Raw genomic sequence first — 71201 nt, 5'->3', positions numbered from 1 at the left:
CTCTAGTGGTGTCATGTGAACGTCGACTACATGACACTTCACCATTGTTTGGGCCTAGAGGAAGGCATTGGGAAGTAATAAGTAGATGATGGGTTGCTAGAGTGATAGAAGCTTAAACCCTAGTTTATGCGTTGCTTCGTAAGGGGCTGATTTGGATCCATATGTTTCATGCTATGGTTAGGTTTACCTTAATACTTCTGTTGTAGTTGCAGATGCTTGCAATAGGAGTTAATCATAAGTGGGATGCTTGTCCAAGTAAGGAATGTTGGGGAACGTAGCATAAATTCAAAATTTTCCTACGTGTCACCAAGATCTATCTATGGAGTCATCTAGCAACGAGGGAGGAGTGGATCTACATACCCTTGTAGATCGCTAAGCGGAAGCGTTCAAGAGAACGGGGTTGATGGAGTCGTACTCGTCGTGATCCAAATCACCGATGATCCTAGCGCCGAACGGACGGCACCTCCGCGTTCAACACACGTACGGAGCAGCGACGTCTCCTCCTTCTTGATCCAGCAAGGGGAAGGAGAGGTTGATGGAGATCCAGCAGCACGACGGTGTGGTGGTGGAAGTAGCGGGATTCCAACAGGGCTTCGCCAAGCGCTGCGGGAGGAGGGAGATGTGTCATGGGAGGGAGAGGGAGGCGCCAGGGCTTCGGTATGGTTGCCCTCCCTTCCCCCCCCCCCCCCCCCACTATATATAGGGCCAAGGGAGAGGGGGAGGGCGCAGCCTTGCCCCTTCCTCCAAGGAAGGGTGCGGCCAAGGGGGGGAGGAGTCCATCCTCCCCAAGGCACCTCGGAGGTGCCTTCCCCTTTTAGGACTCTCCCCTCCTCTTGTCCCTTTGGCGCATGAGCCTCTAGGGGCTGGTGCCCTCGGCCCATATAGGCCAAGGCGCACCCCCTACAGCCCATGTGGCCCCCCGGGGCAGGTGGCCCCACCCGGTGGACCCCCGGGACCCTTCCGGTGGTCCCGGTACAATACCGGTGACCCCGAAACTTGTCCCGATGGCCGAAATAGCACTTCCTATATATAATTCTTTACCTCCGGACCATTCCGGAACTCCTCGTGACGTCCGGGATCTCATCCGGGACTCCGAACAACTTTCGGGTTACCGCATACTAATATCTCTATAACCCTAGCGTCACCGAACCTTAAGTGTGTAGACCCTACGGGTTCGGGAGACATGCAGACATGACCGAGATGACTCTTCGGTCAATAACCAACAGCGGGATCTGGATACCCATGTTGGCTCCCACATGTTCCACGATGATCTCATCGGATGAACCACGATGTCAAGGACTTAATCAATCCCGTATACAATTCCCTTTGTCTAGCGGTACGATACTTGCCCGAGATTCGATCGTCGGTATCCCGATACCTTGTTCAATCTCGTTACCGGCAAGTCTCTTTACTCGTTCCGTAACACATCATCCCGTGATCAACTCCTTGATCACATTGTGCACATTATGATGATGTCCTACCGAGTGGGCCCAGAGATACCTCTCCGTCACACGGAGTGACAAATCCCAGTCTCGATTCGTGCCAACCCAACAGACACTTTTGGAGATACCCGTAGTGCACCTTTATAGTCACCCAGTTACGTTGTGACGTTTGGTACACCCAAAGCACTCCTACGGTATTCGGGAGTTGCACAATATCATGGTCTAAGGAAATGATACTTGACATTAGAAAAGCTTTAGCATACGAACTACATGATCTTGTGCTAGGCTTAGGATTGGGTCTTGTCAATCACATCATTCTCCTAATGATGTGATCCCGTTATCAACGACATCCAATGTCCATGGTCAGGAAACCGTAACCATCTATTGATCAACGAGCTAGTCAACTAGAGGCTTACTAGGGACATGGTGTTGTCTATGTATCCACACATGTATCTGAGTTTCCTATCAATACAATTCTAGCATGGATAATAAACGATTATCATGAACAAGGAAATATAATAATACTAATTTATTATTGCCTCTAGGGCATATTTCCAACAGTCTCCCACTTGCACTAGAGTCAATAATCCAGTTCACATTGATATGTGATTAACACTCAAGGTCACATCCCCATGTGACTAACACCCAAAGAGTCTACTAGAGTCAATAATCTAGTTCACATCATCATGTGATTAAGACTCAATGAGTTCTGGGTTTGATCATGTTTTGCTTGTGAGAGAGGTTTTAGTCAACGGGTCTGAATCTTTCAGATCCGTATGTACTTCGCAAATTTCTTATGTCATCTTGTAGATGCAACTACTACGCTACATTTGGAGCTATTCCAAATAACTGTTCTACTATACGAATCCAGTTTACTACTCAGCATAATCTGGATTAGTGTCAAAGTTTGCATCGGCATAACCCTTTACGACGAACTCTTTTACCACCTCCATAATCGAGAAAATTCCTTAGTCCACTAGTTACTAAGGATAACTTTGACCGCTGTCCTGTGATCCATTCTTGGATCACTCTTGTACCCCTTGACTGACTCATGGAAGGCACACTTCAGGTGCGGTACACAGCATAGCATACTGTAGAGCCTACGTCTAAAGCATAGGGGACGACCTTCGTCCTTCCTCTTTCTTCTGCTGTGATCGAGCTTTAAGTCTTAACTTCATACCTTACAACTCAGGCAAGAACTCCTTCTTTGACTGATCCATCTTGAACACCTTCAAGATCATGTCAAGGTATGTGCTCATTTGAAAGTACCATTAAGAATTTTGATCTATCCTTATAGATCTTGATGCTCAATGTTCAAGTAGCTTAATCCAGGCTTTCCATTGAAAAATACTTTCCAAATAACCCTATATGCTTTCCAGAAATTCTACGTCATTTCTGATCAACAATATGTCAACATATATTTATCAGAAATTCTATAGTGCTCCCACTCACTTCTTTGGAAATACAAGTTTCTCATAAACTTTGTATACACCCAAAACTTTGATCATCTTATCAAAGCATACATTCCAACTCCGAGATGCTTACTCCAGTCCCTAGAAGGATTGCTGGAGCTTTGCATACTTATTAGCATCTTTCAGGATTGACAAAACCTTCCGGTTTGTATCACATACAACCTTTCCTCAAAAAAAACGTCGAGGAAACAATGTTTTGACATCCTATCTGCAAGATTTCATAAATAATGCAGTAATCGCTAATATAATTCCAACAGACTCTTAGCATCGCTACGAGTGAGAAAGTCTCATCGTAGTCAACTCCTTGAACTTCTCGGGAAACATCTTAACGACAAGTCGAGCTTTCTTAATGGTGACATTTACCATCATTGTCCGTCTTCCTTTTAAAATCCATCTGCACTCAATAGCATTACGACCATCGAGCCGTTCTGCCAAAGTCTACACTTTGTTTTCATACATGGATCCTCTCTTGGATTTTATGGCCTCGAGCCATTTATCGGAATCCGGGCCCACCATCGCTTCTCCATAGCTCGTAGGTTCATTGTTGTCTAGCAACATGACTTCCAAGACAGGATCACGTACCACTCTGAAGTAGTACACATCCTTGTCATCCCACGAGGTTTGGTAGTGACTTGATCTGAAGTTTTATGATCACTATCACAAGCTTCCACTTCAATTGGTGTAGGTGCCACAGGAACAACTTCCTGTGCCCTGCCACACACTAGTTGAAGAGACGGTTCAATAATCTCATCAAGTCTCCACCATCCTCCCACTCAATTCTTTCGAGAGAAACTTTTCCTCGAGAAAGGACCCGATTCTAGAAACAATCCCTTATTGCTTTCGGATCTGAGACAGGAGGTATACCCAACTGTTTTGGGTGTCCTATGAAGATGCATTTATCCGCTTTGGGTTCGAGTTTATCAGCCTGAAACTTTTTCACATAAGCGTCGCAGCCCCAAACTTTTAAGAAATGACAGCTTAGGTTTCTCTAAACCATAGTTCATACGGTGTCATCTCATCGGAAATACGTGGTGCCCTATTTAAAGTGAATGTGGTTGTCTCTAATGCCTAACCCATAAACTATTGTGGTAATTCGATAAGAGACATCATGGTATGCATCATATCCAATAGGGTGCAGTTATGATGTTCGGACACACCATCACACTATGGTGTTCCAGGCTGTATTAGTTGTGAAACAATTTCCACAATGTCTTAATTCTGTGCCAAACTCGTAATTCAGATATTCATCTCTATGATCATATCATAAATATTTTATCCTCTTGTCACGACGATCTTTCAACTTCACCCTGAAATTACTTGAACCTTTCAATAATTCAGACTCGTGATTCATCAAGTAAATATACTCAACATCTACTCAAATCATCTGTGAAGTAAGAACATAACGATATCCACTACATGCCTCAGCACTCATTGGACTGCACACATCAAAATGTATTACTTCCAACAAGTTGCTTTCTAGTTCCATTTTACTGAAAACGAGGCTTTCAGTCATCTTGCCCATGTGGTATGATTTGCATGTCTCAAGTGATTCAAAATTAAGTGAGTTCAAACGGTCCATTTGCATGGAGTTTCTTCATGCATATACACCAATAGACATGGTTCGCATGTCTCAAACTTTTCAAAAACGAGTGAGCCCAAAGATCCATCAACATGGAGCTTCTTCATGCGTTTTATACCGATATGACTTACGTGGCAGTGCCACAAGTAGGTGGTACTATCATTACTATCTTATATCTTTTGGCATGAACATGTGTATCACTATGATCGAGATTCAATGAACCATTCATTTTAGGTGCAAGACCATTGAAGGTATTATTCAAATAAACAGAGTAACCATTATTCTCCTTAAATGAATAACCGTATTGCGATAGACATAATCCAGTCATGTCTATGCTCAACGCAAACACCAAATAACAATTATTTAGGTTTTAATACCAATCTCGATGGTAGAGGGAGCGTACGATATTTGATCAACCTTGGAAATACTTCCAACACATATCGTCATCTCACCTTTAGCTAGTCTCCGTTTATTCCGTAGCTTTTATTTCGAGTTACTAACACTTAGCAACTAAACCGGTATCTAATGCCCTGGTGCTACTAGGAGTACTAGTAAAGTACACATCAACACAATGTATATCCAATATACTTCTATCGACCTTGCCAGCCTTCTAATCTACCAAGTATCTAGGGTAATTCTGCTCCAGTGGCTGTTCCCCTTATTACAGAAGCACTTAGTCTCGGGTTTGGGTTCAACCTTGGGTCTCTTCACTAGAGCAGCAGCTGAATTGCCGTTTCATGAAGTATCCCTTCTTGCCCTTGCCCTTCTTGAAACTAGTGGTTTCACCAACCATCAACAATTGATGCTCCTTCTTGATTTCTACTTTGGTGTCAAACATCGCGAATATCTCAAGGATCATCATATGTGTCCCTGATATATTATAGTTCATCACGAAGCTCTAGCAGCTTGGTGGTAATGACTTCGGAGAAACATCACTATCATATCTGGAAGATCAACTCCCACTCGATTCAAATGATTGTTGTACTCAGACAATCTGAGCACAAGCTCAACAATTGAGCTTTTCTCCCTTAGTTTGCAGGCTAAGAAAATCGTCGGAGGTCTTATACCTCTTGACGTGGGCACGAGCCTGAAATTCCAATTTCAGCCCTCGAAACATCTCATATGTTTCGTGACGTTTCAAAACCGTCTTCGGTGCCTCAACTCTAAACCGTTTAACTGAACTATCACGTAGTTATCAAAACGTGTATGTCAGATGTTCGCAACATCCATAGACAACGTTCGAGGTTCAGCACACTGAGCGGTGCATTAAGGACATAAGCCTTCTATGAAGCAATGAGGACAATCCTCAGTTTACGGACCTAGTCCGCATAATTGCTACTATCAACTTTCAACTAATTTTTCTCTAGGAACATATCTAAACAGTAGAACTAAAGCGCGAGCTACGACATAATTTGCAAAATCCCTTTTGACTATGTTCAGGATAAACAAGTTCATTTTATGAACTCCCACTCAGATAGACATCCCTCTAGTCATCTAAGTGATTACATGATCCGAGTCAACTAGGCCGTGTCCGACCATCACGTGAGACGGACTAGTCAACATCGGTGAACATCTTCATGTTGATCGTATCTGCCATACGACTCATGCTCGACCTTTCGGTCTTCTATGTTCCGAGGCCATGTCTGTACATGCTAGGCTCGTCAAGTCAACCTAAGTGTTTGCATGTGTTCCGAGGCCATGTCTGTACATGCTAGGCTCGTCAACACCCGTTGTATATGAACGTAAGAATCTATCACACCCGATCATCACGTGGTGCTTCGAAACTACGAACTTTTAGCAATGGTGCACAGTTAGGGGGAACACTTTCTTGAAATTTTAATGAGGGATCATCTTATTTACTACCGTCATTCTAAGCAAATAAGATGTATAAACATGATAAACATCACATGCAATCAAATAATAGTGACATGATATGGCCAATATCATATAGCTCCTTTGATCTCCATCTTGGGGCTCCATGATCATCATCGTCACCGGCATGACACCATGATCTCCATCATCATGATCTCCATCATCGTGTCTTCATGAAGTTGTCTCGCCAACTATTACTTCTACTTCTACAGCTAACGATTAGCAATAAAGTAAAGTAATTACATGACGTTTATGTTGACACGCAGGTCATAAATAAATTAAGACAACTCCTATGACTCCTGCCGGTTGTCATACTCATCGATATGCAAGTCGTGATTCCTATTACAAGAACATGATCAATCTCATACATCACATATATCATTCATCACATCCTTTGGCCATATCACATCACATAGCATACCCTGCAAAAACAAGTTAGACGTCCTCTAATTGTTGTTTGCATGTTTTACGTGGCTGCTATGGGTTTCTAGCAAGAACGTTTCTTACCTACGCGAAGACCACAACGTGATATGCCAATTGCTATTTACCCTTCATAAGGACCCTTTTCATCGAATCCGATCCGACTAAAGTGGGAGAGACAGACACCCGCTAGCCACCTTATGCAACTAGTGCATGTCAGTCGGTGGAACCAGTCTCACGTAAGAGTACATGTAAGGTCGGTCCGGGCCGCTTCATCCCACGATGCCGCCGAATCAAGATTGGACTAGTAACGGTAAGCATATTGAACAAAATCAACGCCCACAACTACTTTGTGTTCTACTCGTGCATAGAAACTACGCATAGACCTAGCTCATGATGCCACTGTTGGGGAACGTAGCATAAATTCAAAATTTTCCTACGTGTCACCAAGATCTATCTATGGAGTCATCTAGCAACGAGGGAGGAGTGGATCTACATACCCTTGTAGATCGCTAAGCGTAAGCGTTCAAGAGAACGGGGTTGATGGAGTCGTACTCGTCGTGATCCAAATCATCGATGATCCTAGCGCCGAACGGACGGCACCTCCGCGTTCAACACACGTACGGAGCAGCGACGTCTCCTCCTTCTTGATCCAGCAAGGGGAAGGAGAGGTTGATGGAGATCCAGCAGCACGATGGTGTGGTGGTGGAAGTAGCGGGATTCCAACAGGGCTTCGCCAAGCGCTGCGGGAGGAGGGAGATGTGTCATGGGAGGGAGAGGGAGGCGCCAGGGCTACGGTATGGTTGCCCTCCCTTCCCCCCCACTATATATAGGGCCAAGGGAGAGGGGGAGGGCGCAGCCTTGCCCCTTCCTCCAAGGAAGGGTGCGGCCAAGGGGGGGAGGAGTCCATCCTCCCCAAGGCACCTCGGAGGTGCCTTCCCCTTTTAGGACTCTCCCCTCCTCTTGTCCCTTTGGCGCATGAGCCTCTAGGGGCTGGTGCCCTTGGCCCATATAGGCCAAGGCGCACCCCCTACAGCCCATGTGGCCCCCCGGGGCAGGTGGCCCCACCCGGTGGACCCCCGGGACCCTTCCGGTGGTCTCGGTACAATACCGGTGACCCCGAAACTTGTCCCGATGGCCGAAATAGCACTTCCTATATATAATTCTTTACCTCCGGACCATTCCGGAACTCCTCGTGATGTCCGGAATCTCATCCAGGACTCCGAACAACTTTCGGGTTTCCGCATACTAATATCTCTATAACCCTAGCGTCACCGAACCTTAAGTGTGTAGACCCTACGGGTTCGGGAGACATGCAGACATGACCGAGATGACTCTCCGGTCAATAACCAACAGCGGGATCTGGATACCCATGTTGGCTCCCACATGTTCCACGATGATCTCATCGGATGAACCACGATGTCAAGGACTTAATCAATCCTGTATACAATTCCCTTTGTCTAGCGGTACGATACTTGCCCGAGATTCGATCGTCGGTATCCCGATACCTTGTTCAATCTCGTTACTGGCAAGTCTCTTTACTCGTTCCGTAACACATCATCCCGTGATCAACTCCTTGATCACATTGTGCACATTATGATGATGTCCTACCGAGTGGGCCCAGAGATACCTCTCCGTCACACGGAGTGACAAATCCCAGTCTCGATTCGTGCCAACCCAACAGACACTTTCGGAGATACCCGTAGTGCACCTTTATAGTCACCCAGTTACGTTGTGACATTTGGTACACCCAAAGCACTCCTACGGTATCCGGGAGTTACACAATCTCATGGTCTAAGGAAATGATACTTGACATTAGAAAAGCTTTAGCATACGAACTACATGATCTTGTGCTAGGCTTAGGATTGGGTCTTGTCCATCACATCATTCTCCTAATGATGTGATCCCGTTATCAACGACATCCAATGTCCATGGTCAGGAAACCGTAACCATCTATTGATCAACGAGCTAGTCAACTAGAGGCTTACTAGGGACATGGTGTTGTCTATGTATCCACACATGTATCTGAGTTTCCTATCAATACAATTCTAGCATGGATAATAAACGATTATCATGAACAAGGAAATATAATAATAACTAATTTATTATTACCTCTAGGGCATATTTCCAACAAGGAAAGCACCCAAGCACCGGTCCACCCACATATCAAATTATCAAGGTACCGAACGTGAATCATATGAGCGTGTGTAGGATCGAAAGTATGTCTAGAGGGGGGTGATTAGACTACTTGACCAAATAAAAATCTAGCCTTTTCCCAACTTTAGTTCTTGGCAGATTTTAGCAACTTAGCACAAGTCAAGCAATCAACCTACACATGCAATTCTAAGAGTATAGCAGCGGAAAGTAAAACAATTGCATATGAAGGTAAAGGGAGGAGTTTGGAGGGAGCAAACGCAATGTAGACACAGAGATTTTTGGCGTGGTTCCGATAGGTGGTGCTATCGTACATCCACGTTGATGGAGACCTCAACCCACGAAGGGTAACGGTTGCGCGAGTCCACGGAGGGCTCCACCCATGAAGGGTCCACGAAGAAGCAACCTTGTCTATCCCACCATGGTCGTCGCCCCCGAAGGACTTGCCTCACTAGGGTAGATCTTCACGAAGTAGGCGATATCCTTGCCCTTACAAATTCCTTGGTTCAACTCCACAATCTTGACGGAGGCTCCCAAGTGACACCTAACCAATCTAGGAGACACCACTCTCCAAGAGGTAACAAAAATGGTGTGTTGATGATGAACTCCTTGCTCTTGTGCTTCAAATGATAGTCTCCCCAACACTCAACTCTCTGTTCACAGGATTTGGATTTGGTGGAAAGATGATTTGAGTGGAAAGCAACTTGGGGAAGGCTAGAGATCAAGATTTATGTGGTTGGAGTGGAATATCTTGACCTCAACACAAGTGTAGGTGGTTCTCTCTCAGAAAATATATGTTGGAAGTGTAGGCATGTTCTGATGGCTCTCTCCATAAATGAAGAGTGGGTGGAGGGGTATAAATAGCCTCCACACAAAATCTAATCGTTACACACAAATCACCAAACTCGGTGGGACCAAATCAAGAAACTCGGTCAGACCAATTTAGTTCAAAATGTGAACGTTAGGATTTTCGGTGGGACCGACATGTCAACTCGGTGGGACCGATTTTGTTAGGGTTAGGGCATAACGTAATCTCGGTGAGACCGATTACACAAACTTGGTGGGACCGATTTTGGTAATGGACTAACAGAGAGTTGGTCAGGCAAACTCGGTGGGACCAATTCGCTCATCTCGGTTGGACCGAAACGTTGCAAAAGGGAAACAGAGAGTTTGCATTGCAATATCGGTGGGACCGATCGCTTATCTCGGTTTGACCGAAACATTACGGAGGGAAACAGAGAGATTACAATCCCACCTCAGTGAGACCGAGATCCCTATTGGTGAGACCGAAAAGACTAGGGTTTCTGGCAGTGGCTATGTCAACTGAACTCGGTGGCGCCGGATAGAAAGTTTCGGTGTGGCCGAGTTTGACTTTTCGTTTGGGACATATGTGGATATGAGAAAGTAGTTGAGGGATTTTGGAGCATATCACTAAGCACTTTGAGCAAGTAAGCCATTAGGCAACACCTCATCCCCTCTTAATAGTATTGGCTTTTCCTATGGACTCAATGTGATCTTGGACCACTTAAACTGAAAAATGTAGAGTCCTGAGCTTTGAGCTTGAGCCAATTCTTTGTCCTTAGAATTTTGAGGGATCCACTTTTCTCATCCATGCCATGCCAATCATTGAGCTTTACTGAAATGTTTATCTTCAAATAGCATTAGCTCAATGGACTATATGTTTTTAGGAATTACCAAAACCACCCAGGGACAGTTGCACTTTCAGCGTGATGAAAACTAGCTTGATGATAATTCCCATGTGTCCTCGGGAGCGCTTTCCTTCATATAAGAGTTTGTCCAGGCTTGTCCTTTGCTACAAAAAGGATTGGGCCATCTTGTTGCACCTTATTTACTTTCATTACTTGTTGCTCGTTACAATTACCTTATCACAAAACTATTTGTTACCGATAATTTTAGTGCTTGCAGAGAATACCTTGCTGAAAACCGCTTATCATTTCCTTCTGCTCCTCGTTGGGTTCGACACTCTTACTTATCGAAAAGGCTACGATAGATCCCCTACACTTGTGGGTCATCACGGCCGACATCGGGGTGGCGGCCACGATAGCCACCTCCCGCCTTTGGACCGCAGTGGTGGAGCGGGCGATGGCCCTGGCTTTTGACGATGGGGTGGCGGCCATGGCGGCAAATGGTGGGGTGGCGTTAACGTCGGCTGACAACAGTTGTCAACGGGCAGCGGCGGCGGAGCGTGTGGTGGGTGTTGTGCACACACCCAACAGGGATGCCACACGCAGTACACAACGCTGGGGATTGTGCCGCCGCCGCGGTGTAGCCTTCCAGCTGGAGCTGTCCTCTGATGACGGTGAAGTGGGCGAGCAACGATGATGGACTGATGCCATTGGCGATCGTGGGAGAAGCAGGCGAGATAAGCTACGGGGAGGGAGGGGGAAATGCGATGTAGGACTCACCGGTCATGAGGGTTTATATAGCAGGCCGGTAAGCATTGGGGTTTTGGGAGATTTCACCGAGTCGGGCGGGAAGCTTGTGCGGCTGTGCACGGGAACCTACATGGTTGCGGGGGAACGGGCTCACCGACGATTCATTGGTGCCACTTGGAGCCACCGCTTGGCCAAAAGAACGCCTGTGTGCTGCTGAAGCTTGCGCTCAAAGCCTTCTGCGGCATCAGGGTGACAAGACGTCTGAGAGGAGGACAAAATGACATGTACACATACGGTTAGTAAAAAACATTTGTGATTTGATTGCCTAGCACATGGCCGCTCTCTACGCAGCATCGCGAACGATTGTTCAACCACCGTGTGATGTGGAACGTGATGTAGTTTCACATCATGCCGCCGGCTCGGAACTATCGGCATGCTTGTAGAAGACCATTCCCTGCGTGTTCAACTTCTCTATGCGTGTGGTTCACCACGGTTGAGGCGGTCGCGGTGCACTCTGCTCGCGTCCCTCCGTGCGCTCTGCCCGCGTCCCTCCGCGCGCTGCCAATGTTTGGGACCGACGCACGATCACGTCCGTTCATGCTATGCATGTCGTTGCGCTGGGCATGGCCCCATGATGCAGTTACTCGCTGCAAAAACTGCCATGCATACATGCCAAGAATCCAGGCCGCTCGGCCACCATTTATTCCCGCGGCCATTTACCTTAATCTCTCGCGCCCCACGACACTATAAGCACACCATGATGACACATACAAAGTGGATATATAGCGGCTCCAATGGCACTCCCCATGGCTCCAATGGCACTCCAAGCAGCTGACAATGACAGCAGGCGGCAATTCACCACGCCTCACATAGTGGACACCCATGTGAGGAGGAAGGACCTCTCGGTGGTGTACATGAACGAGCCAGTCTCAGTGGAGAGCTCCATCCACACTATAGAGCCTTTGCTTGCTGAGGACAAGTACCAAGTGGTCGGCTTCGACCTCGAGTTCATCGGCGGTCGTTCCGGGTATATGATCAGAAGGTTGCCTCACCCAGTTGTGTGTGCACCATGCCGTCCTCGTCTACCACTACCACCTGGGCACAAGGCCTTGCGAGTGCTTCGCCATGTTTATCACGACCTTGACTGCAGTTTCGCTACGGTGGACACCAACAACGATCTAAAAGCGTTCAAAGTTTCGGGCTTGGCCTGCCGGAATCTTGTCGACATCTGTGAACACTACAGGGTCTGGGGCAGCACCAAGAACAATTAGGACTCCCTGACCTCGCCTCGGCCATCATCGCCCCCTACTACATGAAGATGAAGGATGAGAGAAGAAGGACAAGATCGCCTGGCACAGTGCTTGGGAGCAAAGACTGGATGAAGAACACGTCAAGTACGCGGCCAAGGACGCGTACACAAGCTACGAGATGTACAGGCGGATCGTTGACATGAGGAAGTGCCTTCGTCCTGCCCCAGACGAGGGATCGAGCCATAGAGCATCGGTGGCAGCGTCACAAGAAGTAGATGATTAGATGATTGTTTCTCCTAGTTTAGAATACATGTAATTGTTTATTGAGGTGTCTGCAAATGTTTTGTATAGTCACTTATGTGATTGGATGTTTATTTTGGTTATATATGTTGTTCTTCTGTAGACAGAGTAAATCACATCGCACACGGAGTAAACCAGGGAACCCGTCGGTGATGATTTCATCAATCGCTGATAATTGTATACCAGCAAGCGTTTGCCCACAACACACACGGCTTATTAGCAACAATCATCTGTGTTATTATCGGTCTTCGCACACATTTCTGATTACGAAACCTGTTTGTCGTGTATCACACACATCTTGTTAAGTTGAACCATTTCTATTGTCTCGGCTCATCGCAAACACTTCATCCGAGTGAACTATATGCCGTATATCGCACACACCTTGATCTGGCTGAATGTTTCTGTTGTGTTGCCTAATCACAAATAGTTCATCCGAGTAAACTGTATGCCGTATATCGCACGCACCTTCATCTGGCTGATCGTTTCTGTTGTTATGCTCATCGCAAACAGTTCGTATGGATCAAACGTATGCCACGTATCATACACGCAACTCTAATCTGAATCGTGTTTGATGTTTCCGTCATCACAAACAGTTCGTATCATTTTTTTACGGTTTTCTTACACCAACTTTTGCGATTAATGCATCACACACAATTTCGTCGAAGGGTCTCTAATTGTAATGTCGTCTTAGGACCATCCTGCAGTAGTGTAGAGTCATGTTCAATGATAATCATGTCATCAACATATAGAATAAGAATCCTACCTCATGACGAAATGTAGCTAGACAAAGATCGCAACCGTCATAATCACTCGTAGAAAAGCCATCAGAAATAACCATAGAGGTGAAACCGCAAATGAGTCATGCAGATTTAGTTGAGGCCAGAGAGAGAGAGACATACCATGCCATTGGGAGCACAATACCTGAGTGTGGATGCATGTAGGTCTCCTCACACGATTCACTACATTCTTATTATCAAGCTTGGAGATGAACAAGTGAAAAGAGAAGCGACAACAAGGGCATGAAGTTTAGTCATGTGAGACGTAGACTAATAATATGGATACTCATGAACTTTCTACTTTTCAATAGTAGAAAGTCCATGACATGCTCTAGATGTTGTGTCAATGTGGCCATATTGAATCAACGTGCATGATGTAAGTGTGTTGATGGTGGTATTTATGCCAAACATGTTTGTGCGTATACTTTATAGGAATATATGGGGACTATGGCGAAATAGTTACATGTAGTGCACGCTTGCAGATAAGCTAGGTATTCCTTCTTGTTGTATGCATGTATCCATAGCGTGTAGCTATGACTGTTGACCGTCTTATTAGACCGATTTGTGTGTTTGCGCATCTATGATATTGGATGATCATGTGATGTGTTATAGCCGGTTTTAGTTCTTCCTGTGTATATCGTGCTTCACCTTTCTCCGGTTGATATATTCAAGACATGAAACAATGTTGTAGGGTTAGGCCGTACCATGAGAACATAACTGTTTACTTGCGTCACCCCCCATAGCTAAGTACGAATCTGTTAGTATTCCTACAAAAAATCAATGCAACCCATGCCCCTGGGACACAATGTGCTCTGATTTTCGCCTGTGCGCACCAATGATGATTTTCTAATGAGCAATCTCTTGGTTTGTTGAATTATATTGCTAGCATATATTTGAACTATCACTAGATATTCAAGCATGCGAAACAAATATAGAATGTAATGTATCACAAAATTTCAAAAAGATCCTTAACTATGTAACAAAGGTGTTGATGGGATTAATAGACATTGTTGTACATTAAATTGTTATTTTGTTGCGGGAGTTATATAACCGAGTTAGCCAAGAAACGAAAACTACAAGTAACAGTAGAATCAACGGAGCACATCATGCCAGGCAAAGAACCGCCATGCTACAATCTGTTTTTTATTGGGATATCGTTCTATTCAAAGAATTCAACAGAAAATTTCATAAATCACAATACGTTACGCCGTATTCTTGTGTATTTTTTCGTATTCTTGTGTATATAGACTAGTACAGTCCTAGATAGAGAAGCGAAAAGCACTCCGTTCCGTTCCGTGAAGGAAGAGGAGACGAGACGTCACGTCACCACCGAGTCGTCTCTTTGCTCGCTCTCGCAACCAATCCAACTCGAGAGTCGAGACTACTCTTCGCATCTCCTCTTCCTCTCAAGTCCTAACTACCTAAGCGCCCCCAAATCCCCAAACCCTAGCTCTGCCCCACCCCCACCCCCACCCCGCAGCCGGTCGCCATGGCCGAGACCGTCGACGACAAGCTCGCCTACTTCCAGGCCGTCACAGGCATCTCCGACCCCGACCTCTGCACCGAGATTCTCGTGGCCAACAACTGGGACCTCCAGCTCGCCGTCTCCTCCATCACCGGCGACCCCTCCTCGCCCGAGCCGTCCACTTACGCCCCGCCGCCCCCGCCTCCGCTGGAGTCCGATTCCATCGCCTACCACCCCCCTGCACCGGCTCCGCAGCAGCAGCAGCAGCCGGGGATCGCGTGGAGGCTGGTGACGCTCCCCTTCTACGTCGTCTCCGGTGGGGTCGGCCTCGTCACCGGTTCCATCCGTCTCGGTGTCTGGGTCGCAAGCGGCGTGCTGTCCCGATCCCTCTCCCTCCTCGGCCTCGCGCAGCGCGGCGGTGACCGCTTGCTTGAGCTGCCCCCGTCCGCCGCGGAGGCGGTTGACTTCCTGGCCGAGTTCGAGCACGAGTTTGGGGCTGGCCGTGGCCCGCGCTTTGTTGCTGAGGGATTTGCAGACGCGCTGCAGCGTGCGCAGCGTGAGTACAAGCTTCTCTTCGTGTACCTCCACTCCCCTGACCACCCGGACACCCCAGCATTCTGCGGTGGCTGCCTCTGCTCCGAGCCCGTGGCCGCCTTCATAGATGAGAACTTCGTTGCATGGGGTGGTAGCATCAGAAGGACTGAAGGGTTCAAGATGAGCAACAGCCTGAACGCATCACGCTTCCCGTTTTGTGCGCTAGTCATGGCATCTACGAACCAGAGAATTGTGCTGTTGCAGCAGGTATGGTGTTGGTGTGCTCATCAATTATTTTTCTTCTAAGATCCAATTTCAGAGTTTGTTAATTAGCACATGGATTATACTGCAGGTGTTTGTGTGGGGATCGATATAACTTTGCATTATTAGATAAGCTTAGCCGAGTATGCGGGTTACTTGCAATTAGATAAGCTTAGCCGAGTATGTGGGTTACTTGCAGGGGGTATGTAAAAGGAGATTGCGATTCTTTAATTACCATGTTTGATTCATTATGATGTGTTCATGCAGTAGCTTAGAACAACAGTTACAGACCTGTGGCCTTGTGAGTTAGTTAAGCCTATTGCTATGCCCTTGTGCTGATAGACTAATAGCTGGTTATAGCAAGATTGGCCTACCTTCAGAATATAATTGCATCACTTATTGAGTTTAGTTGTCCTGGAGATGTATATGTGCGGTCATAGAGAAAATCTTTTATCCTACGCTGTTTGTGATGTATGTGTGAACACTATGATGAAGTAATCAAAAACAAAAGTGCATGATACCTTTCACAAATTATTTTTATTAACCTTCCTCTATTGTCTAATTGTTTTACTGCAATGATGCATCAATTGGAATTTTAGTAGTTCTTTTTTAGTTCTTATACTCAGTTTTCAATTCCAGGCCCAAACAATTGAAATGTTCTCCCTTGGGATTACACATTCCTGGTCCTGAATATCTTGAGATCTTGTAGTCCTACAACGAACAACTAAACCTGCCATTTCCCATTCCTGTTAGCCAATTTGAATGAATCTAACATACCATAGGGTTACTGGATGCATTTACACGATTCCTCTATAAACCTTTATACTTGAATTTCGCGCTACTCTAATGAACTTGAGCAAAAACTGCTCATGATATTGGAAAATTAGTTTGGTAATGCTTCTTTGCAAGATTCAAACGAGATGGTGCACTTGTGGGACTTTATTTCTGAAGATACAGGAATTTGCTTTGTTTCTCCCCAAGATATTTTTATCAATCCAGATCCCAGGACTCACAAAAAAATCCAGAAAAGGCTACTGGGGTTTTCTTAACTAAATTGTTCTTTGAAAGAATAAAGTTTGTCCCATGGTCCAGGATCTCACCTCATTTTGTTTGCAAACATCATGACTTGCACACACTCACAGGTCCTTCATGTAGATAATTAATTGCTCACATACATTGCATCTGATTGCGTCCAATTACTACCAGCAATGGATGCATTCTCTTCTACTCCATCCATACCAAAATATAAGACGTTTTGCAGTCTAAATTGAACTGCAAAAACGTCTTATATTTTGGTACGGAGGTAGTAGATGGCTGCGTATGTAGATGACAAAAAATCAGGAAATTTCACTTGTCAATTGTTGGTTATATTATAAGCTACTGCGTGAAATATTTGCATTATGATTTCTTAAAATTTGGTATATACATCATCTCTACTCTCATTTTAGTACATAGAAATCAAGCATGATCATATAGTAATTTAACTGTCTGATCTGATTATGCACTTTCTACTCATGGGTGATGCTAAAGTGGTTGTTAATACTAATATGCTTTGTTCTTGTATTTTAAAATGTATGATTCCAGCTAAGTTGCATGGATACAACAATACAGATACCACAATACCGTGATATGGTGATTTTTTAAATACGCAGAGCTAATAAATACTTAAAATATATAGATATTGATGATTTGCACATGGGAACGGGAAAAACGATAATTCAGGGGCGGCCTTATTATTGATAATTGTTATGATGTTGCTTGCTCCTCCAGTACATGGGCAGCATGGCTGATTTTGGCAAGAAAACCCCATTGTTTTCTAAGCCCACCAAGCACACTAGCCTACTCAGCCCAGGTAGCCCAATAAGGCACTACCACAATAGTAAAATCCCATCACCCATTGCCCTTGTAAAATCACATGCCCTCTGCAGCAGAGAAATGAGCAGAGGCAGCCACTCATGGAGAAGCGGAGTAGGGAGAAGGAAAGTGGAATCACACCTGGGTGGCTGGGTGAGATGGAGCAGGTGGACGGTGGTGCTCTAACTCCGGCACAGAGGGAGGTGTGTTGTACCGGTGGCGCTCAGATCTGGGGTGAGAGCACAGGGCGGTTGGAGCGTCGGCGGCCAACGACCGCTCATCTCCTTCTCTAGGTTGGCTGAGCAGCGGTGGATTTTTGGTTTTCGTTGCTGGCGTGGGTAGGGAGCAGGTGGTGGTGCTCAGATATGGGCCAGGGCCTTACCGGTGGAGGCGCATCGAGGGGAGAATAATACCTGCTGCGCTGTGCTGTGCGAGGGCTTTTGTACTAGAGTGTTAGGTTTCCTCCGTATCCCACGTGTGTCACCAGGTATCTCCACCATATCCTATTTATTTTAATCTTTTTGGAAAATGGAAAATGACCCGATACGTTTCAAGGGGTATCCGGACGTATAAAACCCCTGGTATGCTGATTTTGTGCTGTATCCGCGTACCATAGGATTCCAGAGTGAAATGTTGTGATATATTCTTACTCTTTTTCCTTGCCTGCTTTTGTACATCATGTGTAATAGTACCACTGGATCCTGAGATTGTTGATAGATCGCTTTCTTTACCTGATAGTAAAGTGAAATGATGCATCTTGGGAAGAATGGTGGTCGTTTGGATTTAGAACTGGCCACTATGTTTCTTATATCGACCTATTAAAGCGTTAGACTGTTGTTTAATTGCTTCTTTAACACTTTGATTGGTCAGTTTTGCTCATGCATTTTCTTCTGATCTTCCAAAGGTTGAGGGGCCCAAATCACCTGAAGAAATGATAACAATTCTTCAGAGAGTTGTTGAAGAATGCACTACGTCCCTTGTTGCTGCCAGGATTGAAGCTGAAGAAAGACTAAACAATCAACGTTTGCGTGAGGAACAAGATGCTGCTTACAGAGCTGCACTTGAAGCTGATCAGGTACATTAAGCTATATATGACTTATGGGTCCTTTTATAGTTTTTATTGTTTGTGCTTTGGTTGTAGAAGTATCTATTCCTGTCTAATGGTAAGAAAGGAAGGTAGGTCAGATGTTGTAATAACTCCTTGGTTTTCCTTCTGTAAAAAGCACCGTGCCTCATAAGGATCACATTTGTGCATTCACAGTAAGTGCGTCATTTAAGGTGTGATTCAAGCAGTGCACACACATGCCACTATATTTTCTCCTAGTGTTGGAATGTTTTCATGATAGCACTGATTTAATCACGCAATTATGACCAGGCCAGAGAACGCCAGATGAGAGAGGAACAAGAAAGACTTGAAAGAGAGGCCGCGGAGGCTGAGAGGAAGCGTATAGAAGACGAGGAAGCACAAGCCAGGGCAGTCCAAGAAGCAGCTGAAAAGGAAGCCGCTCTTGCAAGGAGACGGCAAGAGAAGGCAATGGCTCTTGGCGCTGAGCCTGAGAAAGGGCCTGACGTTACTCGAGTATGTTTAACGTTCTTTTCACGCTATCAACAACCTTTTCAATTCTTACTCTAGTATAACATGTGCAGAACCATATCTTTCTGCTTTTCAAGCATTTTTCTTCTTTTGTTGATCACCAAATATCAGTGTAGTACCTTATGCTGCATTTCCCCCCCTAATTTGTTACTTATTACTCCCCTCCGTTCCATAATACTTGTCGTGGTTTTAGTTCAAATTTGAACTAAAACCATGGCAAGCATTATGGAACGGAGAGTGTAACTTTTTAAGGGGCTAGATAGGGACACATTGTTCCTGAATTTGATATTATCTATGTACACATGACCTGCATTATCTGAACATGAGGTATATGTTGTCACTTGATAGTAGTAGTAGTAGTAGCATCATAATTTGGTCACAGGTCTTTGAACTAACTCCGAGCCATGCTCACAATTCTGCAGGTTCTTATAAGATTTCCAACTGGAGAGCGCAAAGAAAGGAGATTCCACAGTTCCGCCACCATTACCTTGATATATGACTTTGTTGATTCTTTGGATTGCTTGAAAGCGGAAAAGTACAGCCTAGTTTCTAATTTTCCACGGGTAACATACGGTCCTGAAAAGAACTCCCAAACGCTGGTGGAAGCAGGTTTGCACCCACAAGCAAGCCTATTTATCGAGATAGAACAATGAATGTCCCCAATTTTCTAAGTTATATGTACTGAAACTTGCAAGTATAGGTGCTCCTTTTTTACTCTATTTGACAAACAGTGGGGACTTCCAGCTGTACGGCAATATACTTGACTTCTGTGCAAATGCTGCTTTTGTGGTTCTCATTCGTTAATAAATTCACCTTCTGCCGGATCAGTTGACTGCTGCAATGTTTCATACTGTATTTGTTAGCTATATACTGTATGTTTCTGTGGTTAATTCGGTGCACCGAAAGGTTGTTCTTTAGGAGCTAAACTATTCTTTACGCTAGCGCAAGAAATACTGTTTTATGTGAAAATTAAAGACACTCAAAAGATGCGTACAGCCGTATATGTTTTTATTCCGCAAAAAGAAAGTTGTATATGTTTTTGACCTGGGTGTGTCTAGGGCACATCTAGATGTGCTCTAGTTATTGCACATCTAAGTAAGTGAATCAAGCATAAAGAGAAAAAGAAAAAAGAGAAAGAAAATATTCACAGAATCTCAATGTAAAATCAATGACATATGACTTAGATGTGCAATACTTATGGCACATCTAGATGTGCTTTAACAAAACTGTTTTGACCTTCTCAAACATTCTTCGGGGGCAGTTTCAAGTTATCCGCTACTCCCGAGAACTTGTAAGATGTGTCTTTTTCAGGCATATTTGAAACCTAGCCACGGTCTAGCAACACTCAGAACATAATAGGTATAACACTTTGCCAAAAAGACCCTACAAGAAAAGCAATGAACCCTCAAGGACCAAAGAGCAAAACCACCAATAGTCACCACCTTACCGTCGCCGTCGGAAAGAGGAGAGACACCAACATGCCCATGACAAAAAAAATGCCATAGCAGACAAAGCTGCGGTGTGTGTCAATGAGCAGGTCACCATGTGCCTCGAGATCTCGTGGCTCGATGATCAGGATCATCCTTACGCTCTTCTGTCCATGGCTCGACCGAACTCATCCAACACCGCCAGAGAGAAGACTCGAAGCCGCCTTTCTGCATCCGTCTAACATTTGTTGAATCGGCTGTCTTCTAGATCAGGTCGCCGCCGCCGCACTCGAAGAAGAAAGCATCAGCGTTGCATTTGAAACATAGCCACCAATCCCACTACAACCCTGGAGCAAACGTCGCCGGCAGGATTGAAGCACGAAGCCACGAAGAGGCTCCACAAAGTCGTCGTCGACGTTGCACCGACCAAGGTTGACCAACAATCTAATCCACCATCGACGACAGATGGAAGCACCACGTCGGAGAAGGATCAGAAGACAATTTATTCATAGCCGCCGCGAACGCCATGGGAGCAGCAGCCATGGCCGGCAGAAACACTAAGGGCGTGTTTGGTTCCTTGCCTCGCACCTGGCTCGCACCCACCGTGCAATTTTCTCCCTGTTTGGTAGCCTGAATGTCTAACTGGGCCAGGCCCGACGCATGCAAAAAGAGGCTCCCAGCCAGGCTCACGGGAAACGCAGGTTTCGGGCGTTTCCGCGAGCCCGCACCCGCGCCTGCACCCACACGAGCAAGGATAGGGTTTCTCTCCGCTCTCGTCGCTCTCACCCGACTCATTCACGCCGTCCTCGCTCCCCTCCCTCTCCTGCGACAGCGTGGATCTCGCAGCCCCGTCGCCTCCGTCGACATCTCCGGCGGGCATCCTCGCCACTGCGGAGGTAGAACCCTCCTCCCCTCCCTTTCCATGCCCCCATCGGTCCCCATCCATCTCTTCTCCCTCCCATCCCCATCTCTCTGCCGCTCGCGCTGCACTCACGGTGCTTCTTCTCTGATGTAGATGGATGAAGCGGCGGCCTCCTGTGGTCACGAACGGGAAAGAGGGCTACTCCATGTCTAGCACCAATGCAATGTTTTCCCATCGCCTCCCCTCTCCTTTTTAGGTTCAGATCTGTCACCAGAGCCTCCTCTTCCCCTATGGATTTGAAATGGCTGGGTAGTTTTTATGTAGGTACAGATCTGTCACCAGAACCTCCTCTTCCCCTATGGATTTGAGATGGCTGGGTAGTTTTTCTGTAGGTTCAGATCTGTCATTAGCATGAATATTTGTGATATGTCTAGAACACTTTGCTAGCTTATGGAAATGAGGGAATCAGTAGGTAGACAAAATAGTTATGCAAATGGTGCAAATAATCTGAATAATTTGTCCATATATTTTATTTTGTTTTGATGATGTAAATGATGTAAATATTATCAGTGCACATACCTTTATTAATTTATAAATTTGTGCTGAATTTATATAGATGGATGACAACGGCAAGACCCGAGATACACTGATAGTGCAAGCTGCTGGTTTGGTTGCTGTTTTGTGTGCCTATATGGCCACAATAATTACAAGGGCTAGAATTAGAAATTATCGTGCTCCAATCCGTTATGTTATGCTTGAGAGAGACGTAGCTAGGTTGTCCAATCTACGCTATATCTATGAAACCAATGATGTAAATTGCCATGACCTATTAAGGATGAGCAGGGCCCCATTTTATAACTTGTGTAATTTGTTTCGTGGGCGAAAATTGTTGGAAGACAGCATTCATACCTGCATTGAGGAGCAGGTTGCGATGTTCCTTCTTGTAGTTGGGCACAACCATAGGTTTAGGGCAATGAAACCCATATTTAGGAGGTCAATTGAAGTAATTAGTCGATACTTCAAGGCAGTTTTATATGCTATAGGGGAGTTGCGTGACGAGATGACCCGCCCCCCATCCAATGAAGTTCATCCAAAAGTCCTACACAGTAGGCGTTTCTATCCCTACTTTAAGGTAATATATTACCATTTAGAATTCTATGGACATGCCGAATAACCCATATTTTACAAAATATACCTCACCTCTTTTCTTAGGACTATGTTGGCGCAATTGATGGCACCCATGTTCTTGCCAAGGTACCGGCTGCTATGGCTTCGGCATTTAGGGGTCGGAAAGGTGGCATCACCCAAAATGTGATGGCTGCGGTTGACTTTGACCTTAAGTTTACCTATGTGCTAGCTGGTTGGGACGGGTCAGACCATGATGCACTCATTTTGGCTGATGCGTTGGAAAGGAATGATGGATTTGTTGTCCCTGCAGGTATTAGTGAACCATTTTAGAACCATTTTAGTGGCTTTTGATCATTTCCTAATTACTGGTAGTAACACAACACATGACCTCTTATTTGTTAGGAAAATTCTACCTCGTGGATGCGGGCTATGCCGTGCGGCCAGGGTTTCTTCCACCATATAGGGCTACTCGTTATCATCTTACTGAGTTTGGCGCACGATGCCCTCAAAATGAGAAGGAGTTATTCAACCTCCGCCACTCCTCATTGAGGATCACGGTTGAGAGGGCGTTTGCAGCTTTCAAGAACAGATGGAGAATTGTGGACAATAAGCCTCACCACCCTTATCCATCACAAGTCAAAATCGTCCTAGCTTGATGCATTCTTCATAATTGGATACTTCAGTGGGGAGAGGATGAGTTTGTACCACCTGAGCACTCTTGGACCGGGAATCCAGCGTCAGATGGTGTGATTGACATAGAACATGATAATAGAACCTGGTCACAAATTAGAGATGGTTGGGCTGGGCATATGTTTGCTAATAGGGGCAATTCACGTGTGTAGAGCTGAAGTGTTGGGTTTGGCATGTTTGCCATTAGTTATGTATTATGAATAATTCTACCGTGTAATGCTCAAGTGTAGAGCTCAATTCTATGTTGTAATGCATTATGAATAATTCTTTTTATGGTTCTTTATGAATAATCGTACGTTGTTGTTTGAGCTCCACTTCAATTCTGTTTATGGTTCTTTATAATTTTGTTGGTGCCCCACTTTGGACTTGATATAAATTCTAATTTTGTTGGTGCTCTTTTGGTTCTTCTGTATAGGATTGATGACTGAGATGGCGGCTGATGGTGGGCATGGTGGTGGGAATCACCCATTGCGCTGGACATCTCCAATGTCTGGGTTCATGCTACGTCGATTTGTAGAGCTCATTGCTGGTGGAGTGAAGACGGAAAAGGGCTTTAAGGAGGTGCATCTAAACCAAGTGGCTAAGAATTATAGTGAGCACTTTGGTCTTTCCATAACTGGGACCCAAGTGTACAACCACCTCCGCAAGTGGCGTGCTAGGTGGGTGAAGATAAGTAAGCTCCGAGATATTAGTGGGTCACTTTGGGATGATACCAACTATGTCATATCGCTCGAGGAAGAGCACTACCTGGGTCATATCAAGATTTGTACATAACCACACTTCCATAATCACACTTATCCTGATCCGTAGCTATTTGACTAACCTTTCCATAACCACACTTCATGTAGGACCATCTCAAAGATGTTGAGTATCTCAATGTGCCTTTAGAGAATTATGTTCAGATGCTTGCTATTTTTGAGAGTGGTATTGCTACAGGAAGGTATGCAATGACATCTCATCAGGCTCTTGGGGTTCCTTCAATGGTAGAAACCTCCCCATCATTTGTAAACCTCGAAGGTTGTGGTTCTGAATTTGTTGATGGGAATGAACCTGACTCGAGTGCTACTGGTGCTGCTCATGGGGAAGATGGTGTTGCTGCTCCTCATGGGAAGGAACCATGTAAGGATGCTTCTAGCTCCACTGGCAAAAGGAAGAGGGCTAGCCTGATGAGTGAAGAAGAAGTTCTGGTCATGAGCAACATGTCTGATGCAGTCCGTGAAGTTTCTATTGCTATCGAGTCCACCAGAGAGGCACATCCTGAACTTTACAATTCTGTCATAATGCTCCCTGGTTTTACCGAGAATGATCTATTGATTGTCTTGGATTATCTCAATGAGAACGCCAACAGGGCTAGGAGCCACTCATTTGTGCAGATGTCAGAGACTCGTCGCATTCGTTGGGCCATTCACCACATCTCCAAGTTCAATGGTGGAGTGTCCATGCCCAAGGATGGAGCGCCCCGGGATGGAGCGCCCAAGGATGGAGTGCCCCAGGATGGAGTTGAAGGAAATATGCCCTAGAGGCAATAATAAAGTTATTATTTATTTCCTTATATCATGATAAATGTTTATTATTCATGCTAGAATTGTATTAACCGGAAACATAATACATGTGTGAATACATAGACAAACAGAGTGTCACTAGTATGCCTCTACTTGACTAGCTCGTTAATCAAAGATGGTTATGTTTCCTAACCATGAACAATGAGTTGTTATTTGATTAACGGGATCACATCATTAAGAGAATGATCTGATTGACATGACCCATTCTATTAGCTTAGCACCCGATCGTTTAGTATGTTGCTATTGCTTTCTTCATGACTTATACATGTTCCTATAACTATGAGATTATGCAACTCCCGTTTACCGGAGGAACACTTTGGGTACTACCAAACGTCACAACGTAACTGGGTGATTATAAAGGAGTACTACAGGTGTCTCCAAAGGTACATGTTGGGTTGGCGTATTTCGAGATTAGGTTTTGTCACTCCGATTGTCGGAGAGGTATCTCCGGGCCCTCTCGGTAATGCACATCACTTAAGCCTTGCAAGCATTGCAACTAAATGAGTTAGTTGCGGGATGATGTATTACAGAACGAGTAAAGAGACTTGCCGGCAACGAGATTGAACTAGGTATTGGAATACCGACGATCGAATCTCAGGCAAGTAACATACCGATGACAAAGGGAACAACGTATGTTGTTATGCGGTCTGACCGATAAAGATCTTCGTAGAATATGTAGGAGCCAATATGGGCATCCAGGTCCCGCTATTGGTTATTGACCGGAGACGTGTCTCGGTCATGTCTACATTGTTCTCGAACCCGTAGGGTCCGCACGCTTAAGGTTACGATGACAGTTATATTATGAGTTTATGCATTTTGATGTACCGAAGGTTGTTCGGAGTCCCGGATGTGATCACGGACATGACGAGGAGTCTCGAAATGGTCGAGACGTAAAGATTGATATATTGGAAGCCTATATTTGGACATCGGAATCGTTCCGGGTGAAATCGGCATTTTTCCGGAGTACCGGCCCCCCCGGGGGTTTATTGGGCCTACATGGGCCTTGAGGAAGAAGAGAGAAGGAGGCAAGAGGTGGCCGCGCGCCCCTCCCCTTCCTAGTCCGAATAGGACAAGGGAAGGGGGGGCGGCGCCCCCCCCTTTCCTTCCTCTCTTCCACCTCTTTCCCCTCTCTCCTTGTCCAACTAGGAGTCCTACTCCCGATGGGAGTAGGACTCCCCCTTGGCGCGCCCACCTTGGCCGGCCGCCCCCTCTCCCTGGCTCCTTTATATACTGAGGCAAGGGGCACCCCAGAGACACAGAAGTTGATCCACGTGATCTATTCCTTAGCCGTGTGCGGCGCCCCCAGCCACCATAGTCCTCGATAATATTGTAGCGGAGTTTAGGCGAAGCCCTGCTGCAGCAGTACATCAAGATCGTCACCACGCCGTCGTGCTGATGGAACTCTTCCCCGACACTTTGCTGGATCGGAGTCCGGGGATCGTCATCGAGCTGAACGTGTGCTCGAACTCGGAGGTGCCGTAGTTTCGGTGCTTGATCGGTCGGATTGTGAAGACGTACGACTACATCAACCAAACGCTTCCGTTGTCGATCTACTAGGTATGTAGATCACACTCCCCCTCGTTGCTATGCATCACATGATCTTGCGTGTGCGTAGGAATTTTTTTGAAATTACTACAAAACCCAACAGTGGCATCCGAGCCTAGGTTTTATATGTTGATGTTATATGCACGAGTAGAACACAAGTGAGTTGTGGGCGATATAAGTCATACTGCCTACCAGCATGTCATACTTTGGTTCGGCGGTATTGTTGGATGAAGCGGCCCAGACCGACATTACGCGTACGCTTACGCGAGACCGGTTCTCCCGACGTGCTTTGCACAGAGGTGGCTTGTGGGTGACAGTTTCTCCAACTTTAGTTGAACCAAGTGTGGCTATGCCCGGTCCTTGCGAAGGTTAAAACGGAGTCAAATTGACAAACTATCATTGTGGTTTTGATGCGTAGGTGAGATTGGTTCTTACTTAAGCCCGTAGCAACCACGTAAAACTTGCAACAACAAAGTAGAGGACGTCTAACTTATTTTTGCAGGGCATGATGTGATGTGATATGGTCAAGACATGATGCTGAATTTTATTGTATGAGATGATCATGTTTTGTAACCGAGTTATCGGCAACCGGCAGGAGCCATATGGTTGTCGCTTTATTGTATGCAATGCAATCACGATGTAATGCTTTACTTTATCACTAAACGGTAGCGATAGTCGTAGAAGCACAAGCTTGGCGAGACGACAACGATGCTACGGTGGAGATCAAGGTGTCACGCCGATGACGATGGTGATCACGACGGTGCTTCGGAGATGGAGATCACAAGCACAAGATGATGATGGCCATATCATATCACTTATATTGATTGCATGTGATGTTTATCTTTTATGCATCTTATCTTGCTTTGATTGACGGTAGCATTATAAGATGATCTCTCACTAATTATCAAGAAGTGTTCTCCCTGAGTATGTACCGTTGTGAAAGTTCTTCGTGCTGAGACACCACGTGATGATCGGGTGTGATAGGTTCTACGTTCAAATACAACGGGTGTAAAACAGTTGCACACGCGGAATACTCAGGTTATACTTGACGAGCCAAGCATATACAGATATGGCCTCGGAACACGGAGACCGAAAGGTCGAGCGTGAATCATATAGGAGATATGATCAACATAATGATGTTCACCAATGAAACTACTCCATCTCACGTGATGATCGGACATGGTTTAGTTGATTTGGATCACGTGATCACTTAGAGGACTAGAGGGATGTCTATCTAAGTGGGAGTTCTGAAGTAATATGATTAAATTGAACTTAAATTTATCATGAACTTAGTCCTGGTAGTATTTTGCAAATCATGTTGTAGATCAATAGCTCACGTTGTTGCTTTCCTGTGTTTATTTTGATATGTTCCTAGAGAAAATTGTGTTGAAATATGTTAGTAGCAAAGATGCAGATTGGATCCGTGATCTGAGGTTTATCCTCATTGCTGCACAGAAGAATTATGTCCTTGATGCACCGCTAGGTGACGGACCTATTGCAGGAGCAGATGCAGACGTTATGAACGTTTGGCTAGCTCAATATGATGACTACTTGATAGTTTACGCACCATGCTTAATGGCTTAGAATCGGGACTTCAAAGACGTTTTGAACGTCATGGAGCATATGAGATGTTCCAGGAGTTGAAGTTAATATTTCAAGCAAATATCCGAGTTGAGAGATATGAAGTCTCCAACAAGTTCTATAGCTAAAAGATGGAGGAGAATCGCTCAACTAGTGAGCATGTGCTCAGATTGTCTGAGTACTACAATCGCTTGAATCAAGTGGGAGTTAATCTTCCAGATAAGATAGTGATTGACAGAATTCTCTAGTCACCATCACCAAGTTAGTAGAACTTCGTGATGAACTATGATATGCAAGGGATAACGGAAACGATTCCCAAGCTCTTCGTAATGCGGAAATTGACGAAGGTAGAAATCAAGAAAAACATCAAGTGTTGATGGTAGACAAGACCACTAGTTTTAAGAAAAGGGCAGAGGGAAGAAGGGGAACTTCAAGAAGAACAGCAAGCAAGTTGCTGCTCAAGTGAAGAAGCCCAAGTCTGGTCCTAAGCCTGAGACTAAGTGTTTCTACTGCAAAGGGACTGGTCACTGGAAGCGGAACTACCCCAAGTGATTGGCAGATAAGAAGGATGGCAAAGTGAACATAAGTATATTTGATATACATGTTATTAATGTGTACTTTACTAGTGTTTATAGCAACCCCTCAGTATTTGATACTAGTTCAGTTGCTAAGATTAGTAACTCAAAACGGGAGTTGCAGAATAAACAGAGACTAGTTAAGGGTGAAGTGACGATGTGTGTTGGAAGTGGTTCCAAGATTGATATGATCATCATCGCACACTCCCTATACTTTCGGGTTTAGTATTGAACCTGAATAAGTGTTATTTGGTGTTTGCGTTGAGCATGAATATGATTTGATCATGTTTATTGTAATACAGTTATTCATTTAAGTAAGAGAATAAATTGTTGTTCTGTTTACATGAATAAAACCTTATATGGTTACACACCCAATGAAAATAGTTCGTTGGATCTCGATCGTAGTGATACACATAATCATAATATTGAAACCAAAAGATGCAAAGTTAATAATGATAGTGCAACTTATTTGTGGCACTGCCGTTTAGGTCATATTGGTGTAAAGCGCATGAAGAAACTCCATGCTAATGGGTTTTTGGAATCACTTGATTATGAATCAGTTGATGCTTGTGAACCATGCCTCATGGGCAAGATGACTAAAACGCCGTTCTCCGGAACTATGGAGCGAGCAACTGACTTATTGGAAATAATACATACTGATGTATGAGATCCGATGAGTGTTAAGGCTCGCGGCGGGTATCATTATTTTCTGACCTTCACAGATGATTTGAGCAGATATGGGTATGTCTACTTAATGAAACACAAGTCTGAAATATTTGAAAAGTTCAAAGAATTTCAGAGTGAAGTGGAGAATCATCGTAACAAGAAAATAAAAGTTTCTACGATATGATCGCAGAGGTAAAATATTTGAGTTACGAGTTTGGCCTTCAGTTAAAATAATGTGAAATAGTTTTACTACTCACGCCACTTGGAACACCACAGCATAATGGTGTGTCTGAACATTATAACCGCACTTTATTAGATATGGTGCGATCTATGATGTCTCTTTTCGATCTACCACTATCGTTTTGGGGTTATGCATTAAAGACAGCTGCATTCACGTTTAAAAAGGCACCATCTAAGTCCGTTGAGACGACACAATCTGAACTGTGGTTTGGCAAGAAACCAAAGTTGTCATTTCTTAAAATTTGGGATTGTGATGCTTATATGAAAAAGTTTCATCCTGATAAGCTCAAACCCAAATCGGAGAAATATGTCTTCATAGGATACCCAAAGGAGACTGTTGGGTACACCTTCTATCACAAATCTGAAGGCAAGACTTTTGTTGCTAAATTCGGAGTTTTTCTAGAGAAGGAGTTTCTCTCGAAAGAAGTGAGTGGGAGGAAAGTAGAACTTGATGAGGTAACTGTACCTGCTCCCTTATTGGAAAGTAGTTCATCATAGAAATCTGTTCCTATGACTACTACACCAATTAGTGAGGAAGCTAATGATGATGATCATGTAACTTCAGATCAAGTTACTACCGAATCTCGTAGGTAAACCAGAATGAGATCCGCACCAGTGTGGTCTAGTAATCCTGTTCTGGAAGTCATGTTACTAGACCATGGCGAACTTGCGAACTATGAGGAAGCGATGATGAGCCCAGATTCCGCGAAATGGTTTGAGGCCATGAAATCTGAGATATGATCCATGTATGAGAACAAAGTATGGACTTTGATGGATTTGCCCGATGATCGGCAAGCCATAGAAAATAAATGGATCTTCAAGAGGAAGACGGACGCTGATAGTAGTGTTACTATCTACAAAGCTGGAATTGTCGCAAAAGGTTTTCGACAAAGTTCAAGGTGTTGACTACGATGAGAGTTTCTCACTCGTATCTATGCTTAAGTCTGTCCGAATCATGTTAGCAATTGCCGCATTTTATGAAATCTGGCAAATGGATAAACAAAACTGCATTCCTTAATAGATTTATTAAAGAAGAATTGTATATGATACAACCAGAAGGTTTTGTCAATCCTAAAGGTGCTAACAAAATATGCAAGCTCCAGCGATCCATCTATGGACTGGTGCAAGCATCTCAAAGTTGGAATATACGCTTTGATAAGTTGATCAAAGCATATAGTTTTATACAAACTTGCAATGAAGCCTGTATTTACAAGAAAGTGAGTGGGAGCACTACAACATTTCTGATAAGTATATGTGAATGACATATTGTTGATCGGAAATAATGTAGAATTATTCTGCAAAGCATAAAGGAGTGTTTGAAAGGAATTTTTCAAAGAAGGACCTCGGTAAAGCTGCTTACATATTGAGCATCAAGATCTATAGAGATAGATCAAGACGCTTGATAAGTTTTTTCAATGAGTACATACCTTGACAAGATTTTGAAGTAGTATAAAATGGAACAGTCAAAGAAAGAGTTCTTGCCTGTGTTGCAAGGTGTGAAATTGAGTAAGACTCAAAACCCGACCACGGCAGAAGATAGAAATAGAATGAAAGTCATTCCCTATGCCTCAGCCATAGGTTCTATAAAGTATGCCATGCTGTGTACCAGATCTATTGTATACCCTACACTTTGTTATGCAAGGGAGTACAATAGTGATCTAAGAGTAGATCACTGGACAGCGGTCAAAATTATCCTTAGTGGAATAAGGAAATATTTCTCAATTATGGAGGTGACAAAAAAAAGGTTCATCGTAAAAGGTTACGTCGATGCAAGTTTTGACACAGATCTGGATGACTCTAAGTCTCGATCTAGATACATATTGAAAGTGGGAGCAATAAGCTAGAGTAGCTCCGTGCAGAGCATTGTTGACATAGAAATTTGCAAAATACTTACGGATCTGAATGTGACAGACCCGTTGACTAAAATTATCTCACAAGCAAAATATGATCACACCTTAGTACTCTTTGGGTGTTAATCACATAGCGATGTGAACTAGATTATTGACTCTAGTAAACCCTTTGGGTGTTTATCACATATCGATGTGAACTATGGGTGTTAATCACATGGTGATGTGAACTATTGCTGTTAAATCACATGGCGATGTGAACTAGATTATTGACTCTAGTGCAAGTGGGAGACTGAAGGAAATATGCCCTAGAGGCAATAATAAAGTTATTATTTATTTCCTTATATCATGATAAATGTTTATTATTCATGCTAGAATTGTATTAACTGGAAATATAATACATGTGTGAATACATAGACAAACAGAGTGTCACTAGTATGCCTCTACTTGACTAACTCGTTAATCAAAGATGGTTGTGTTTCCTAACCATGAACGATGAGTTGTTATTTGATTAACGGGATCACATCATTAAGACAATGATCTGATTGACATGACCCATTCCATTAGCTTAGCACCCAATCGTTTAGTATGTTGCTATTGCTTTCTTCATGACTTATACATGTTCCTATAACTATGAGATTATGCAACTCCCGTTTACCGAAGGAACACTTTGGGTACTACCAAACGTCACAACGTAACTGGGTGATTATAAAGGAGTACTACAGGTGTCTCCAAAGGTACATGTTGGGTTGGCGTATTTCGAGATTAGGTTTTGTCACTCCGATTGTTGGAGAGGTATCTCTGGGCCCTCTCGGTAATGCACATCACTTAAGCCTTGCAAGCATTGCAACTAAATGAGTTAGTTGCGGGATGATGTATTACAGAACGAGTAAAGAGACTTGCCGGCAACGAGATTGAACTAGGTATTGGAATACCGACGATCGAATCTCGGGCAAGTAACATACCGATGACAAAGGGAACAACGTATGTTGTTATGCGGTCTGACCGATAAAGATCTTCGTAGAATATGTAGGAGCCAATATGGGCATCCAGGTCCCGCTATTGGTTATTGACCGGAGACGTGTCTCGGTCATGTCTACATTGTTCTCGAACCCGTAGGGTCCGCACGCTTAAGGTTACGATGACAGTTATATTATGAGTTTATGCATTTTGATGTACCGAAGGTTGTTCGGAGTCCCGGATGTGATCACGGACATGACGAGGAGTCTCGAAATGGTCGAGACGTAAAGATTGATATATTGGAAGCCTATATTTGGACATCGGAATCGTTCCGGGTGAAATCGGCATTTTTCCGGAGTACCGCCCCCCCCGGGGGTTTATTGGGCCTACATGGGCCTTGAGGAAGAAGAGAGAAGGAGGCAAGAGGTGGCCGCGCGCCCCTCCCCTTCCTAGTCCGAATAGGACAAGGGAAGGGGGGCGCCGCCCCCCCCCCCCTTTCCTTCCTCTCTTCCACCTCTTTCCCCTCTCTCCTTGTCCAACTAGGAGTCCTACTCCCGATGGGAGTAGGACTCCCCCTTGGCGCGCCCACCTTGGCCGGCCGCCCCCTCTCCCTGGCTCCTTTATATACTGAGACAAGGGGCACCCCAAAGACACATAAGTTGATCCACGTGATCTATTCCTTAGCCGTGTGCGGCGCCCCCAGCCACCATAGTCCTCGATAATATTGTAGCGGAGTTTAGGCGAAGCCCTGCTGCAGTAGTACATCAAGATCGTCACCACGCCGTCGTGCTGACGGAACTCTTCCCCGACACTTTGCTGGATCGGAGTCCGGGGATCGTCATCGAGCTGAACGTGTGCTCGAACTCGGAGGTGCCGTAGTTTCGGTGTTTGATCGGTCGGATCGTAAAAACGTACGACTACATCAACCAAACGCTTCCGTTGTCGATCTACTAGGTATGTAGATCACACTCCCCCCTCGTTGCTATGCATCACATGATCTTGCGTGTGCGTAGGAATTTTTTTGAAATTACTACGAAACCCAACAGGAGTGCCCAAGGATGGAGTGTGAGAAAGTATGTGCTAATTCATACCAAGCTGACCATATTTTACTGTATTTGGTCAGAAAAACCATGCCCCCTATATATGTGATGTATGAAATGTAACATGGACCTTATGTTATGTTTCTGGAGTGCCCATGGATGGACTGTAATATGGATAATATGGATCTCTGGCTATCTAATATGTGAACTCTATGATCTATTGGACTGTAATATGACCATATGCATCTGTGGCTTTATATATGTGAACTTTAAAGATGTATTTGCACTGTATACTTGATTTATGTGCACTCTCTATGATTCTGGTGCATTTTTAGATATTTTGTGCTATAAACTGCTTATTTGTATATAAACTACTTACACAAACAACCAAGATGTTGCTGAAATTTTGTTTCTCTCACTAAAATCATCTTTGTCATTTTGAAGACATGTGATTATATTTTGACTAAATTTTGTAGACTTGTGAACATATTGTTTTATTACTTAAAATCAGTAAATATATCTGAAATGATCTTCTATTTATTTTACATACAAGTACAAGCACACTATGATCAGATTCCACTTCATACAACCTACCAAACAACATATGTTGTATGTTGCATCTCTCATACAACCCAGATGCAACATACCAAACAATATCTTAGCTGAGCCTGCCCTATATCATGCAGCACACCCAACATACATTTCACCTCATTTTTGCATCAGCTCAACCAAGCCAGCCCCAGCCAAGCTCCTTCATGCAATGCATGCTAGATGCACCAGGGAACCAAACACGCCCTAAGCAAACTAGACTAAATTACTGCTACACACGCCACGCGCGGGGTCCATGCACGGGGAGGCTTGCACATGTGATGTGTTGGAAGAAAATGACGGCTAATGCGGTCTCGTAACCTTCACCCTTCACTCCGTTTCATCGTGAGCACGCTCTTCCCGTCAAAAAAGAAACAAAAAAAACCAAGAAGCAGTGAGGACGCCCGCCCAGACTGAGTGTTGAACATGTATACATATATGTAGGTCTGGGTTCTGTATACAGTACTTGTAGCATATGTCTCCCTTTGTATGTACGTGTATCTTAGGAAACAAGATACCGGTCGCACCCTTCGTATCTATATATATATATATATATATGTGTGTGTGTGTGCGCGCGTGCGCCTAGTGCACGATCAATCAATTATTGATGCATCAAATAATTCTCTACATGGTATCTATCGTAAGTCGATCTTCCAGCTTCCGCTAACCCTAGCCGCCGCCTCGGACCGCCACCACCACCCCTCCTTCCCGTGCGCCACCTCCCCACCGCACGCCTTCCCCTTCACGTTGCGCCGCTCCTTCCCGCCGCGCCGCCTGCCTCCCGCGCTCATGCCGCCTTTCCTCAGCTGCGCCGTCTCTTCCCCACGATCTCATCGCCATGTCTTCCAACGCCTCCACCTACTCCAACCCCTTCACCGTCGACCCTGCCGAGATCCGCGACATCAACGTCCATGCACGCGTCCCCGTGATCCTCGACGCCTCCAACTCCACGTACTTCGCGTGGAAAATGTACTTCATGTTGCTCTTCCGTGAGAACAATCTTGTGGATCATGTGGATGGCACCGTAGACTCCCGTGCCATGGTGGACGACACCGAGTGGACCGCGATCGACGCCTCGATCATCCGGTGGTTCTTTACCACCATCTCCAAGGACTTGTTCCACACGGTCGTGAGCGCCGGCGACGACGCCCGCGCCATGTGGATCAAGCTGAACGGCCTCTTCACCGACAACAAGCTTTAGCGCCGCGTTTTTTTGCAGCAGGAATTTTTTGACTGTCACCAGGATGAACAGTCCATTGATGACTACCGCCGCCGTCTGAAGACGTTGGCGGATGAGCTCCGTGACATTGGAGCCAAGGTGGACGATGACCTCCTCCTCAGCACCCTCACCGCCGGCCTCAACGAGGACTTCGGCAACACCGCCTCTAACCTCACCTCGATGCCGGAGCCCACCTTCCCCAAATTTGTGGCGTACTTGAGGTTGGAGGAGCGCCGGATGAAGGAGGTTAAAAAGCGTGTGTAGCACCACGCCCTCGCCGCCGGCACCTCCCGCGGCGCCCCTCCACCAACCGCCCTACCCGCGCCGCGCCAGCAGCCGCCGCCGCCAGCGCCTCCGGGGTACTCCCCCCCCCCAGCAGCCAGGTGGCGGGCGCCGCGGCAACCGCCGCGGGGCGGCCGCGAGCAGCAACAGGCGCCGGGGGGGGGGGGGGGGCTCGTCAGCAGCACCAGCAGGTGACTCCCCATGGACGTACGACACCAACCCGTGGACCGGCGTCGTCCATGCGTACTCCATGCCGGTCCCTCAGGCTCCGGCTCCGGGCATCTTTGGGCCCCGCCCGACGGGTCACCAGGCCCTGTTCGCCGCGCAGAACGCCGCTCCATACAACGGCTATGGTGCCCCCAGCCTGCGCCCTCCTACGGGTCCGCGCTGGCCTATGGCGCCGCCGCCGCGCCGGCCTATGGGGTCGCGCCCGCCTACGGCGCCGCCGCCGCTTCGGCCTTCGGGGCTGCTCCCGCGCCGGCCTATGGAGGGTTCTACCCTCCTCAGGTGCCGCCGCCGTGGGACCCGGCCTTGCTCGCTGCACTGCACTCCGCCCCGTCAACGAACTCCTATGGTGGCGGTGGTGACTGGTACATGGACTCGGGCGCCACTGCTCACATGACTGTCCATCCCGGTAACCTCACATCTGCCACTCCCGTTCATACTCCCCCCGTATCACCGTTGGTAACGGTTCCTCCCTACCCATTACTCACGTCGATCATATGTCTTTTCCTTCTACTTCCACTCCTGTGCATATGTCTAATGTTCTTGTGTCTCCTGACTTAGTCACTAATCTTGTTTCCATTCGTCGCCTTGCTCGTGAGAATCCTATAACTATTGAATTTGACGATATCGGTTTTTCTGTGAAGGATGCCCGCACACGGATAGTGCTCCATCGATGTGATAGTCCAGACGAGCTTTATCCAGTGCATCCCTCCGGCGCCACCACCACACGTTGCCCCGCCGCCTTCGCCGCCAGTGTCAATCTTTGGCATGCCCGTCTTGGTCATCCCAACTCCACCGTTATGCGTCAGATTCTTCAGAGTTTTTCCTTCTCATGTAATAAGGTCGACGATCAAACCTGTGAGGCTTGCCGTCTTGGCAAGCACGTTCGTCTTCCCTTTAGCGAGTCTACAAACATTTCCACCTTTCCGTTTCAGTTATTGCATAGTGATGTTTGGACGTCCCCGGTTGCTAGCAACACGGGCTATTTATACTATCTGGTGATATTGGATGATTTTACTCATTGTGTGTGGACCTTCCCTCTCTGTCGCAAGTCCGACGCTCTTGCCACACTCACCGCCTTTTATTCATATGTCACCACACAGTTTGGTCGTCCTATTCTCGCCTTGCAAACTGACAAGGCAAGGAGTTTGACAACGTCGCCATCCGCAATTTACTTGCATCCCACGGCACCATCTTTCGCCTCACCTGCCCCTACACGTCACAGCAGAATGGTCGCGTCGAGCGCGTCCTTCGCACGCTTAATGACTGTGTCCGCACCTTGCTCTCCCGCTCTCTCTACGGGTTGAAGCAGGCACCTCGGGCCTGGTACCAGCGGATCGCGGCCTTCCTCCAGCAACAGGGGTTCCGGTCCACACGGTCCGGTGCCTCCCTGTTTGTCTATCACAAGGGCCCCGCCACCACGTACCTCCTACTGTACGTCGACGACATCATCTTGACTACGTCCTCGCAACGCTTCTTCAGCAGATCACAGCTCGCCTCGGCACAAAGTTTGCCCTCAAGGACTTGGGGGCTCCCCACTACTTCCTCGGCATCGAGGTCGTGCGCCGGGCTACTGGCTTCTTCCTGCACCAACAGAAGTACGCCTACGAGCTTCTGGAGCGAGCGAGCATGCTTAACTGCAAGCCTGCTTCCACGCCTGTCGATACGAAGGCTAAGGTGTCCGCCGTTGAGGGCTCTCCGGCGTCCGACGCTCCCTTCTACCGCTCCATCTTTGGTGCGCTTCAGTACCTCACACTGACGCATCCGGACATTCAGTATGCTGTCCAGCAGGTGTGCCTTCACATGCATGCTCCTCGTGACACCCATTGGGCTCTCGTGAAACGTATACCTCGGTACATACGTGGCACCACAGCCATGGGTCTCACCCTGACGGCCTCGCCAGACACCAGCCTTGTCGCCTACTCCGACGCCGACTGGGCTGGGTGTCTCGACACTCGACGCTCCACTTCCGGCTACTGCGTCTACCTCAGACCCTCTTTGATTTTGTGGTCGTCTAAACGACAACCCACGGTCTCACGATCGAGCACCGAGGCCGAGTATCGGGCCGTGGCCAACGTCGTCGCGGAGTGTTCCTGGCTACGACAGCTACTCCAGGAGTTGCTATGTGAGGTCACTAAGGCGACGCTCGTCTACTGTGATAACGTCTCCGCGGTGTACCTCGTTGCCAACCCTGTCCATCACCGACGGACGAAGTGAAGGAAATATGCCCTAGAGGCAATAATAAAGTTAATATTTATTTCCTTATATCATGATAAATGTTTATTATTCATGCTAGAATTGTATTAACCGGAAACGTAATACTTGTGTGAATACATAGACAAACAGAGTGTCACTAGTATGCCTCTACTTGACTAGCTCGTTGATCGAAGATGGTTATGTTTCCTAACCATAGACATGAGTTGTCATTTGATTAACGGGATCACATCATTAGGAGAATGATGTGATTGACATGACCCATTCCATTAGCTTAGCACCCGATCGTTTAGTATGTTGTATTGCTTTCTTCATGACTTATACATGTTCCTATGACTATGAGATTATGCAACTCCCATTTACCGGAGGAACACTTTGTGTGCTACCAAACGTCACAATGTAACTGGGTGATTATAAAGGTGCTCTACAGGTGTCTCCAAAGGTACATGTTGGGTTGGCGTATTTCGAGATTAGAATTTGTCGCTCCGATTGTCGGAGAGGTATCTCTGGGCCCTCTCGGTAATACACATCACTTAAGCCTTGCAAGCAATGCAACTAATAAGTTAGTTGTAAGATGATGTATTACGGAACGAGTAAAGAGACTTGCCGGTAACGAGATTAAACTAGGTATTGAGATACCGACGATCGAATCTCGGGCAAGTAACATACCGATGACAAAGGGAACAACATATGTTGTTATGCGGTCTGACCGATAAAGATCTTCGTAGAATATGTAGGAGCCAATATGAGCATCCAGGTTCCGCTATTGGTTATTGACCGGAGACGTGTCTCGGTCATGTCTACATTGTTCTCGAACCCGTAGGGTCCGCACGCTTAACGTTACGATGATAGTTTCATTATGAATTTATATATTTTGATGTACCGAAGGTTGTTCGGAGTCCCGGATGTGATCACGGACTTGACGAGGAGTCTCTAAATGGTCGAGACATAAAGATTGATATATTGAACGACTATATTTGGACACCGGAAAGGTTCCGGGTAAGATTGGGACAATACCGGATCACCGGGAGGTTATCAGAACCCCCCGGGAGGTATATGTGCCTTATTGGGCCTTAGTGGAAAGGAGGGGAAAGGAGCAAGGGAGGGGGAGCGCCCCCCCAAGCCCAATCCGAATTGGGAGGGGGGGCGGCCCCCCTTTCCTTCCTCCCTCCTTCCTCTTCCTTTCCTCTCCTACTCCTAATAGGAAAAAGGGGAGTCCTACTCCCGGTGGGAGTTGGACTCCCCCCCTTGGGCGCGCCACCCTCCTTGGCCGCCCCCCTCCTCCACTCCTTTATATACGGGGCAGGGGGGCACCCAGAGACACACAAGTTGATCTTGGTGATCGTTTTCTTAGCCGTGTGCGGTGCCCCCCTCCACCATAATCCTCGATAATATTGTAGCGGTGCTTAGGCGAAGCCCTGCGACGGTAGAACATCAAGATTGTCACCACGCCGTCGTGCTGACGGAACTCTTCCCCGACACTTTGCTGGATCGGAGTCCGGGGATCGTCATCGAGCTGAACGTGTGCTAGAACTCGGAGGTGTCGTAGTTTCGGTGCTTGATCGGTCGGCCCGTGAAGACGTACGACTACATCAACCGTGTTGTGCTAACGCTTCCGCTTTCGGTCTACGAGGGTACGTGGACAACACTCTCCCCTCTCGTTGCTATGCATCACCATGATCTTGCGTGTGCATACGAATTTTTTTAAAATTGCTACGTTCCCCAACACGAAGCACATTGAGCTCGACATCCACTACTTCGGGAGCACGTCGCACTTGGTCGTGTTCGTGTTCTACATGTGCCCACCGATCAACAGTTCGCTGATGTGATGACGAAGGGACTACCCACCTCGACTTTCGAGGGTTTTCGGTCCAGTCTTTGCGTCACCGACGACGCTTCGACTTAGGGGGGGAGGGTGTTGAACATGTGTGCATGTACGTAGGTCTGGGTTCTGTATGCAGTACCTGTAGTATCTGTCTCCCTCTGTATGTACGTGTATCTTAGGAAATAAGATACCGGTCGCACCCCTTGTACCTATATATATGCACAGTGCACGAACAATCACCGGCGACCGGAGATGGTCCCGGATCAGCGGGGACGCGGACTCCGGCGTCGAGCGTCGTCGGTCGGGGAGGCGTCCAGCGGAAGATGGACTCGCTCCAGAGGAAGATTGCTGGCGGCGGAGAACACTGGCCCGGCGCAGTCAGTCGAAGATTCTCGAGGCGATCGGCGGAGGGTTTTAGTGCGAGGAAGAAGCGGGCGGCAGCGGGCAGCGAAAGGGTGCTGTCCACGGAGGAAGTCGCCTTAGCCGCCCGGCCGCTCCCTCCCCATGGAGCCTCCCTTCCCCAAATCTGGCCAACATGATGACGTGGTGGCTTGGAGTGAAGATCTCATGAAGCTCGGAGATGAAGGTGACCTCCATTAACATTCTCTTACTTGTTGCTCGCAGCAACTAAGCACAATACTTTTAATTTGTACCTTGTTGCTAAAGCCATCCTGCTAACTAGTGTTAACTTTCTGTTTTTTTTCATTCTTAAGATACTAGCCTTCTGACCCTTAGAGCGGTCAGGGGCACTAAATCCGTGAAATCTGCAATGAGCTTGGATGATAGAGACATGATCCTGGATGTGGCCTGCTTTGTTGTGAATGTATCAGCCACCGAGCCTGGTAAATTCGAGAAAATCATTAGTGTGATTCTTCCGACTGATTCTTCCTAGCCCCTGATAATACCCATCTCCTTGTTTGCAGATGGAAATGTGGTTGTATACTGCACTGGCATCATCACCGAGTATGATGAGGTTGGTAAGTGCGCAAAAATCTTGTCTTCTTCTAGCATCATGTGAAGCGAGGAGGGCGAGCTGCGTGACCCAAATCAGAAGGTAGCAAATTGCACCTCTTGTTTCACTCATTTAATTGTTTTTCTCCTTCCTATGTCCTGTTGTAAACCAAATCATTCAGTTCTACCCTACAGATCAGAGGAGCTCACGTTTTAGTTTCTTAGTATGGTAACCATGTGCTACTAGTACATAGCAATAGTGGAATATGTAAAGATATATATTGATCTAAAGGCAATTCCGTTTCTCGAACATGAGTATCAAAGGTATTTCTGTTTCTCGAACATGAGCATCAAGCATGGCTTTTGTCCGCCTCATGGTAACTACCGGCGTCTCATCCTCCCCTCCCTCCCCTCCCGCGACGCTCCCGCGAGCGCCGGGGGGGAAACCCTAGCTCCGGCCCGCGGCCCTCCTCCTCGCGCTTCCCTCCCCTCGCCGCCGCCCCGACGTGCTGGTAGGCTAAGCCCTGCCAGCGCGGGCGGCGGCGGGGTGTTCCTCCTTCCCCCACCCGGGCCGACGATCGCGGGATCCAAGATCGGGTGGCGGCGCAGCGCTTTCCTCGAGGCACGGCGGCGCGGCAGCAGCAGCAGGCGGCGGAGACGCGGGCTGCGGGTGGCGGTATGAAGGGGCTGAGGCGTGGTGGGGCGCGGTGGGCTCCGGCGGCGTTGACCCTATCGGCATGCGGCCAGATCTGGGCCCAGGCGGCGCGGGCCAGGAGCAGGGTGGGCTGCGGGCGTCCGCCTCTGCCGTGGCCATGGCTGGTAGGGGCGGAGGCGCAGCGGCGGTTGCAGGTGGGCGGGCTGCTCGGTTTCCAGGCGTCCCGCCGGCTAGACGGCGACGGCGGCGCAGTTGGACTCCCCGGTGAGCTTCCTCGGGGGTGGGCGGCGGTCCTGGTGGGAACTCCTTGCCGGTGGCTGGGGCTGTGTTGGTGGCCTTGCGCGGCTCTGTGCTGGGCGCCGAGGCGGGGCGGCACAGGGGTGTGTCCGGGGGGAGGGATTTGGCTGGAGGGATGGGCGGCGCCGACGTGCTCAGGCCCCTGTCACCGGCACAGGGGTGTGCCGGTCTGGATGCGTCCGCTCCCCCACCTCCCCCTTTCCCCGGCCGCGTGCGGGCGGCTGTAGCGCCGGCGATATTCAAGGCGGGACACATTCTGCGGCTCGTCGGTCTGCTGTGTCCCCTTGGTCCAAAGTTTGATCCTTTTGGATGATCTTGGGGGTGTTTGGATGTTGGGCGGCGGCCCTGGCGGCGGGAGGAGTGGCTTTCGTGGACGGAACCTATGTCTCGGGTGTGGGCGGGCAACCATGGCCTTGCGGGGGGCTTGGTTGCGGCTGGTTGGCAGAGCGAGGGTATGTCAGAGGGGTGCGAGCGCCGGAGTTCATCACTTGCCCAGTCCTTGTACTGGCCGACGGCGGCGGCGGCCGTGGTCGTCGTATCCTTCATGAAGGCGCCGTGGCGGTGCTCCTACCCCTCGCATGTGACTCCGGGTGAAAACTTGATCTACAGATCGGACGGTGGCGGCTATCCATGGGCGTCCCCTTCTAGGAGGCACTGTCTTGGAGTCCCTGCTCTGTCATGACCGTATCCCCCTCCTCGTTTCTTCGTGGAGGTCTCCGTCCTCTTCAAGCGGTTATCCTTCGTCATTTTTAGTTAGCTTGGTTGGCGGTGGCATTGGGGGTCGGTGCTTGACACCTTTGTATCATGTCTTGGGTGTGTGTGTTGTGTGCGGTGGTGGTGTGCGTTGTATCGGTCTGTCCGGATGTTGTGATGATGTTGGCTTTATAATATAAAGCGGGGGGAAACTCTTTTTCGGCAACTACCGGCGTCTTGCTCTCACTTCTTCTCTACAACCGCATCTTCTTCTATGTCACCTCTATGCCGCCGCATCGCTCCTCTCTAAGTCGCTTCTAATTGTATGTTGTCATCTTCTTTAAACTCAGTGAATCACATGCGTTGTTGCTGACTCATTACACGCCTCACCTTCATATGCTAAGCAAGACGTAGACATTCAGCATTCATCTCCCGCAATCGACAGCAGCATCAACAGGTTTTCACGTGGTGACTTTGCTTCTGACGCCACTACACAAGCAGCCATTGCCCATTGCGAGAGGCTTGAGCTCCAGCAGGTGTTGGCATCGCCTTATACCTTTTAAACAGGCCCCTAAACATGGAAGATGTCATAGTTCACATTGGATTAGTGACTATGGATTCTCTGATATCTTTCTGGATTTAAGCCTTATCACTGCACAAAATTATAGGGAGAAGCCTATATTTAGATTTCGAGAACTTAAACATCATAGGTTGAAATTTTTGACATCCTGGAAATAGCAGTTTGTACCTTGTTTCAGATGTATAGTTCCAGTGCTTTCTGGTCCTTCAGATCTCAGTTTTTTACTCACCCAACTGTCTAACATAGAGAACTTGATAATTTTATTACACTGGCATCCAGATATATATGTTTAAGTTTCGAATGGAAATGACTTTGCTATTTAGACTTTACTCACTTCTATGGAAATGTTTTTCGAAACACCTCTTGGCTATTAACTAATTTCACAAGCACCTCCTTTTTTGCACAAAAGCAGCTCCTAGCAGTAGCCTGAAAGCTTCCTCGCTTTTGGATCCAACATCCTTCACAGAAATATTTTTCTGGCTGCATCATAAGTAGCACAATACTTATATATTCAGAAACATCCATAGGATGAACCAACAACACCATGAGATAGGTACAGTACTAATATCGGAAACATCCATAGGATGAACGAAGGACAACATGAGATTGGTGTGTGCACAAAATAAAGGTAAATGCACGACTTTTAAGCCACAATATTTACTCATGCGACAATTAGAAATAACATAATTCGCCGTGTTTTCTGATATGTGAACTCTACTCTAGCATATGGTCAAAATATCATACAAAACTTGCAGTAAATTCTCCGAATCAACTCGCATAGCAGGATCAGTTTCTGAAGAAAGCAAATCAGGATTTCCGAAAATTTTAAGGACACGATTCAAGACCCATGCTGCGGTTCCTAACAAACTACTTAACAAGACAATATTTTATTACAATCTCTGTCACATCAAGCATCAAACATATTAGCTCCAAGTTCCTTCCTAAGCATAGCATATATTTTCCATACACAGCTAAATAACGTGCTGCTTAGCATTTCCAAGGATACACAAGGTGATAGTTGATATACCATCACAAGAGTGCAGACACGAATAAAAGGAAGGCATCATGTAACATCCAAGAAAAAAGATGCCTTATATGAAAATTCAAGGCTCCCAATACAAAGAGGTGGCTCTCAAATGATTTTTTCTTTGTTGTTTGTTATGAAGTTTAGTTTAAGTAACAATATTACTGTGTCTTATCTAATGAGAATTACTTCTTTTAGGTATCAGTTAACCTGTCAAATGACACTGTTGTGGAGGCACGCGTGTTGTTTTTTAATGACCATTATGGCGTTTCTTTTCTGGATATCAACACGGAGTTTCCTTTGGTGCCGGCTACTTTGGGCTCTAAACCATACTATGGACAAAATGTGTTTGTCTTAGATAGAGATGATGAGTATGCTTTGGTTGTTAGCCACGGTTCGATTCTGTATTTGGAGAAACCTTTATTTGAAAGGAACGACTACATGTTTGCCAGCTATAATAGCTCTTTGGTAAAAAAAATGTATTCTGATGTTTCGTATGCTTGTTATATCATGCTGAACTCATGTTTAACCTTCTTCTATTTTTAATGCAGACTTGCATATGTGGGCCGGTAATTGACAATAATGGCGAGGTTATAGGGCTGATTACCTCACATCTCCCACAATCAGCCATTTTATCTTTCTCCATAGCGAAAAAGTGCATCCAGATGTGGAATAAATTTGGGTATGTTCCTATATTTTATCGTTTATAACAAAACTATATCAAGGAGACTTTTAGTTAATGACTATTCCCATCCAGAATTATTTGGCTCTAGAATATCGATTAGTCTGTGGAACTGGCTTAATAGAGGTCCAGCAAGGAATCGTCCCCTGAGTCTTGGTTGGACTTATCGTCTAGAGTAGGGAGACTCTGAATCTGTTTGAATTATTTGGTAGTCCTAGCAACCATGAATAACATAAGCATATTTGCCCATTTGACTAGGACATTAATAGGCTAGATACCTACTACAATTTGTGCAATATTGACCAGACATCTGTGCAAGACTGGGATCCAACTAATTCTAAGCCTATTGCCTAAGACTAGCACAAAACTATTGGTCCGACACACTTCAAAATTGAGCAAAAATTGAATGGACGAACAGTTTAGAGCCTTTGCCTGCGGTTAATTGATCAAACTGGTGGTAACGTTAAGTTTGATCATTTGGAAATGTCTGGATCTACAATTATTTGCTAGATAGGAGTACTAAAGAACCTGACTTGTTGCAGCTGCATTGCTCATCCTATTCATCACCTTGAGCTAAAGACTGCGGATGTTGGATACGGTTTACAGAGATGAGCTTCGGGCCCGCCACAGTATCAACAGTGGATTTATTGTAGCTCAGGCATCCTCAAGCACGCACATGTCTTTTCCTTTTGACTATTTATAATTATAAGTTTTTTCTACCAAATTTCTGCTATTTTTCACAACCGGAACATAGTAGAGTTATAACTTTTAAATTTGCTTAGGCGTGTCATGACTCTACCATTGAAAAGATTGGCCTCCGAAGAGGGGATGTGATTGACTTGGATCATCGTTCTACTGTAGTTGAGGTACTAACTTTCTAGCATTGTAGATAAATTAGTTTAGTTGTACCTGCTACTTAGAGCTAATATGGTCAAACTGTGTGTTCTAGCTTGAAGAATTTCTTCTTGGTCTTGGTTGGGTCTTCTTGGAGAAGAAACTTGATTCGCACTCGACCATAGATGTCAAGGTATATTAGCAAAAGAAGTAAAGCGTGAATTTGTGATAAAAAATAACCAACAAATTGTATGGCATTTTTTTGTTTGTTTGCAGATACGAGTTCATGATATTCGTGCAAAAACAAGTGTTTGTACTATTTTACCTATGGGATTCAGCGATGCTGTAGTGCACTCATACCATTCATCAGGTAGGTGGCCCAACTTGCTTACCTGGGATAGTTTAGTAATTTAGATGAGAAAGTTTCTTCCTTTTTCTTAATCCAAAATGACTATCCGGTTTTACTATTGCTGATGCATATGAATTTACTCTGTTTATGTAGTCGCTACGTGCACAATGGTCAACATACACAGTTTGTTTCATTATTGTGTAAACTAGGCTTAAACAAATATTAACCATAAAATGCTTTACTTATTTGGGTTTCTGTATACTGCAGCCTCATCCCAGGCCGTGAGACCGTGACGATGTGAATTAGGGATCTCATCATGACAAAGATTAGCTTAGGTCGGTGTATGGTTCGTGGCTCTATGCTGGTCTCACTGTAAACATCATCTCAGGATACAGCAATAGTCAGCACCGGCGACACCTCAGTCTTTGCTAAAATTAAGGTTTGCTCTATGCTTTTAGTTTTTTCCCCCTTGCGGGTGACTATGCTTTTAGGTATCACTTGCCGCTAACTTGGATGACTCATTGTGATGAGTGCTTCAACAAACGTCTTATATTAAGTTATATAGGGAGTATCTATGTTGAGCCAATCGTTCAGTCTAAAATTTGAGCAGCCTTGAACACAACGCATGCTCATGGCCAGAGGTAGAGTAATAGCAGAAAAGTTATTCTAGTACTCCCTCCGTTCCTAAATATTTGTCTTTTTAGAGATTTTCAACAAGTGACTACATATGGAGCAAAATGAGTGAATCTACACTCTAAAATATGTCTATATATATTCATATGTGGTAGACTGGTAGTCCATTTGAAATCTCTAAAAGGACAAATATTTAGGAACGGAGGGAGTATTTGCTTATAAGCTTATTCAGAAGGAGTGCTACATAGGCATATGCTAAAGGGAGAGGAATCCTTTAATTATTTATTTCTCGGCCTGGGCCCAACTATGTATAGAAATCTATGTACTCCCTCCGTTTCTAAATATAAGTCTTTCTGATATTTCAATATGGACTGCATACAGATGCATATAGACGTATTTTAGGGTGTAAATTCATTCATTTTGCTCTGTATGTAGTCTATATTAAAATCTTTAAAAAGACTTACATTTAGAAATGGAGGGAGTATTATTGTCTGCATCGGCAGCAAAGTTATGGTGCTAAATCTGGTGCGACCAATGCAGACATTGAACTGTATATCATGCAGCTTATAAGATACAGTGTATTGTAAAATAACTTGGAACTTCTTAGGTGTGATTTACCTGGCAAATTTGTAGCTAGGTGCATGATTGCAAAGTTGTCTCCTTCATGAAGAAGTTTCACCGCTACTCTGAAACATAAGAGACATTGACCTAATACTCCTCTAATGTTATATTAAATCCGTGACAATTAATATGGATCGGAGGAAGTAACGTCTTCTGATGTTGTGAAGAAAAAAATTCTAATAGGGTTGCTTGATGTTGTGAAGAAAGCTCGGCTAAATACACTAAAAATACTAATGAGAAAGAAGATGAGAGCCAGTTTGAGCAAACAAAGTCGAGTTTACTTGAAGCTTGAAGAATGGAGAAGAGGAGAAAGGAGGCAAGGGCCAGTTTGCACAAAGCTTGAAGAATGGAGAAGAGGATAGGAAATAGTCCACTGCTTTTGAACGAATAGGAGGGCTGTTAAGATAAACTCAACTCATTCAAAAGCAACGGTGGTTGTATGGTTCCATCAAAAGAACCTCAGATATGAAAACTGAAACCGAAGGGTATGTAAGCAGTTATAGCATCCACAACCGGATATAGCAAATCTAACCCCCTAAGTGACTGGTCGACCCTCATATGGCCACGTCCACAACGGGGTACCTCAAATTTGACCCCTCAAAACCATGGTATCTATGCAATGTGAGAAATTATCTACGCCGATCATTTTACCGACATAGACAGACATAGATGAACACAGTTCAAACTAAATTCCATACATCTATACCATCTATACCAATATAAAAAGACCCAAAGGGCAAATCCAATTAATCTCGACCATTAAACCATGCCAATCCAATGACCTAGATTGCTCCAATGGTGAGCTCTCAACATGTTAAGCGTGCAATTAATAGCATACCAAATATCAACATCTATATTAATCTCATAATTAACAAGTAATTGATATCCTACCTAATATCAACGTGCAGTTGATTTTCTCCCTAATATCTCATTTACTAGTAAATATAAACACAACTCAGTTCATCGGACCAAAGGATTTAGTTCATCGCCGGCAACATAGATAAAAACTAAATTAAATAAAAACTAAACAGAGACGGTGCGCGATGTTGGGACATCACCACTTCCGTGCCCACTGCCTCTTGCGGCATGCGGCCCACGCCTCGGATTCGGGCGTCTGCGTCCAAGCCGGCGTGGGCACGAGGACCTGGCGGTGACAAGGGACGCCATTCGGAGCAGGTAGAGAAGGGCTCAGAGAGAGCGGGGGGGGGGGGGGGGGGGGGGGGGGGGGGGGGAAGATGGCGTCGTCGTCCGCACCGTGTCGCCAAAAGGCATGGGGACAGACCTTCCGCCTCTGCCTTGTAGTCGCAACCGGCACAACGCGATGCGGACAGCGAGCTCTACTCGTTGTCTGCCTCCGCCTCGCGCAACAGCGACTCCCAGTTGACTGGGTAGTCGACGTTGAACGTGTGTCGTCGGAGCTTGACATTGGATCGGAATAGGAGGGGAGGGAAGAGGAGGAACGAAGGAGAGTGCAGTGAAGACGGGGAGTGTGGTTTGACTACGGTCTAGGGTTTGCTCGAGTGGTAATATTTGTGGGGTCCGGGTGTGCCAGCTTAGGCCGGTCCACGTGACGAACGCATCAGGGCCTCCTCATACCCACCTTAGATTTAGGCTGGGTTATAGGAGTGCTGGTCTGCTCGGGCGTCTACGAGCAATTTTAGGAAGCCGGCTAGGTCACATTTTCGTGACTGGGCATTCATGGAGGTGTCTATCCGGCCAGTTTGGGGAGTCGGCTTGTAGATGCCCTTATATTAACTCGTGTGAATGAGATCTATGGCGTTCAAGTAAGAATAATAGTAGAGCCAACTGCTAATTATTTTAGTAGTGTCATTATAACTAACCTAGTAGTCAAAATGTATAGTTAGTTTGTTAGTTATATGTATGTGTGAGCAGACCGTAGCGAGCAGATCGTAGCTCAGATGTTTATGTTGTTTGTGGTTGTAAGGTCATATTTATCGCTAAGTGTTTTGGTGATTGATGACAATGCATTTGCGGACTAATCGTGTGCCATGAGCTTTCCAGACTCTTCTCTGCTAGGCACAAGACGATTGGGTGCCCCTCGAAGACTGACGAAGACGGCGTCTTTTCTACGTTTCTTTTTGGTGGATTTGAGTCGTAGGAAAGCCGTACTATTAAGAGGGGGTCCGCGTTGGAAAGATTTGGGTGGAATCATCACGTACACGCCTCCTTTTATCCCCTTCTTCTTCCTTGGAGCTTCCTCCGTTTTCCTGCCATAGTTGACTGACTGCTTGTGTGGTTGCGGTAGTACCGCTCCAGGATTAACGGTAGTACCGTGGGCATCCACGGTAGTACCGCGCAGTGGCACGGTAGTACCGCTGGTCCTCACGGTAGTACCGCTCCCCCGGAGCCTTACTCGTGCAACACATCCTCGTCTCCACATCCTCGTCTCCACCGCCTCCACTTTTGGTTATCTCGTGCCTTTACTTGTGTAGTTTATTTGTTTCATATATCTTGCTTGCTTGTGTTCCTATTCGTGTTGCATCATATAGGTTGCTCATCTAGCTGCATGTCTAGACAACCTATTTTGATGCAAAGTTTAAATTGCTAAAGAAAAGCTAAAAATTATTAGTTGCCTATTCACCCCCTTTCTAGTCAACCATATCGATCCTTTCAGTGGTGAAATCAAACCTATCAGGATTCAAGTCGTAGACTTGCACTGGTGTGCATATTATGACTTTGTCAACCTTAAGATATTGTGCCGGCTCATTATCTGCTTCTCTTTTCTTTTTTCAACTCGGTAAAAATATAACGTGTCAACTTTTGTAACCTGCTTACGTCGCTTCTTATATTTTCTTTAAATAGTTATGGAGTAAGTATATATCTCAATAATGATTCACTAAATGTATGCTTTTGAAATACTATCAAAAATAGTGTTAGAGCAACTCCAAAAACTCCCCTATCTCTAAAATAAATGCCCGTAAAGTGTCCTTAACTTCAGAGGATCCCGTAGAAGTGACATTTTCTTCCCACAGGTTTACGAAAATATCACTTTATCGTATCTTTTTGACAGGCTAGCAATCATTTGAAACTTCACTGCACACCCCGCCAAAACATTGTCGCCCCACCGGAACGCCACCGCGGCTGCCGCGTCCACCACCATGTCATCTCGCGCCTATGACGCTCGCGACCACGCCACCTTTTAAGCTCCACGCTGGGGCTGAAGCAAATGCCGTCACAATGATGAAGCCCGAGGGCACAGGTCCATCATTAGGATGCCACCATCGCCGCATCATTCTTGTTTGAACACTGAATTCCAAATGCATCCCTAACTATAGAACCGATCGCCTTGTCGGAGCAGGGGCGTAGCTATGTAGAGCTAGCCGGTGTCACCGGCACCGGGTCTAATTTAAACTCGTTTAATGTAACCCATTGATTTAGTGTGTAGATCATTGAATTATTTGTCATGTAGGCATGCATTCTTCTATGTGGACAGCGGGTAATCTCCAATCTGCATTCATTCCTTTGTCGGAGTAGTATCTGAAGAAACTTTATTCAGCTCATCATCGCCGCTGCCGAATCTAAGACGATGAACAGTCTAAAAACTAAGCTACTTTGATCTAAAACCCTCTCCCCCTTCCAGAAAAGAATTCTATGAGACCAGGTCTCACGCGAAACCCATTCTGATGAATGACACATGACATTTACAAATCACAAAGCATCCTCCATCCCCACTTAAAATCAGGAGAGGAGAGAGATTAGATACTTTGTGATTTATGGATGCCACGTGTCATTCATCAGATGGGTCTCACCTGCTAATGCTAATGCCCCCGTGACAACTGAGGTCGTCGGTGAAAGGGAGCCGTCGAAGGACCGCGGCGGAGGAACTCCCTGCGGACGGGGCGCTGGCAAGATCGCCTTTCCTTCGAGAGGAGGAAGAACGATACGTCTAAAAGAAAAATACATCTAAAAACCGGAACCGAATGGTATGTACCCATTTGATTTAACAATAACATGTGTGAGTGATGTCAAATAAATTAACGGTGTTAACAATGCTCAAGGTTCATAACCCTCACAAAAATCGTAGTTTGAAGTATGAATGTTGAAACGATAGCAGTTAATTACAGGCTTAATTATTCGGGAAGAACCAGCCACGGCGAGCCCAGCCGACCGAGGGCAAACCTCGCCGGCCGTCGTCGGGGTAGATGGTCTCCTCGAGGCGCGCCCACTGGCTCTCCATGTTCACCACCCTGACGACCCCGTCAGGGTGGCCCTGCCTGTCCAAGAGGTAGACGCAGTTGACGCGGCACGCCGGGAAGTCTGCCGTCGAGAGCGCGAACGCTTGGTTCCGGCCAAGGAACAGAGCGTGCCAGCCGAGGTCCTCCACCCGCACCAGCCGCACAGCACCGTCCCCGACTAATTCCACCCTGTGCACCTCGACCACGCGCGTGCTGCCGCCGCCGGCGCTGCTGCCCTCGTCGTCGGCGTCGGCGTCGCCCGCGCCAATGTCGTTGTCCGAGTTGTAGTCCGTCTCGTCGCGCACCGACACGAGCAGCAGCTGGCCGTCGCACTCCACCAGGTGCGAGTCGAGGGCGACGGACCTGCCGCTTCCTGGGACCAGCTCGTCGTCGTCGGATCCACCGCCGCCGCCGTCGCCCTCGACGTGCTCGAGCGGGATGACGGCAGGGGGCGCGCCGCACTCAAGCTCGCAGATGACGCAGAGCTGATTCTTGAAGGCCACGTAGAACCGCCCCCTGTAGTGCTCGACCCCGGCGTACCCGGCGGCGCTGAAAGCCAGGGGCGTCCAGGCTCCCGTGGCGGAGCTGTAGTACGCGATGCGGTCGGCCGGGAAGCCGGCGGCCACCGCGGCCCACTCGGTGGCCCCGCCCGGATCGGCCGACAGCACGACGGTGGCCACGTCGTGCCACCTCTTGAAGAAGGCGATGGGAGGGAGCGGGATGCGCCGGCCGGTGACGGGGTTGACCAGCGTAATCGCCTTGGGGACGGCCGTGGGGTCGGAGAGCACGAGGTAGCCGTGGGAGGAGGAGAGGTACTCCAGGCCGGGGGGCACGGCGGCAGCGAAGGGCACGAGGCGGCCGGCCTGGGAGAGCCAGAAGGACGACATGGCGGCGCCCTGGCCGGAGCGGTCGGTGCGGGAGCCGACGAGCCACGGCCGCGGGCGCCAGAACGCCGCCACGGCGGCCCACCTCTGGCAGACGGCGCGGAAGCGGACGCGGTCGGCGTCGGAGGGGAGCAGCGCGAAGACGGCGAGCACGAGGTCAGCGGGCAGCTCGGACCACTCCATGCGGGTACCGCCGCACGCCATGGAGGAACAGCTGCGCCGCCGAGGAGGAGAGCCCATGTACTATGTGTGTGTGACCCTTGATAAAAAATACGGAGAATATCCGGCGCGTTGCCTCTTTTCCTTTATATTTTTCTGCGAGTCGCGTCGCCGCTTTGGCTCCCTCCGACGGGGATTTTGCGGTGCCTTCTTTTTGACGGAAAGAATTTGGAGGAAATTAAAGCGGAAATGTGGTGGCGTGGAACGCATGGAAGGATGCGTTTCGGGTCCGGTCAATGTGTGATGTGCCACTGAACACGGATGGGGAAGTTTCGTGGGTGATGGTGCACGTGGTTTCTACGATGGCCAAGCCGTCCCCACGGCTTTTTCTAGTTTCTATATATGCGATGGGGTTGTGGTGAACTGGTGATGCACGTCCAGGCCCGGACTGGGTCACGTTGACGTTGCGTTGCGACGTGCGTGAGTTGGGTTGTTCGGTGAGGAATGTTTGAGCATCTCCAGCCGTTTGCTCCCCCAGGATGCTAAAAAAAAGCGGTATGATATGTGTGAGTTGGTTGTTTGGTCAGGACTGTTTGAGCATCTCCAGCCGTTTGCCCCCCCAGGATGCTAAAAAAAAGCGGTCTGAAGGCGAACCGGCGCTAGTTCGGTCTCTGGGGCGACCTAGCTCCCAGTCACGCCTCCAGGCGCCGCCCTCAGGACGCGAAAAATTTAAACTTGGTCGTTCCCGCTCACAAAAGACGCACACAAGTCGGGCGATCGCAAGCCACAGTTCGGCGTACAAAAAAATAGAGCGGCAGAAATTCGCGTGCGCAACGCATCACTCGGCGGGCTCTGCCCCAGGCGTCGGCGGCGTTGGTGTGTGCGGGCTTGGCGGTGTCGGAGCTGCTTCTGCGCTGGGTGGTGTCGGCGCGGCTTCGGTGGTGCTGGGCATCGTGGAGGCGTCATCCCGCGGGCTTGGCGGCGGCGGCGGCGTGTGCGACGGCGTCGGCGTCGGCGGCCTTGTCGAGGGAAGCTGGTTCAGGATGAGACCGCGCTCCGCCAAGTACCATGCCTTGACCGCCTCGTCGGTGCTCTGGAGCATGTCCGCCCCGCCCAGCAGGAAAGCCAGGTCGATGTTTCTCTTCTTCGCAGCGACGTTCGTCCGGAGCAGGTCGAACTTGACGGCGCTGCTCGACATCAACGCCGACCACCGCGCCTCGGTCTTCTCTTCACGAAGGACGGCTCGGGCCTGCGCGTCGGCGAGGCAGTGCTCGATGGACTCCTGCACTCGAGCGATGGCCGCGTCGGCGTATTTCCCCTTCTTGGCAACTTTGTTGCCGTCCGGCCGCCCTTCCGATGCGTCAGGAGTCGGCGCGTCCGGCTTGTAGGTCTCCTTGGCCTTGTCGAGGGTGCGCCGGACTTCCGCCCACTTCTCGCACTTGTCAATGCGCTTGTAGACGTGGAGGTACTTGAATTTGGCGTCGCTGTTGCTCTGTCGGTACAGGGCGAACATGCGCAGCAACTGCGCGGAGAAACAAACAGTTGGCGCGCGTACACGGCGAAGAGGGGCGGGAGACCGGCGGGGCATACCTGATTCTCAACGCTGGTGGCGCTCTCCGGGCGAGCCGCGACCTCCTCGACGACCCCATGCCATTTGTTGCACGCCCCTCGATACGCCCAATGGTTCGCCATCGCCTTGGAGCCGCGCTGCATGTAGACGCCTTTGAAGTAGGGGTCGACGAGCTTGCGCTCGTCGAACTCGGCCTTAATGCGGTCCCAGTACGTGTCAATGCTCTGGTTCGTGCCGGTCGTCAGGTTGAGGCAGACGACTTTCCATGCTTCGGCGAGGCATTCCTCCTCCTTGGACGCCCACTTGATGCGCGGCTCGCTTGACCTAGCCGCGTGCTTCTTCTTCTTGCGCCCCTTCGCCGGAACAGACGTCGGCTCCTCCTCCTCCTCCTCCTCCTCCTCGTCGTCCTCCTCCTCCTTGTCGTCGTCGTCGTCCTCCTCCTGCTCCTCCTGCTCGTCCTCGCCGTAGACGTAGCCGAGCTCGCCGTCCATGCCGCCGCTGAGATCCACCACCTCGTCCTGGGTGGCGAACCCGGGAGACGCGGCGGCCACGGCCAAACCTGTCGCGATGATGTCGTCCATGTCGGCCTCGGTCTCGTCGGTGTCGCCGAGGTGCGAGAAAGGCAGCGGGCCACGGCGTAGCTGGGGCGTCGGGGAGAAAGCGTAGGCGGGCGGCGAATAGTTGTATGGAGGGTACTGCACGCCGGCGAAGGCGGGAGAGGGCGTGTGCTGGGCCGGGTATCCATGGGGAAGGTGACGTTTGGGTTGAACCCACCGTGCGCGTCCCCGTCGGCGTAGCCCGGCGAGGGCGATCCTCATGGCTGCGGAGAGCCGACGCCTTGCTGGCCCCAGGGTGCGTACTGGGCGTGGCTTCCGGGTGGATTCATCATCCCCGCGCGAGTCGCCTCGGCCTCGGCTTGGTCCGCTGATGAGGCAGCCGCAGCCGCGCGCGCCGCGTTGTCGCGGGCCTTCTTGGCGATGGCCCTGTTCCGTCGGTCGGCGGTGACAGCCTCCCGCTGCTGAACTTCCGTCCTCCACTCGGCGTTTGACATGCCCGGCGGCTTGATCGGCGGCGGCCTCGGCTTCCTCTGCTTCGGCTGGGCGACGGAGGCGGTCGCGGTTGCCGCCTCGCGGGGGGGCGACGTAATTCTTCGGTGGCATGGCAGCCTGATGAGAGGCGAGCGGGAGGGAGATTGGCGGGAGGAAGGAAGAGTATGGGAGGGAAGTGGGGAAAAGCGGGAAGAAACGGCGGGAAGAGGCTCCCGCCTCGCCGACAGGACGGACCCACGCGCCCTTTTCACTTGTGCCGGCGCCCCAGGCGCCCCCCAGGGCGCCGGGTTCGGCCTGGGTCCGCCGGCACCAGTTTCGGCCCAAGCCGGCGAAAAACGGGCTTCTGGGGGCGCGACCGGGCCATTTTTTCGGCGCCGGCGCGGCAAAAACGCCTGGGGAGGGTCTGTTGGGGACGCGGCTGGAGATGCTCTTAGAACAACTCCAATGGAGTGACCCAAACGGACACGGATTTTGTCCTTTTTTGTCCATTTGGGTCGCCCGTCCGCACAGCGGACATGTCGCGGACATGCGCCGACAGAGGATGTATCCAACGCGGGACACAAATGCGGACACACGCGGACGGAGCCCCTGCTCGACCCGTCTCCTCCAACTAGTGGCGCCGACGCCGCCATGCCCCTGAAGGAAATATGCCCTAGAGGCAATAATAAAGTTATTATTTATTTCCTTATATCATGATAAATGTTTATTATTCATGCTAGAATTGTATTAGCCGGAAACATAATACATGTGTGAATACATAGACAAACAGAGTGTCACTAGTATGCCTCTACTTGACTAGCTCGTTGATCAAAGATGGTTATGTTTCCTAACCATAGACATGAGTTGTCATTTAATTAACGGGATCACATCATTAGGAGAATGATCTGATTGACTTGACCCATTCCGTTAGCTTAGCACTTGATCGTTTAGTATGTTGCTATTGCTTTCTTCATGACTTATACATGTTCCTATGACTATGAGATTATGCAACTCCCGTTTACCGGAGAAACACTTTGTGTGCTATCAAACGTCACAACGTAACTGGGTGATTATAAAGGTGCTCTATAGGTGTCTCCGAAGGTACTTATTGGGTTGGCGTATTTCGAGATTAGGATTTGTCACTCTGATTGTCGGAGAGGTATCTCTGGGCCCTCTCGGTAATGCACATCACTTAAGCCTTGCAAGCAATGCAACTAATGAGTTAGTTGCAAGATGATGTATTACGGAACGAGTAAAGAGACTTGCCGATAACGAGATTGAACTAGGTATTGAGATACCGACGATCGAATCTCGGGCAAGTAACATACCGATGACAAAGGGAACAACGTATATTGTTATGCGGTCTGACCGATAAAGATCTTCGTAGAATATGTAGGAGCCAATATGAGCATCCAGGTTCCGCTATTGGTTATTGATCGGAGACGTGTCCCGGTCATGTCTACATTGTTCTCGAACCCGTAGGGTCCACACGCTTAACGTTACGATGATAGTTTCATTATGAGTTTATATATTTTGATGTACCGAAGGTTGTTCGGAGTCTCGGATGTGATCACGGACATGACGAGGAGTCTCGAAATGGTCGAGACATAAAGATCGATATGTTGGATGGCTATATTCGGACATCGGAAGTGTTTCGGGTGATTTCGGAGAAAACCGGAGTACCGGAAGGGTTACCGGAACCCCCAGAAAAGTATTGGACCTTAGTGGGCCTGAGGGGAGAGAGAGGGCAGCAGCCCAGGAGGTGGCGCGCCCCCTCCCATGAGGAGTCCGAATTGGACTAGGGGAGGGGGGCGCGGCCCCTCTTTCCCTTTCCCTCTCCCTCCCTTTCCTTCCCCCTTCTCTCTTCCTAGTTGGACTAGGAAAGGGGAGTCCTACTCCTACTAGGAGGAGGACTCCCCCCTCCTTGGCGCACCCCAAGGGCCGGCCGGCCTCCCCCTTGCTCCTTTATATATGGGGGCAGGGGGCACCTCTAGACACAGAAGTTGATCTTCGCGATCGTTCTCTTAGCCGTGTGCGGTGCCCCCTTCCACCATAATCCTCGATAATATTGTAGCAGTGCTTAGGCGAAGCCCTGCGACGATAGAACATCAAGATCGTCACCATGCCGTCGTGCTGACGGAACTCTTCCCCGACACTTTGCTGGATCGGGGTCCGGGGATCGTCATCGAGCTGAACGTGTGCTAGAAGTCGGAGGTGCTGTAGTTTCAGTGCTTGATCGGTCGGGCCGTGAAGACGTACGACTACATCAACCGCGTTGTCATAACGCTTCCGCTTTCGGTCTACGAGGGTACGTGGACAACACTCTCCCCTCTAGTTGCTACGCATCACCATGATCTTGCGTGTGCATAGGAATTTTTTTGAAATTACTACGTTCCCCTACAGCCCCTCCTCGCGCCGCTCCTTCATCACTCCCTCTCGCGCCGCCGTTTCTCTCCGCCGCCCACTCGCGAGATCTAGCTGCCGCACGACGCGACATCCAGCTGACGCACGACGCGAAATCCATCCGCCACCACATGGCGCGAGATCCAGTCGCCGCCGGTGCAGGACGCGAGCTCGAGCCGCGGCCGCATGACGTGAGCTCTAGCCGTCGCCGCCGCACGACGCGAGCTCTAGCCGCCGCCGCACGACGCGAGATCCAGCCGCCGTCATCGCACAACACGAGCTCTAGCCCCGCGGGCAACAGAATGACAGCGTGCAGGTGGCGCCGGTGAGCGTCCTGCGTCGGCGGCCTCGCCGGTGAGGACGGCGGCAGGCTGCACCGGTGGCCTCGCTACTTGCTGCTGCGGTCGTGGAGTTGCCCAGCTCGTGCCCACTCTCAGATTTGGGTCAGGTTTGGGTTGGAGACGAACAGCGAGCGGACATGCACGTCCGTTTGGGTCGCCCCATTAGGCCAAGTTTTATGTCCAGATAACCCAAACGAATAAAATGGGTCACCCCACTGGAATTGCTCTTACCGTCATCGAAGTACACTGTCTGTACTGGTGCGTGCTTTCTTTTTAGAAAAAGAAAGTATTCTTGCATTCAAATCATTGAATAATACAAAGTTTTTAGTTCGTACAAGCACACACTAAGACACGCACAAAAAACTAGAAAAATAGAAAGCACCCTAAAAACAACCAGTAGCAACACATGGAGACCTCCAAAGCTTTGTGTCATTATTCCTGAACCTTGCAATTAGACCCCCATAACACAAGAATCTGTAACCAGACCTAAGCAGGTCATAATCTTCAACCACTGCATAATCGCCGCCGAGTTGCTTCCTTTTTCTTCGCACCAGCGCCGAAAAGACAAGGACACACATATGCATCCAACACGTTTGCACCAGCCTGCACTGGTGTGTGTTTTAATCCGTGTATGTGTTTATTTATGTGATATATTAAACTACATCAATAATCCATTAAGTGCGTGTTTCCCTCCTCCTCTATAGGCGACCTCCAACAATTAGGGTTTCCGCCTATCTGGTGGGTGTCGACGCCGGTCCGTCCCACGCTTCGACGGCCTTATGGGTCTTGGAGGCGCGACAACTCGTCGCTAGCGGAAGGATTCCATTCTTTCTTTAGGTAGTCTTGGTGTTTATGGAGAGGCGACAACATCTCAGAGTCAGATTAATATCTTCATCGTTGTATCCCCACTCCAACGGTGCGTTTGGTGTTAATGGAGGGTGTGTGGAAGTGTGTCTTTGACTGCTACTTGGATCTGTCGACGCTTGTCCTTGACATATTTATTTGTATCTGGTCGACGTTTGCCTCCGGCGGATTCGTCTAGATTTGGCTAGGCATTGTGGTGCCTTAGGATTCTCCAAAATGCCAAAGAAAAGAGATAGCCCTATAGAAAGTTTTACAACTGACTCTACAATTCAAAGCATCATAGAAATATTTCTTACAAATTTCATGTCTACAAAAAAACCATGGAAAAATAAATCATTCGCTCTAGGGAAATATCCTATATTGGAGCATCACTTAAGAAAGAGTCATAGATGCTCCAATACTTATAGGAAATTTCTTTTATGATAGTGGATGCCTAGCTGCTAGGTGTACATGTATGGCGGAGAAACATTTAGATCAGAAAAACACAAATAAGTTAAATATATTTTAACAAGTATGGTTGAATTTTATACTCATGTGTGGTTTCATGAAGAAATGAAATTCTTGATATTGTGGATAGAAAAACAAAACCATGCTTACAAAACAAAACAAAAAGTATTTTTGAGGTCTGATTTTTTGCTCCCATGAACACAAAAGATGTCATTTTTTGCAAGACCTCACGCGTGAGTAGACACACTCAACCATGGTTGTATAAAAATGCATTTTTTGAATTTTTGCTACTTTTAGATTTTACTATCGAGTGCATGTGGACCTATGTTCACAGATTGACTTAGAAAACATTTGGTAGCCAGTAGGAAGCCCAACCAGACCCTCCGAGTGCAAAAATGGCATATTTAGTTGGCTGGATTGCATCTGTTTTCTGGCCAGCTCCAAGTTTAAAGCATTCCCTGGCCAGGATGTGGGGGAACGACCGGATTAGCCGTTTTTATGAGCCAGGCTCTAGTGACCATCGCATGCCTTTTGCTTGCACGCTTGAGTAAAAAGCGCGGGAGACGGACATGACGTCTCATAACTCCCCTCTCTCTCTCGCCCTCACCGCCCCCATTCGCACCACACACTCTTTCACTCTCGCTGCCCCTTCGGTTTCTCTAATGGCCAGTTGATACGTCTCCAACATATCTATAATTTTTGATTGTTTCATGCTATTATATTATCTATTTTGGATGTTTTATATACATTAATATGCTATTTTATATTATTTTTTGGGACTAACCTATTAGCCTAGAGCCCAGTGCTAGTTTATGTTTTTTCCTTGTTTTTGAGTTTTACAGAAAAGAAATATCAAACGGAGTCTAAACTAGCTGAAAATTTACGGTGATTTTTATGGACCAGAAGAGACCCAGCACCGGAACTGGACCAGAAGAGTCCCGAGGAGACCACAAGCCTCAGGGGCGCGCCCTACCCCCTGGGCGCGCCCTAAGGGCTTGTGGGGCCCTTGGGAACCCCCGTGACTTGTTTCTGATGCCAACAATTCCTATAAATATAGAAACCTTCGAAAAGAAACTTAGATCGGAAGTTCCGCCGCCATAAGCCTCTGTAGCCACGAAAAACCAATCGGGGCCCCGTTCCAGCACCCTGCCGGAGGGGGAAACCATCACCGATGGCCATCTTCATCATCCCGGCGGTCTCCATGACGAGGAGGGAGTAGTTCACCCTCGGGGCTGAGGGTATGTACCAGTAGCTATGTGTTTGATCTCTCTCTCTCTCTCTCTCTCTCTCGTGTTCTTGATTTGGCACGATCTTGATGTACCGCGAGCTTTGTTACTATAGTTGGATCATATGGTGTTTCTCCCCCTCTACCTTCTTGTGATGAATTGAGTCTTGCTCTCTAAGATTTCGTTATGTTGGATCGAGTATTGGATTTGAGAACACTTGATGTATGTCTTGTGATGGAATATCTGTGGTGACAATGGGATGTCCTATTGATTCACTTGATGTATTTTTCGGTACTCAACTCGTGGATTTCCGATGTGACATTGGGGTAATCTATGCATAGGGGTTGATGCACGTTTTCATCCTACGTTCTCCGATAGAAACTTTGGAGTGACTCTTTGTCGCACGTTCAGGGATTTCCATACGATTTAATTATGTTATCATTGTTGAGAGACTTTGCGCTAGTGAAAGTATAAACCCCAGGCCTTGTTTTCAAGCATTGCAATACCATTTTCGCTCACTTTTGATACTAGTTACCTTGTTGTTTTTATTTTTTCAGATTACAAAAACCTATATCTACTATCCATTACTAGACTTGTATCACAATCTCTTCGCCGAACTAGTGGACCTATACAATTTGCCATTGTATTGGGTGTGTTGGGGACACAAGAGACTCCTTGTTATTTGGTTGCAGGGTTGTTTGAGAGAGATCGTCTTCATCCTACGCCTCCCACGGATTTATAAACCTTAGGTCATCCACTTGAGGAAAAATTGCTACTGTCCTACAAAACTCTGCGCTTGGAGGCCCAACACGAGTCTACAAGAAGAAGGTTGCATAGTAGACATCACTAGTACACATCGTTGTGTCCTCCTCACATCCCCTCTGGCAACCCAAACCACGACCGATGGCTCGTCGACGCCACTATTAGAGAGGGTGTTGATCTGCTCGTGGCTATCAAGTTCCCGCTTCTGTAGTAGGTCGTGGTCGCTGTTCATTGACCCACCCGTGAGTGTGGTTGCGGGAAGTTCATCGGCGGGCGCGGCATATCAAGCATGCTCGGGGTGGGGATTTTTACCCCCCCCCCAATGTGAGGGTTTTCTCCGCTTGCTCCGGCCTAATCCTATGCTACACAGGCTGATACATCGACGATGGTGATCGGTTCCTTGGGTGCAGGCATGACACAGAGTGAGACATCGGTAGCGATGAGGATATTGCTACTAGGTCGTGCATTGGCTGGGTCATCCTCGTCGCCGTTTCGGTGTACCTGCTTGGGTTGGATCCAACTGCAAGAACTCCATCCCTACCTCCAGCGGCAACTGCTCCAGCATAGGCGGTAAGTAAATTTCGACCAATGCACATGCAATTTTTGGGTTGTTAGTTTTTTCACTAATATCTGATTTGAACCCTTTCAATTTGAATCCAATTGATTCAATTCGATTTGCATGAATTGATTTCGTCCATGCTACATGCTTACAATATGTTCAGTGCACTAACCTGTGCAATGTGCATTGCCATGATCAATGCATCTATCATGGCAATGCACATTGCACTGATCATGACAATTCCCGTTACACATATTAGTTCTATGATCATGGGAATGCCCTTTTCTATAACCAAGGCCATTGCATCAATGTGTCTTACTCTTGTCTTCTGAACTGACAAGGTGATAAAGACGAAGTGGGATATAGCCGATCAAGAAGTCCATGTCGTCAAAGGCGTGGAGGACGCCGATGACTATCATCTCAGAGAACAAGTAGCTGGCAACACTCGACGTGCTGGGAAGGATCGAGGAGATGGCGAAGCCTATGCTCAGGGTTGGCTGCAAGCCCATAATTGGGCATGAGCCAGCAGATCAGGTGCCACACCGGTTCTATGTCATGATTGGAGACATTGAAGATATAAACATGCTCGTCACCCCAAGGCTTTCCAGTAGAAGACGGAGAGTTGAATATACATCATGCTTCCACATGTCATCAAGCTCTGAGCCAACAAGACCTACAACTACCGGGTCCAAGTCCAGGAGTTCAATGTAACATCCCAAATTTTCAATTTGGAATGTTATACATTAGATCATCATGCATATCATATTTTACTTTGCATTTTGGTTGATCCTAGAAATTCCACGCAACTCAATGACCCACGGAGAGAGTTGGGGATTTCATTATTTTCATATTTGAGTTTTCTCAAATTTTGAGAATAGGATCATTTGATTTTATTTATTTTATCATCAATTATTTCTATTACAAAAATATGAGAGAGGGAATAAAATGACTTTCCCAAAATAAAGAAATATTGAGGATTTAATAAAAAATCAAATAAGATTTTATTTCGGAGTTTTTTGGTGTTTTATTTGAATTTAGGAAAAAAGTGTGTTTTTCAAAATTGCATTTAGGGCCCAAATAAATGTTCACCTTGTGCGGCTTGATTTTAGAAGGCCGTGAAAATTTATTTCGGAATTTTTGGAGTCTGTTTAGTATTTCTTTTTATTTTTCTTCCAAGCGAAATAATTAAAAAAAACGAACCGACTTTGGGCCGTACCCGAGCGGGACACCGCCCGGGGGCAGCCTTTAAATAGCGCCGCCCTGAGCCGCCCCAGCCCATCAGCCCCGCCTCGATCCACGCACGCCGCCGGAGCAGCCGCCGACGATCCCGCCGCCCGAGGTTCGTCGCGCCTTGATTTCCATGCCGAAAAAAAGAAAAAAAATCGGCGTTCGTCATTTTTCTTTTTCTCGGATTAAATCCGCGATTTTTCTGATCGCGATTCCTGATCCGATTTTCGTTTTAGTTTAACTTTTCACTTGTTTATCGGAATCAGACGATTCAAGCACCTAGAGTTTCGTCTCGAAACCCTCTATCCGTTTAACCAACTTAAACAAGATTTTGCTACTGTAAAATTTGCCCTAGATCTAGATTACTAGAACGAAGTTTTTTTCTTTTGCCGTTTGACTTTCGTTGCTTCGTTCGATTTGATTCTTTTTGCCAACCAGAGTTCTTAAGTTGAACCTTCTGGTTAGATCTCTTATTTGAGTTTTACCTGTGCATTAGATGAGTATTTATTGTATGCTTGTTGTTTGTCTGCGATATAATATCCGGAGTGCGCCGCCTGTTACTTCGAATCATTAGGTTTCGCGGATCATCAGCAAGGCAAGTAACACTTTGATCATACCTTTTCTACTACCCAGTTTTATTGCATTAGATCAATCCTCACACATTGCATGATTAGGATCTAATTAAATTGTGGGATGGGAAGTAGATGAGGTAGTACCTATTACCTTTTTATTATCAAACCTTTGGGAGTTACTTCTACGTTTGCTTATTATGCCATGCTATGCTAGTAGACGTGGATTGGGTGAGTGATATCCATGACAGATGTGAGATTGTTAATTAATGGTTTATCTAAGGTGGAAACTTAAACACACATCTGGGTGGATTGAGGCACCTGGGTATTCCAGGACTTGCCTGTTTTCTTTTGGACCGCCACTCAGGCTCAAAGGGATCATGAGACTATTCATACTAGAAACTTCCGTGTGCAGCCACAAGCTATTATGGGCTCTAGCATAGTTGACTAAGTTGTGCGAACTCTTACAGTGGTAGACTAGCAGATGTAGGGGATGTAGGTGGTACGGTCTACCCGATCGTAAGGTGCTAGCGCTTCTGAAAGACTATGTCTCGGTCATCCGTCTTCTCAAACACCATGTAGTGCGAGAAACCAAACGGAGGTGATCGAGTCTTGTGGGGAAAAGTGCACAAACCTCTGCAGAGTGTAATAAACTAATCATGGTTAGCCGTGTCCTCGGTTATGGACATCTTGAGTATCTAGTACTTGGATTATCATCTCAACATGTTACTCTAAATTAATTTTGTTGGGTTATGTTTAATGATGATTTTTAATTGGGATTGAGAATGCTGTCAACCATTCTCAATGTTTAAAAACCACCATGATAGTAATTAAATTTTATTCCTTTCAAGTAGGGAAAAATTGGCTTTACGCAAAACTGTAACCATAGACCTTTCCACCAGCCAAATATGCATATAGTATAGCTGTTTCATTCCATTACTCTCTATGTGTTACCTTGCCAGCATATTCCATGTGCTGACCCGTTTTCGGGCTGCAACGTTAATATTGCAGACTTTTCAGACGATGATTAAGGAGTTTTTAGGTCGTGGTTCTATACTCAGTGATGCCGTTGGAGTTGATGGACTCACTTATATTCCAAGCCTTCCGCTGTTATCGTTATTAGATGGCCTTAAGCCATATTTATTGTAATAAGTTCTCTTTTGAGACACTCGATGTAATAAGTGTGTGATTGCTACTCTGTTATAAATCCTTCGAGTACTGTGTGGTGTCAGCATTACTGATCCAGGGATGACACCAGAGCACAGAGATCAGACTGTTTGAGGTCTGGTCGCTACAGAGATGGTATCAGAGCACACGTTGACTGTAGGACACGACCACTAAGTTAGAGACCTAGATCACTATTCACTCTCTTCTCTTCTGACCTCTCATATTTTCTACTCTTTAGGATGGCGGATACAAGGAACAAGTTCACGCAACCGGATGAAGATACACCCTTTGGACGACACTTGATTGAAGTCACTAGATACCTGAACATAGGAGTACCAAGCTTCACGGGAACCTACAACGCCACTTTACCTGAAGAAGAGCGTTGGATGATTCAAGTTCAAGTTCCAGGAAGGACGTTCATGCCAGTCACTGAGCCCATAGAATTTTCTTTTGATGCGCCAACTTGGAGTCTAGGAAAGAGCATGGCAGCTCACATCGCCATGGGACGGATTGGAGAAGTCTACCGCAAGGACCTCAAGGATACTATCTACCAGATTTGTGGGCGCCGAGATGAGCACTGGGAGATGATCAGCACCAGGAAGGATAGATCAATCGCAGCTTTTATCCAGGAGTTAAACCAGCACATTCGACGACAGGAGAACCAGATGTGCGCCGACATGATAGATCTGAAGAAGGCTAAGACTAGAATCAAGGAACTGGAGGAAGAACTCAAGGATACACGTGAAGATTATGAAGAAGAAATTGAAGTATTGGTGGAGAAGAATGATGACCTGATCAAGAAGATTGGAATATTTATGGGAGACCCTACGCCAGTAGATGAAGACGAAGAACCCAAGGAAATTAGCCCGGAACATTACATCATCATCGACGGCACCGATTCGAAACCAGATAGTAGCGATGATGACTATGTTGATGAAGCTGGAGCAGATATCATGGAGTCAACGACCGTAGAATATTTCTAGTAGACTACCTCATCAGTAGTAGTAGTCCACCATGTAAATATAGTAGTCCGAGCACTTTTGCGATAGATAGATCGATTGTATGCCCTTGTTTGATTTATTGAAGTGAATTGTTTGTTTTGCCTCATGTGCATATGGGTAGTGTTTTCTCTTTAGACCCCCTCTATTCTTATATCTCATCTTTTCTAAACCCTCAGATGCCTCCGAGACGTGACCCCGAATTTACCTTTCCACCGAAGCTCACCCAGTTGATCCAGCAGCAGAACACATTGATGCAGTTGCTAGTCCAGAATCAGAATCAGGGGAACAACAACAACCCACCACCACCACCACCACCTGTTGACCACTTAGCCCGTTTTCTTAGGCTGAATCCGCCGGTGTTTTCCAGTAGCACCAAGCCGATAGTAGCAGATGATTGGCTCCGCAAGACAGCTAGGGAGTTGACCACAGCAGGACGCACAAATACAGAGAAGGTGAAGTTTGCCGCACATCAGTTAGAAGGACCCGCAGCATCATGGTGGGAGAATTTCACAGCCACTTTCCCAGTAGACACTGTCACATGGGACCAGTTTCAGCAGGCTTTTCGTACTGCACATGTTTCAGCAGGAGCTATGGCCATGAAGAAGCGTGAGTTTCGCAAATTGCACCAAGGAGGACGGACAGTTGGCCAGTATGTGGAGGAATTTAGTAAGCTAGCATGTTATGCCCCAGATGACGTCGCTACGGATGCAGCTAAGCAGGAGAAGTTTTTGGAAGGACTGAATGATGAGTTGAGCATGCAGTTGATGGTAGCCACCTTCAACAACTACCAGGAGTTGGTAGATCGTGCTCTTATGATTGAAGGGAAGCAGTAGCAAATTGATAATCGCAAGAGGAAGTATGGACAAGGAAAGTACAATTCAGGAGCTCAACAGAAGCCACGTTTTACCCTTAGACCGGGAGGACATTTTCAGCATACTCATGGAGGAGGTAGCTCGCACAATCACAATGGCACCAAGAATGGTAATGGAAATGGAGGAAGCAACGTCCAGAACCGCACCAACCCATCAACCCTAGCCAAGAAGGACCTAAGCCAAGTCACTTGCTTTAAGTGTTCTAAGACAGGACATTATGCCAATGAATGTCCTGAATTACAAAATGGAAATGGCAATGGAAGTTCTGGGAAGAAGCCGAACCCTTTCAACAGGGGACAGGTGAACCACGTTAGTGTGGAGGAGGTTGAAGCACAGCCCGATGCAGTGATAGGTAAGTTTTGGTTAAGTCATTTACTGCACTCGTTCTTTTTGATACTGGTGCATCGCATTCATACATCTCAAGGGGATTTGTGGATAAGTATAACCTACCAACCCAAGCCCTTAGGTCACCCATGTTAGTAACCTCGCCCGGAGCAGAGTATGTGGCAAGTCTATGGTGTGATCGGTTACCATTAAGGATTGGTAACTATGTTTTTCCCTCAGACCTAATAGTATTGGAATCTCAAGGATTGGATGTGATATTAGGCATGGATTGGTTATCAAAGTATGAAGGGAATATTGAGTGTGCTAGTAAGTCAATTTTGCTTACCACACCAAAAGGGAGAAGGATCAAGTATGTATCCCGGCATGTGCCAAAGAGGACTCAAGTAAATTGCCTAACAGGAGTTGTGCAGGAGGAAGTACCAGTGGTAAGGGATTTCCCTGATGTATTTCCGGAGGAGTTGCCAGGCATGCCACCGGATAGAGATATTGAGTTTTTGATTGAGCTATTGCCAGGCATAGGACCAATATCAAAGAGACCATATAGGATGCCAGCAAAGGATTTGGTGGAAATTAAGAAGCAGATTAAGGAGTTACTGGATAAGGGATATATTCGCCCAAGTTCTTTGCCTTGGGGATCGCCAGTACTTCTAGTGGAGAAGAAAGATGGATCGTTAAGGATGGTTGTTGATTATCGAGGATTGAATGAAGTAACCATCAAAAACAAGTACCCACTACCAATGATCAATGATCTGTTTGATCGATTGCAATGAGCTAAGGTATTTTCCAAGATCGATCTGCGATCAGGATACCACCAGTTGAAGATTTGAGAACAGGATATTCCTAAGACAGCTTTTACCACCAGGTATGGGTTGTATGAGTATACCGTTATGTCATTTGGTCTGACTTACGCACCTGCCTATTTTATGAATATGATGAACAAAGTGTTTATGGAGTTTTTGGATAAGTTCGTCGTAGTGTTCATTGATGATATCCTGGTTTATTCGAAGAATGAAGAGGAACATAAGGAGCATTTGCGTTTGGTACTTGGAAAGCTCAGAGAACATCAATTATATGCCAAGTTCAGCAAATGTGAGTTTTGGTTGAAGGAAGTAGGATTCCTCGGACATGTTATATCTGGAGAAGGTATAGCAGTAGATCCCGCTAAAGTTGAAACCGTGACCAAGTGGGAAGCCCCAACAACAGTTGGAGAGATCCGGAGTTTCCTTGGACTCGCAGGATACTACCGGAGATTTATTGAGAATTTCTCAAAGATTGCGAAGCCTATGACTGAGTTGTTGAAGAAGGATACCAAGTTCATATGGACAGAGGAGTGTGAGGCTAGTTTCCAGGAGTTGAAAAAACATTTGGTTACCTCACCAGTGTTGATTTTGCCAGACCAGACCAAAGATTATGAGGTGTATTGTGACGCTTCACGTCGAGGACTTGGAGCAGTGCTTATGCAGGAAGGGAGAGTTGTTTCATATGCCTCAAGACAACTGAAGCCTCATGAGTTGAATTATGCTACGCATGATTTGGAGTTAGCAGCCATAGTGCATGCATTGAAAACATGGAGACATTTTCTCAGTGGAAATCATTGTGAGGTGTACACGGATCATAAGAGTTTGAAGTACATTTTCACACAGAAGGAGTTGAATCTCAGACAAAGGAGATGGTTGGAGCTTATTAAGGATTATGATATGAAATTGCATTATCATCCTGGAAAGGCTAATGTAGTAGCAGACGCATTAAGCCGTAAGAGCCATGTCAATACATTAATGACGGGAGAAATACCCAAGGAGTTAGCAGAAAATCTTCGTGAACTATGTTTGGAAATAGTTCCGAGAGGCTATGTAGCAGCATTGGAGATTCAGTCAACCTTGATGGATAAAATCAAGGAAGCTCAGAAAGCTGACAAAGAGATTGCCGCTATAAAGGAGAAGTTGAGCAAAGGAAAAGCTAAAGGATTTCGTGAGGATGAGCACGACACCCTATGGTTTGAAGACCGTGTCTACGTGCCCAATGACCCGGAGATCAGGAAGTTGATTTTGCAAGAGGCACATGACTCACCGTATTCAATTCACCCAGGAAATTCCAAGATGTATCTGGATTTGAAGGATATTTTCTGGTGGACTGGAATGAAGAAGGATATAGCGGAGTATGTAGCAGTTTGTGATGTATGTCAGAGAGTAAAGGCAGAGCATCAGAAGCCAGCAGGATTATTACAACCATTGCCGATACCCGAATGGAAGTGGGATAAGCTAGGCATGGATTTTATCACGGGATTGCCTAGGACTCGTTCAGGCTATGACTCGATTTGGGTTGTAGTTGATCGATTGATGAAAGTAGCTCATTTCATCCCAGTAAAGACCACTTATATCAGTGCTAAGTTGGCAAAGATATACATGACCAGGATCGTATGTCTGCATGAAGTTCCAAGGAGTATCGTATCAGATAGAGGAACCCAGTTTACCTCAAAGTTCTGGAAGCAGTTGCACGAAACTTTGGGAACCAGGCTAGAATTCAGTACAACTTTTCATCCACAGACAGATGGACAGACCGAGAGAGTCAATCAGATTTTGGAGGATATGCTGAGAGCTTGTGCGCTAGATTATGGATCTAGTTGGGACGATAATTTTCCATATGCAGAGTTCTCTTACAACAACAGTCATCAAACCAGTTTGAAGATGGCCCCTTTCGAAGCTTTGTACGGAAGGAGGTGCAGGACACCGTTGTCATGGGACGAGGTTGGAGACCGCCAGTTGTTTGGACCTGACTTGATTAAAGAGTCTGAACAGAAGGCGAAGTTGATTCGCGATAGGCTCAAGGTAGCCCAGTCCAGACAGAAGAGTTATGCAGATTCTAAATGCAAGGAGACAGTTTACGAAGTCGGAGATAGAGCTTATCTTCGAGTATCTTCACTTCGAGGAACAAAGCGTTTTGGAGTTAAAGGGAAGTTAGCTCCACGATTTGTAGGACCATATCGAGTTTTGGAGCGTATGTGAGAAGTGGCCTACAAGTTGGAATTGCCTGAAGGATTGTCAGGAGTACATGATGTGTTCCACGTTTCTCAGTTAAAGAAATGTCACGCGGAGATGGCTGATATACCATTGAGAGACACAGTGCCTTTGGAAACTATTCAGTTGGATAACGATTTGACCTACGAGAAGAAACCGGTCAAGATTCTCGAGTTTGCCAGCCGAGTTACTCGCAACAAGGTTATCAAGTTTTGCAAAGTTCAGTGGAGCCACCAACGGAGGGTGAAGCCACCTGGGAGCGAGAGGAAGATTTGCTCAAAGACCACCCTCACCTATTTTCTAGCCAACCTGAATCTCGAGGGCGAGATTCATCTTAAGGGGGGTAGGTTTGTAACATCCCAAATTTTCAATTAGGAATGTTATACATTAGATCATCATGCATATCATATTTTACTTTGCATTTTGGTTGATCCTAGAAATTCTACGCAACTCAATGACCCACGGAGAGAGTTGGGGATTTCGTTATTTTTATATTTGAGTTTTCTCAAATTTTGAGAATAGGATCATTTGATTTTATTTATTTGATCATCAATTATTTCTATTACAAAAATATGAGAGAGGGAATAAAATGACTTTCCCAAAATAAAGAAACATTGAGGATTTAATAAAAAAATCAAATAAGATTTTATTTCGGAGTTTTTCGATGTTTTATTTGAATTTAGGAAAAAAGTGCGTTTTCAAAATTGCATTTAGGGCCCAAATAAATGTTCACCGTATGTGGCTTGATTTTAGAAGCCCGTGAAAATTTATTTCGGAATTTTTGGAGTCCGTTTACTATTTATTTTTATTTTTCTTCCAAGCGGAATAATAATAATAAAAAAAATGAACCGACTTCGGGCCATACCCGAGCGGGACACCGCCTGGGGGCAGCCTTTAAATAGCGCCGCCCCGAGCCGCCCCAGCCCATCAGCCCCGCCTGGATCCGCGCGCGCCGCCGGAGCCGCCGCCGACGATCCCGCCGCCCGAGGTTCGTCGCGCGTCGATTTCCGTGCCAAAAAAAATTCAGCGTTCGTCGTTTTTATTTTTCTCGGATTAAATCCGTGATTTTTCTGATCGCGATTCCCGATCCAATTTTCGTTTTAGTTTAACTTTTCGCTCGTTTATCGGAATCAGGCAATTCAAGCGCCTAGATTTTCATCTCGAAACCCTCTATCCGTTTAACCAACTTAAACAAGATTTTGCTACTGTAAAATTTGCCCTAGATCCAGATTACTAGAACAAAGTTGTTTTCTTTTGCCGTTTGACTTTCGTTGCTTCGTTCGATTTGATTCTTTTTGCCAACCGGAGTTCTTAAGTTGAACCTTCTGGTTAGATCTCTTATTTGAGTTTTACCTGTGCATTAGATGAGTACTTATTGTATGCTTGTTGTTTGTCTGCGATAG

At 46.8% G+C, this 71201-nt stretch overlaps 5 protein-coding genes and 1 pseudogene across 16 annotated transcripts; 4 read left to right on the top strand and 2 right to left on the bottom strand.

Annotated features, from left to right (window-relative positions):
- Positions 1–14978: 14978 nt before the first annotated feature.
- Positions 14979–20196, top strand: LOC125510058 (UBX domain-containing protein). The gene is made up of 4 exons (XM_048675149.2): positions 14979–15927; positions 18680–18850; positions 19151–19354; positions 19792–20196. Exons 1-4 carry the CDS (start codon positions 15151–15153, stop codon positions 20020–20022), a joined length of 1383 nt encoding a protein of 460 aa, XP_048531106.1. The 5' UTR covers positions 14979–15150; the 3' UTR covers positions 20023–20196.
- Positions 20197–21181: 985 nt separating this feature from the next.
- LOC125510067 (uncharacterized) lies at positions 21182–25069 on the top strand. Its single transcript, XM_087520561.1, has 4 exons — positions 21182–21692; positions 21812–21982; positions 23892–24236; positions 24323–25069. The coding sequence occupies exons 2-4, from the start codon at positions 21877–21879 to the stop codon at positions 24994–24996; spliced, it is 1125 nt and encodes a 374-aa protein (XP_087376687.1). The 5' UTR covers positions 21182–21692; positions 21812–21876; the 3' UTR covers positions 24997–25069.
- A 9849-nt stretch (positions 25070–34918) lies between these two features.
- LOC147991120 (uncharacterized) lies at positions 34919–35281 on the top strand. Its single transcript, XM_087538529.1, has one exon. It carries the CDS (start codon positions 34919–34921, stop codon positions 35279–35281), a length of 363 nt encoding a protein of 120 aa, XP_087394655.1.
- A 4868-nt stretch (positions 35282–40149) lies between these two features.
- LOC125510094 (uncharacterized) lies at positions 40150–46414 on the top strand (annotated as a pseudogene). The gene is made up of 10 exons (XR_015602261.1): positions 40150–40431; positions 40559–40687; positions 40769–40899; positions 44244–44513; positions 44597–44727; positions 45270–45385; positions 45510–45593; positions 45677–45754; positions 45838–45931; positions 46178–46414. The product of XR_015602261.1 is annotated as an uncharacterized LOC125510094 (transcript).
- LOC125532858 (uncharacterized) lies at positions 40909–48744 on the bottom strand. Of its 11 annotated transcripts, none has more exons than XM_087520552.1 (6): positions 48419–48744; positions 47162–47229; positions 47008–47091; positions 43356–43501; positions 43190–43258; positions 40909–43093 (listed from the first exon to the last, which is right to left on the bottom strand). In XM_087520552.1, exon 6 carries the CDS (start codon positions 42292–42294, stop codon positions 41314–41316), a length of 981 nt encoding a protein of 326 aa, XP_087376678.1. In that variant the 5' UTR covers positions 42295–43093; positions 43190–43258; positions 43356–43501; positions 47008–47091; positions 47162–47229; positions 48419–48744; the 3' UTR covers positions 40909–41313. The 11 variants fall into 11 exon arrangements, with proteins under 11 accessions (XP_087376678.1, XP_087376668.1, XP_048552699.1 ...); XM_087520542.1 differs by lacking the exon at positions 47008–47091 and adding an exon at positions 45887–45953; XM_048696742.2 differs by lacking the exon at positions 47008–47091.
- Positions 48745–51089: 2345 nt separating this feature from the next.
- Positions 51090–52605, bottom strand: LOC125510050 (uncharacterized). Its single transcript, XM_048675141.2, has one exon. It carries the CDS (start codon positions 52482–52484, stop codon positions 51252–51254), a length of 1233 nt encoding a protein of 410 aa, XP_048531098.1. The 5' UTR covers positions 52485–52605; the 3' UTR covers positions 51090–51251.
- Between the last annotated feature and the right edge of the window lie 18596 nt (positions 52606–71201).

The sequence above is a fragment of the Triticum urartu genome, chromosome 1A, assembly GCF_056163025.1.
Source record: "Triticum urartu cultivar PI428250 chromosome 1A, HENAU_Tu73, whole genome shotgun sequence".
NCBI classification, from domain to species: Eukaryota; Viridiplantae; Streptophyta; class Magnoliopsida; order Poales; family Poaceae; genus Triticum; species Triticum urartu.
The sequence above is the reverse complement of the archived record's forward strand: the minus strand, read 5'-3'. Positions and strand labels throughout refer to the sequence as shown.

What these genes read in the sequence shown, in the direction of transcription:
- LOC125510058 (XM_048675149.2), top strand. Translation starts at nt 15,151, where the DNA reads ATGGCCGAGACCGTCGACGACAAGCTCGCCTACTTCCAGGCCGTCACA. An exon ending in GAATTGTGCTGTTGCAGCAG is followed by an intron (nt 15,928 to 18,679) that starts GTATGGTGTTGG and finishes GATCTTCCAAAG; the next exon opens with GTTGAGGGGCCCAAATCACC. An exon ending in AAGGGCCTGACGTTACTCGA is followed by an intron (nt 19,355 to 19,791) that starts GTATGTTTAACG and finishes ACAATTCTGCAG; the next exon opens with GTTCTTATAAGATTTCCAAC.
- LOC125510067 (XM_087520561.1), top strand. Translation starts at nt 21,877, where the DNA reads ATGCAATGTTTTCCCATCGCCTCCCCTCTCCTTTTTAGGTTCAGATCT. An exon ending in GCTGGGTAGTTTTTATGTAG is followed by an intron (nt 21,983 to 23,891) that starts GTACAGATCTGT and finishes TCTTCTGTATAG; the next exon opens with GATTGATGACTGAGATGGCG. An exon ending in GCACTACCTGGGTCATATCA is followed by an intron (nt 24,237 to 24,322) that starts AGATTTGTACAT and finishes CACACTTCATGT; the next exon opens with AGGACCATCTCAAAGATGTT.
- LOC147991120 (XM_087538529.1), top strand. Translation starts at nt 34,919, where the DNA reads ATGTCTTCCAACGCCTCCACCTACTCCAACCCCTTCACCGTCGACCCT.
- LOC125532858 (XM_087520552.1), bottom strand. Translation starts at nt 42,294, where the DNA reads ATGAAGGATACGACGACCACGGCCGCCGCCGCCGTCGGCCAGTACAAG.
- LOC125510050 (XM_048675141.2), bottom strand. Translation starts at nt 52,484, where the DNA reads ATGGGCTCTCCTCCTCGGCGGCGCAGCTGTTCCTCCATGGCGTGCGGC.